This window comes from Lipotes vexillifer, unplaced genomic scaffold (genome assembly GCF_000442215.2).
Source record: "Lipotes vexillifer unplaced genomic scaffold, Lipotes_vexillifer_v1.1 scaffold147, whole genome shotgun sequence".
Classification (NCBI taxonomy): Eukaryota; Metazoa; Chordata; class Mammalia; order Artiodactyla; family Lipotidae; genus Lipotes; species Lipotes vexillifer.
The window spans coordinates 4769491-4839690 of NW_006778796.1; the positions used below are offsets into that span (position 1 = coordinate 4769491).

Here is a 70200-nt window from a genome sequence, read left to right on the forward strand (position 1 = left end):
TAACCTTCCCATTAGACGGAGTAGGTGTCAGCTGGAGGCATGTGAGTTGAGAGGACAGTGGCCCTTTTGCCTAAGAACCTTCCTGTTCCCACGTGTTCACCTTGCTCTTTTCGATTTGGGTGAAAACGCCTTGAGTAGGAATACCATGAGGCTGTTTTCAGTCTCTTAAGACCTCAGTGACAGGGGTGGAAGGGATCTCAGCATCTTATAAATCCAGGCACTGGGATCCAGGGGGAAGTTATTTACTTGGTGGGGGGTTCATATTAATTAAAGACACTGAGGCATCCCAAGAGGGTTTTTGGTTTTATTCAGGTTAGGGAAAGTGTCCTGGGAGCCTGTGAGGGGGTGAGAGAGAGAGTGAGAGCATGCACCCGCAAAGGTGCCAGCATGCCCTGAGGTAAGGATGGGCAAAGAAGGGGATGAGAAGGAGAGCTGGGAGAACCTGGAGCCAAAGTTCAGGATACCACTTCCTCCATCCACATTCTGGCGCCTGCTATCAACTCTCCTGTGACTATCCCAGAACCCTATTTCCTTATGCCCACCTTAGACTTCTCATCTTAGATAGTCTCATTGCTTCCTTGAAGGACTTTTAAACACAAGGAATAGATTCAGCAAATCTCACAATAAGATATATTCTCAAGATTTCTTTTTTTTTTAATTTTAAGAAATTCTATTATTCCCAGCCCCACGGCACCCCTAGAGGGTCTTGATAAGCCCTAGATGACAGCCTTCTTCAAATCTCTGAAGAGCTATTATATAAGGAAGAGGGCTGGAGTTACTGTCAGTGGCCTGGAAGGCAAAACTGGAGTGAGATGAGAAGTTGTAGCCAGGATGCAGGATTCCAGATCAATTTAAGGTTCATCCCTGGGCACGTATTATTCTGGAACGAAAGATGATTTAAAGTGCCTTTCAATTCTGGCACTCTGTACCTTTCCCCTTCAGGTACTTAAGTCCAGCAAATCCTGGGCTTGAAGTATGAAACCGGGATCCTGGTCTCCCCACCACATCTAGATGCCTTCGTAGATGGTGCGGTGTAATAAAGGGTGCTCGGGCTTTGAAACCAGACAAACTCGGGCTCTAACCTTTGCACCCTGTGGAGTTGAGTCTGTGGACAACTAAATCCCTTCGCCTCTCTGAACCTTACCTCCCTCCGCTGAAAATGGGGACAATCTGGTGGAGAGTATGTAAAAGGCCTGCGTTGCTGGAGAGGTCCCATAAACGTCCCTTAAATATTGAAGGAATTTCTTCAACGGTTAAAAATCTTTCGCTATCTGGAATCCCTGGTACACCCAGGCCCACTCCTTGCGAATGCATGTCACTCCACGTCCGTCCGGCAGGAGGCACCAGACCCGAGTTCCGGGATCAGGGCCAGGACCAAAAGACGGGTCGCCGAAGCGAGTGGCCGAGTCCGGAGCGAGTGACCGGGTGTGGCCGCCTCCTGGGATGCTACAGTACAGGCACTGCAGGCGGTACAGCCGACTAATCTTAACGGCGCCCGGCGGGCGTGGGCGGGACAGGGCTGAGCTGCAGTGGAAGGAGTGCCGCGCATGCGCGCGCGAGGGGCGGGGGCGGTGCCTCCCGGAATCAGGGGCCCCACCCAGTGCCGGGAGGTAACGCGCAGAGTAGAAGGCGCAGGCGGCGGGGTCAGCTTCCCTTCTCCAGGTACGAAGTTTTCCCGCACCTAGCTCCCGACTTTTTTCAGCCGCGGAGACAGCTCGGGGCTGCAGGTGAGCTGTACATCTCGCAATCGAGACTTTCCTGCCCGTAATTTTCATGCAGCGGTGCAGAAATAGGCAGATAAAGACGCAGAGAACCTTGGGAGGATTTTGCAGGGGGTGGAGTCTGTTCTCCCGGGGAATCGCTTCTCTCCTCCTCCTGGGAATTCCCGGAATTTCTTCCTTCCGCGGTCCTAAATCTCCCACCTGTTCTCCTTCCTACCTTCCTAGAGCTAAGGAGAGATGGGGAAGAGGGTGGGGCTCTTGGACCATCTAGAGATGCTTGGCAGGGTTTTAAACCTTCCCAGCACCACCCAGACTTCACTCGAAAATGTGTCTTTCGAGCCCCAAGGAGTTCAAAGGTAGGTAATTATTGATACTCAGCATGTGAAAATGCTTTTTTATATAATAGCTTACGGGAAATCTCTTAGTGGTTTCCCCAAATTTTGGAGGGCTAAGGGCAAGGCAGGGCCCCTTCATCTGGTTTTGTGCGTTGTGCAGTAAATCATTTTGCTGCATTGCACCCAAGATGCTTTCTGGCCTTTCCAAGGGCTGGGCATAGCGTTTGCGATGGGAACACGTAATGCGTCAGATGCTTCGAACCCACGCCCATCCCTCCCTTGTTATCGCAGCCTCTGGCTTTCCTGTGTGATTCTGAGCAGGACATACGGTCCTGCCACGGAAAAGGAGCACCAGAGCTGATTGCCTTTTGTTTGAATTTTCGCTGTAAGCATGAAACTTCTTACAAGGATTGAGAATAGATTTATTTTGCCTCCTTAGAACAACACTCAGTTCACTAAGGCGATGAAGGGCTTTTTCCTGGCACTAGAGCTATACCGAGGGTAGGTCAGTTACGGAATGTCGTAAAGCAGAAGTTATTCCTTTGGTTCACTTACTCATTCACTCACCAGGCATTTACTAAGCACCTGCCGAAGTGCTCCGTAGTGAGCTTGGTGCTGTGAGGAAGACAAGATGAATCTGGGCTCAGTCCTCAAGGAGCTTGACTGGCCCAGAGGAGAGAGAAGCTCAAGGGAAGTAAGTCTACACCAGGTAGAAGGGATGGGGCCCCAAGAGAGGGTCAGAGGAAGAACTGGGGAACTCGGAGGAGGGAGAAGAACCAGCCTTCCACCCCAGGTGATTAACTTAAGGAGAGAATTAGGTCCCTCAATTACTACCTGATGAGTGATCTCTCTCATAAGCTTCACATCTCTGTGGAAGGGTGTTTCCTGACTGTGTGTTGGGTATCTCAGACTGATTATGTTTAAGTTGGGCTCCATCATTCCAGGGCACCCCCCTCCTGCCCCCACCACACACCTGCTGCTGTTCCATTGTTCCCTGTCTCAGGGAACAGCATCAAGGCTCCCCTCTCCCCTAGTGGTCCAAGCCAGAGGCTTATCCCCCCTGCTCCCTCCCCACACCTGGGCTTGATGAGTCAACCTCCTGACCCTCTCACATCTGTCCACCTCGCTCCACCCTCATTTCTCCAGGCCAGACCACCATCATCCCTTGCTTGGCTTACTGCCTCCCAGCTTGTTTTCACCAGACTCCCTTTACAGGGCTTCCAGGGGTGGTCTGGCCCTTGCTCACCAGCTCCCCCCCTTTCACACCTCTTGCACTTGTCTCCATTTTGAAACCATGCCATGCTTTCTCATGCCACCAGGCCTTTGCACACGTCTCCCTTCTGCCTAGGACATGTGCTTCCTTGCCACCCTCCTCCCTTGGTTTACTCCTGCCCTCCCCATGACCCCAGCTGGGTCCCTGCTTCCTGGAGGAATTTTCCTTTAGGCTCCAAGCCTCAGTAGGTGCAGCTCCTGGTTGCGCTGCCTGTGCCTCTCCTCCTGAGGGCTCCCTCACGCAGCTGCCGCCTCCATGGTGCTGCACTGGAAGTCCTGGCATACCAGGACCGTGTCCATCAGTGGGGCTTTCCATCCCTTCCTGCTGCCTGCACACAGAAGATGCCCAAGAAAAAGTCGTTGATGGAATTTGGTATAAGTGCAGGTTGTACTCTTATGGTTTGAGTCTATGAATGCCAGCATCATAAATCCACCCTACCTCAGTTGATTTCTCACTGTGCTGAAATAGTATTGCCCTTGTTTACGTCAAGCTTAAAAATGTATATGTGTGAAAGAGAGGAATCATTATTTGAGCAGCTGGTATTTGTTGGGTGTTCATTGTGTGCCAGGCACGGTTCTGAGTGCCTTATAGCATTAACTCATTTCATCACCACAACAGCTCTGTGTGGTAGATATTTTTATTATCCCTATTTTACAGATGGAGAAACTGAGGTACAGAGATTAAGGAACTTGGCCTAACATCACATGCTGGTGAAGCCAAGCATGCATTGTGGAATGTGATGAGCTCTTTGAGAAAGACAGGAAGTAGGACTGGACGTGAGGCTCTCATAGGGATGAAGATGGTAGGTCACCAGGTGGAAGACGGTGCAGTGTGGCCTAAGCTACGAGGCCAAGCAGAATTACTTAATCCAGAATTCAAAACTCTGAGGAACCTCAGGCTCACTTTCACATTCATTCTTTCAGCAGCTAACTCAGTTTTCAGAGGTACTACTGGTTAGGAATGAGACTTCTCTGAGTCTGAAATCTTGGTTCTGTTGTGTGACCTCGGGGCTGCTGTTTGCCTTCTCTGTGCTTCAGTCACCTCATCTGGAAAATGGGGATAATAATGGGGATAGTACTTACCTTGTAGGGTTGTGGTGATAATTAAATGGGTTGTTACATATAAGGCCTTAGAGTGGTGCCTGGCACATGGTGATTGCTCAGAAACATCATCCTCATTATTTGTTTATCCATCATTCAGTCAACAAATGGTTTTTGAACACAGGTCCTTCCTATATGTCCAATCCCACTGGACAACTTCTTGGGCATCGACAACTATCCTGCTTTAATTCTTTGTCCCACAGACATTGAGGATTTTCCATCATTGCCTCCTTTTCAGTGCCATCACCTCCTCCTGTGCCTTGGGCTCCCTCCCCAGACCTTTCCTCACAGTTAAGTGCTAGCTTACTCTCTGAGATCAACTCAAGACCCCTTTTCCATTCTTCTGGGTCAGTTTGTTACCAGTTGCTACAGAGAATTAAAGACCAGGTTAACCTGAATGGCAGCATTGAGAAAATTGTGAAAATACAAAGAATTCTCATATACCATTCCTCGTGGATACAAAGAACTACTTTCTCCAGGGAGGAAACAGAGATGTAAAAAACTTAAGATGTGCAATCACCACCAGGAATCTTAGAATTTAAAAAGCTGCAAGAACCTTAGAGCTTATCTTGTCTATTTCCCTCACTTTGGGGGAGTTGTTCTTAGGGATGGGGGGTGGTCCAGGGCCCAGCAACCGCTAGTGACCAGAACCCATGTCTCCAGCCTGTAGCTAGCACACTTTCTCCTACATCTTAGAGAATCCCAGGTAGGATTTCAGTGGAGCTTCTTAGAACTTCCAGCCCCTGGATGTTTCAGCTGCTGCTGTGATGCCTGCAGAATGTTATGGTCACTCAGTTAACTTCGTGCCAGGGCTGCATTGTACCCTTTAATGGTTTACCATGGACAAAGCGTGGGCATCTCTGCCACCACAGGAGAGCTGTCTCATAACCAAGCTAGTGCAAAGCACATGTTGAAAGGGAATCTTTGGGGACTCCCTGGCGGTCCAGTGGTTTAGACTCCATCCGTGCTCCCAGTGCAGGGGCATGGGTTTGATCCCTGGTCAGGGAGCTAAGGTCCTGCGTGCCATGTGGTTCAGCCAAAAAAAACAAAAAAACAAAAAACAAAAAACAGAAAGGAAATCTTCGTTTCAGTCAACAAGCAAATGTCCACATTACCCCTTTCCTGTTTTTCGACGTGAGGAGGAGGGGGGACAAATATCTGTACAAATATGAAAGAAAGAATTATAAGGTGGAGTTGCTGAGATCAGGGAATTTAGAGGAGGAAGAGCAGATGCTGCAGACCAGGTGGACGGTGCAGGTAGGAGTGGTTAAGGAGCTTGGGGGGCGGCTGACAAGGGGAGCAGGTTCAAGGGGAGATGGGGCATAGAGGGCGGCTGGGGATGGAGGTGGGGGAGTGGGGGAACATTCCAGGCACGGGAGTACAAAGCAGAGATGGCAGCATCAGGGCCCTGTGACGAGACCCGGCTAACCAGAGCAGAAGTCCTCCTGGGGAAGTGGAAGGGAGTACACAGCTGAGGGAACAGCAAGTCTTGAAGATAAGGAAGGAGAACCAGCCTCAGGTGTCGCCCTGAGCGTTCTTGCGAGTGATGAGGGTGGTGGGACAGCAGCTGAGTGCTGGGAGAAGTGAAGATCTAGCTGCCCTTTTCTTAGTAGGTTAGAGAAATTCATTTCTGTAACTCTGTGGAATGCATATCATTTTTACACACATTTGCTCCCCCAGAGTCTTTTATCTTGTAAAATATGTCTCTTCCGCCTTGCTTTAGACTTGAGCCTTGCCAATGGACCTGATTGGTTTTGGTTATGCAGCCCTGGTGACATTCGGAAGCATTTTGGGATATAAGCGGAGAGGTGAGCCTAAACCAGATTTTTCATCAAAGAGGGGTTGGTCATTGTGCTAGGATCATCTGAGGGTCTGTAAGCAGGACAAGAAGCCAATAAGCGACCTGGTGGGAGGTTGGTGGTTGTGCTAGGATCATCTGAGGGTCTGTAAGCAGGACAAGAAGCCAATAAGCGACCTGGTGGGAGGTTGGTCATTGTGCTAGGATCGTCTGAGGGTCTGTAAGCAGGACAAGAAGCCAATAAGCGACCTGGTGGGAGGTTGATGGTTGTGCTAGGATTGTCTGAGGGTCTGTAAATAGGACAAGAAGCTAAGAAGCACATGGTGGATGGGATTCTCAGAAGGATGGGGGTTCCATGGGGCTGGATGGACAAAGCCTGTCATTCCAGAGCCTGGGCATCTGGGTCTCCCTTTACCTGTTAATATCAATTGCATAATTAATTGACTTACCCTCTTCAGGGCTACTCACTCATTATCAAATGAGGTTTTTGGTTTGTTTATACACTCATAGTGTCAAAAAACTGAATTATGTTGATACTGTGTGTTGCAAAGGAAAATTACTTAGATATCATATCTGAAGTGGTTTCTTCATCTCTATCCAAAGATAGACAAAAACACCCAGTTGATAAATTGAAGGATTTTCATGGAGAAAAATGAAAGATCAAGTTTTCTATTTTGCTTTGTTTTAAGGTAAAAGCATTTGCAGTCATGGTGTCTCATATTTGCTTCTTATATTTTTAAGAAATTCATTAAATGAAGTTGTATTTCTAAGAGTGTTACATTGGTGACCTTGGGGGACTTGAGTTTCAGGTCTATATGGTTATCAGGGTTACTTCCTTTGTTAGTGGTTTTTTGAAGGGTAGGAAAAAGGGAGAGAGAGAGAGAGAGAGAGAGAGTGAGTGTGTGTGTGTGCGTGTGTTGGGGCTGCTGGAGGGTGTGGGAGGAGAGGATTACTTCCATTATCAGGCATCTTCCTTCACTTGTTATCAGGCATCTTCCTTCACTTGTTGCCTGTAGAATTAGACTACAACCTAGTGCATGTGGCTTCTTGTTCTGGATGGGTTGTGTGTTTTGGTGTGGGAGGTGCTGCAATCTGAATTTAAGGGTGGTCCTTAACCCTGCTGCAATCTGACTTTCCTGTAGATGTTTAAAAAACAGAGATACCGGGCTTCCCCGGCGGCGCAGTGGTTGAGAGTCCGCCTGCCGATGCAGGGGACGCGGGTTCGCGCCCCGGCCCGGGAAGATCCCACGTGCCGCGGAGCGGCTGGGCCCGTGAGCCACGGCCGCTGGGCCTGCGCGTCCGGAGCCTGTGCTCCGCGACGGGAGAGGCCGCAACAGAAAAAAAAAAAAAAAAACAGAGATACCTTACAACTGAATCACTTTGCTGTACACCAGAAACTAACACAACCCTGTAAATCAAGTATACTTCAATAAAAAAATAAAAATAAAAAATAAATTTAAATCTAAAAAAAAAAAAAACAACGCAGAGATGCCTTGACCCTAGGGATTCCAATCCGATAAGATTCTAAATAGATTGAGTGCCCTGAAGTGGGGACTGTGTGTGTTGGTGACAGTGACACTGGCAGTGCACCCTGCAGTGCTCGTGTCTATTACAATGCCCCAGGCAGCTCAGAGCAGGGCGGGCGCTGGGTGGGGGAGGGGGTGGATTGGCGGCTGGCTGGCTGCGTCAGTGACCAGGTTCTTCCTGTTACTCTGTGGTCATAGTCCATTCCTGAGTCCTGATGTGTTGAGGCTGGAAGGTTTGTTAATTATTTAGGACAGAACCATCGCTTGGTTTGAATAGGCCCCCGTCTCTACCTCCATGAGCTGAAAATATCATTTCATCTTATTTTTATCATCACAACCTCAGTAAAAACATGGAGGCAAGAAGAATAGGGGGAATAAAAGAGGGGCGTAAACAAGTCAGGTAATTGTCCAAGACCATGCAGTCGCTGTCAGAAGCAATACTGCAAGGCAGGCTTTATCACCATACCTACCCCTCCCATTGCTATGTACCTGGGGTTCCTCTGCCTCGCATTTGGGGTTCAGCATGAAACAGTCATGTCTTAGAAACTATCCATGGATAGCCGATACCTAACTTGGCTTTGTCTAGTTACAGTGCCCAAGAAGAAATGCATTTTTCCACATGTGGAGTGATGAAGGTATACCTTTCATTTGGGGATTCTCTCTGAGCCCGTACTTTTTTTCACCAGGTGGTGTTCTGTCTTTGATTGCTGGTCTTTCTGTTGGATTTTTGGCTGGCTGTGGAGCTTACCGTGTCTCCAATGACAAGCGAGATGTAAAACTGTCCCTGTGTGAGTAAGGCGTTTTTCCCAGTTACGGAGAATCAAAGCTTGGGGATAAGTTTTTGATACCTAGCCTCGGTGTACTAGAAGATACTGGTCACATGGCAGGTGGGCATATGCATGTGTGGAGACAGAGCACTGTTCTTGTTCCTTTCTACACAGACCTAATCAAAAATAATGATGTTGCTGCCAGGCCTTCCAACTCAGAAGAATATTTCTATAAAACTTGTTACTAGAAAAATAAAATAAAATTAGAAAAAGCAAGGAATTATGTCTGGATTTTCTGCTAATGCTCCTAAATGCGTATTAGCATAGTTTGTGTTACTGTGAAAATATCTAAAAAGAGACAGCCTTGCATTATTTTATTTAATTCACAAACAGCTTTTAGATCCCACTTTGCCTTAAGATTTAGAAAAGCAAGCCTGACTCTCTTAGTTTCTTCCCTTGTTGGGCTTATAGTAGGAGAATGTCCACAGGGAAAATGGAAAAAACTTGTGTGTGTTTAAAGCCCCAGGATGCTTGGCTTTCTTCTGTCTGGGCTGAAAGACAGATAAAGGGAAGGTTTGGAAAACTGCACCAAGGAAATGGTCTCTGTTTAATTTGTTGATTATTCAAAGTGCCCTGGTGGGTGTGTAAGAAAATCCAAAGGGAGACAAATTGTACCAGTTCTTTGTTTGAGGGAGAGGAAGAGATTAAGTGGGATTTTTTCCCCCTTATTTTAAATAGGAGCAAGGGATATTTTTAATAATGAAGTTATGTCAGAAGATAAAAATATATCAGCAAAAAAAAAAAATACATATATATATATACACACACACACACACACACACACACACATATATATGTATGTATATATATAGGGCTTTTTATGCATATGCACTTAAATAGTTAATGTATGTTTATTGTCAGTCATGTTTTTTATATCAGCAAGTGATTTTTCCTTGGAAGTTCTTAAATTGTGACATCAGTGCCCTAATCTCTTACATAAAACTGCTTCTCTCATCATATTGGTTTAGCTTCTAAAAGGCTGGTATAATGCTTCTGAATTTAATATTATTAGGCTGTTTTTATTTACTCTTCAGGCATCAAATTTCCAAAATGGAATGCTATAAAATAAAAACAGTCAGCCTTTTCTTAGGATTATTTTATTAATCAGGTCTTACTTTAAAGATTTACTTTAGAAACTGATTCTTTTCCTTCCATTCAGCTAACTAAACATTTATTGGCCATCTCTTGTGGGTCCAGGTATACTGCCTAGTGTTCCTAAGGAAACTTGAATAAGACACAGTCCTGACCTTCCCAGGAGTGTTCTATAAATAGAAATTAAGTTAGAAAAAGACTTTTTCTTTTGAAGATATTTCAGGAATGGATTTTAACATGCTTGTTTCCTCAGAAACCATTTTGATAAGCTATTTTGTAAAGTGTTTTAATAGAGCACTTTATCTTTTCAAGAAAATAGCAACTCAGTACCAATACATAATAGTTGTTATATTAGAAAGCTGAAATGAAATCCATTTTTTCCCCAAGCAAGCACTGCTAACATGTTTGAAATGCTGGTTCATACACCATTTTGGTTTTTAGTTACAGCTTTCTTCCTGGCCACCATAATGGGGGTGAGGTTTAAGAGATCCAAGAAAATCATGCCAGCTGGGCTGGTTGCAGGTTTAAGGTAAGAAAAACTTATTTTGATCTGTTCTTTCCTCTGCCGTCATTTTGAAGTGCTGAAATTTTGGCAAAAGTCAGTTTTAACTTAAAAGGTCAAAGTAATTTGTATTACAATCAGCATGATTATAAAACCTTAAAATATCATCCATTCAATCAATTGTTGACATTTATGTGCGAGTGAACATTTTTATCAAATACACTTAGCGTTACTGTGCTATCTGATCACATGTACACAGTTACCTTTTTCAGAATAAAGAATTAAATTCAGCCTCATTTTTTCTCAGGATTTACCTGTCTGAGACAGTAAAGGTATTCACTTAAATCTGATAATCTCAGAGAGTTGGACAAAGTGAAAGTCTGTTGCAGTTACTTTGAAATTTTAAGGGAGAAAAAACTTAATATTTTTTAAAAAGATAAATAGGGAGCTTCAAGTTTCTCTTAATCTCAGTAATTCTATCCATGAGATTAAGCACATTTTACCAAGTAAACATAACATTTTAAATTCTTTGGAAGCTGCCTTTATATGTTGACAGCTATCGACATGTTCATTTTCTTTAATGTACGTTTTCACTTTTTGGAATTTATTCCAAAGAAATAACGAGATGTATACAAAGACTGATGTTTATTGCAAGTTTATTTCTAGTGGAAAACATGATGAACTGAAAAATTAGAAACAGCTTGAAAATTCACCAGTAAGGAAATGGTTCAATAGGTGTTTTGTCCACTTAATGGAATATTGAGCAAGCATTACATGTCATGTTTTCAAAAACTGTTTAGTGGCATTAGAAAATAATTGACATAATAGGAAATGAAAACAGAATAAACAAGCAAATATAGTGTGATCTCAATTTTTTAAAAGTCTGGGTATCGAAAAACAAGATAGGAAGGAATATTTCAAATTGTTAGTAATCTATAGGTGGTAACGCAATGGGTAATTTTCTCCTTTCTGTTTTTCAATAGAATTTTCTAGTGTGGCTGGATATAATGTTTATGATTTGGGAATGAAAGTATGATTATAAAGGACTGCTCTCTAATGATAGCCCTGTTCTAATAATGATACTTGGTGGTGGAAGGGATCAGAAGTATGGTTTATAGGTCAAGAAGACAGGACCCCAAACGTGGAAAGAAGCTGAGATTGTAATTATGACATCCCCAGATCACCCCTTGATTAGTTTTTCAAGTTGCTTGCCTTTACTAGTTTTTGAAAGTTTTGTGTTTCTTTCCAAACCTTTCTCTTACAAAGGTTCATCCCAGATTTTCAGAACAGTGAGTTCTGATTTTTCTCCTTCATTCAGTGAACTTTTTTTGTTTGTTTTGTTTTGTTTTGTTTTTTTGCGGTACGCGGGTCTCTCACTGCTGTGGCCTCTCCTGTTGTGGAGCACAGGCTCCGGACGCGCAGCCTCAGCGGCCATGGCTCACGGGCCCAGCCGCTCCGCGGTATGTGGGGGTCTTCCCGGACCGGGGCACGAACCCGTGTCCCCTGCATCGGCAGGTGGACTGTCAACCACTGCGCCACCAGGGAAGCCCTTCAGTGAACATTTTTAAGTGGCTAATTCAGTCACGTCTGGAAGTTCAAGTACAGGGATCCAGGGATGGTGAGATCACCCCTGCCCCAGGGAGTAGAAGCAGGGCAGAACGCTGGGAGCCAGGGTTTAGTACCACATGGATTAGGTGAACGCACAACCCTTCCGTCTCACACCTCCTGAGTCACCCTCCCCTTGCCTGTCTTTTGTTTTAATCTAGCCTCATGATGATCCTGAGACTTGTCTTACTGCTGCTCTGAGAATCCGCAGGAACTGAAAACTAAATTTGAGTGATTCTGCTGTAATGGGCAGAGCCTACTCTTTGTATTGAAAAGATAAATTCCAGTATGGAATGTTCACCGTGGTCTTATTTTATGGTAGAAACTGCAAAAGAAGCACTGTCACCTCTAATACGGACACTGGTTTGAGGGATTTTTTTTTTTTTAAACAAATGGTTTTACTGTTTTCTAATTGTCAGGTACTGGTTTTATTAAACGTATTTAATAAATCGTGATACACTGTTTGATTTGCTATGTCATGTGGTTTTTGTTTGTTTTTTGGTTTGGGGTTTTTTTTTTTGACAGTTCAAATACTCATGTCTGAAATAAGCTTAAATTAAACTACAACCTACAGATGATGGAATGCCCTAAGTGGGCTTCACAGAATGCTAATGTATCTATTTGTCATTTGTGTTATATTTTAAATGATTTTTTTTCCATTTTAATTGTATTTTGCTACCAGTGTTTTTTCTTTCTTTAAAATACTTCATCCTCAGCACACTCTGTGCCAACAGAATGTATTCAGTATTCAAATAAAAGAACTTCTGTTTTAAACCTGTTTCTCTCATTTTAGTGTCCTCTCTGTATACTCAAATCATCTTTAACATGTAAGTGTTCAATTTTTTTTTTTTTTTTTTTTTCGGTACGCAGGCCTCTCACTGCCACGGCCTCTCCCGCTGCAGAGCACAGGCTCCGGACGCTCAGGCTCAGCGGCCATGGCTCACAGGCCCAGCCGCTCCGCGGCATGTGGGATCTTCCCGGACTGGGGCACGAACCCGTGTCCCCTGCATTGGCAGGTGGACTCTCAACCACTGCACCACCAGGGAAGCCCTAAATAACTGATATATTTTTTAAATAGAGAAAGAGGATGAGAGTGATGAAGCCAGGAAGATAGAAGAATAAGATTCTGACCAGCTTTCCTCCTGTAACAGGTGGCAAGATTTTTAGCTTTTCAGATTTTTCTCTTTTTATCTACTTGCAGATCATCCTCCTTCCAGGACAAGCCTTGACTGGTGAAATGGGGTGAGATTAGGGGATGCTGAGGTTTTTCACTTTCCAAATTACAGTCATCTCTGTATTTTAATGCTGGCATCTGTAGCCCAAAGACGTCAATCAAGAGGATTTTCAGTGACTCATGGGGATTTAAAGCAAAAGTGCAGAGTTAGAAAAAGTGGGTCTTTTCACATTTTCCTTTTCTTCTGAAAATGAAAATGTTTTTTAAAAACAACCCATGCTCATTTTGAAGAAAGTAAAATAGCATAGAAATTAGAAGCCCATCCCCACCTCCCCAAGATAGCCTTGAGAGGTTGATGGGGCATGATGGGGGAGACCTGGTGGAGTGATAGGCTCTGGACAGCTTGAGGTACCTGGGGAGGGGGGTCCCTGAAAGCAAGGAGGGCTGTGGGGAGGGTAGGGGGTGGCTTTGGGAGGACGAGGAGTATCTTCATGGTATGAATGGGAGCTGATTTATTTTGTAGCCTGTTACCACCTGGCTCATTTTCTAAGCCAGTGCTTCCACACATTAAGAGCTCAGCAAAATAAATGAAGAAAAAAGGATAGATTGAGAATATCACCATTTGGAAACCAGAATGAAAAAAAGTAATCTAGGCCAATGGTTTTTCAACCCTACATGATACCTGTTAGAACCATGTGAGGGGTTTAAAGCACATTCAGGTACACGAGTGTGCAAGCATACACACACACACACACACACACACACACACACACACACCCCTCTGCCTGGGCCTCACCCCAGAGATTCTGATATAATTGATCTGAAAGAGGACTCTTGATTCTACTGTGTAGCCAGTGTTGAGAACCATTCATCAGGATGACGATGATGTCAATAGCTGCTAAAACTACCGGTAGGGATCTCTGTAGTGGGAATATCGGGGCTGACTGCCCTAAATATTTAACGTCACTAAATGTGGGACAATCAGACATGATGGTCCTCCTGGTATGAAGCAATAGAAAGCATGCGGCAGTACCTATGAAGAATTCTTGTCAAAATAATTGACCTGGAATTCATTCAAACCTCTAGATATCAACTTACAGGAAACACAGGAAGCAGAGAAGCACCTCAGGAATGTAATCAGCAAAATCAACAATATGTATAATGTGGAACCCAACAGGTTTGCTCTTCATAGAGTGGTCCCCAGACCAGCACCATACAGGTCACCTGGGAGATTGTATCAACTCAGGCACTACCCCAGAATCTGTATTTTAAGACCCCTGCGAATTTGTATGTACATTCAAGTTTAGAAGCACTGTTCTCCAGCTCAAGTGATCAATACATTTCAAATGACTCTCTACTTTTATATTTCTATAAGAAAATGTGTAAATTGCATGAAAATCAAAGAGGCAGGGGGAGCCTAAAGGTTAAAGAGATTTAAAACAATGAATTCATTCTTCAAATGAATGCAATGTGTAGACCTTTTTTAGCTTCTCGTTCTAACATAGCAGTTATTCTTTTTAAATGTGATGATACAATCGGGAGTATTTGAACCATGACTGATCATTTATATAAGGGAATTACTGTTAATTTTTTAAGTATAATAATATTATAGAATGTTTTCCCAAAAGGATCTTTATCTTTTAGAGACTCATGTCAAAGTATTTATGGATGAAATAATATGATACTGGGATTTGCTTCAAATTAACCCAGCTGTGAGGGGGAGTGGGTAGAAATACAGATGCAACATGAGTGCTGTGGCTGGGTGATGGGTACATAGGGTTTTTTATACACTTCTTTCTATTTTTGTAAATGTATGAAATTTCCCATCATAAAAAATATTTTTAATTGCTCAGCAAAAACTGATGTTATTCGTAATGTATTAAAGCTTTAAAGGCCCTGGTGTGACTTCTGAATCATGAGATTTGGAACGGTGTTCACTCCAGCTTTAGGGATGAATGGGTGTGATCAATGCTCCACCCAGATGAGTCTTCTGAATTCAGGTTTAATGATTCCAAGCCCTGTGGGCACTGTCTAAACAGTGATGTCGTCTCAACTGAATCTATAAAACTTCATCGCTTCTGCAGAACTTACACAAGAAATGCAATGAAAAAATTAAGCTTTTTTGTCTGGGTTTGACCTTGCACAAATAACCTCTCTGAGCCTCAGTTTCTTCATCTGTAAAATGGGGATAGTAACACCAATCTCATGGGTTATTGAGAGTTTTAAATGAGGTAAAGCATGAAATGTGTTTAGCCCTCAGTGAACGGTGAGTGATCCATATCTATGGGGAAGGAAGCAGACCCTGGAAGAGCGAGGAGACTGGAAAGAGCAAGAACAATCATCTTAGCAGTGGGGTCGCCAGAGAGATGGTGGTAGGGGCAGGAGGGAGATCGGGAGAGAGTTCATAGCAAAGAAGTGTGAGTTCTCGGGGTTCTCCTGGGATCCAAGGAACAGGCTGGGGAGAGACTGCCAGGTTCAAAGCAACAAGGAAGATATGGCTGAAGATGGCCTTGACAGAGGGTCTAAACACCACCTGGGGTTGGCGTCTGTCTCTGGGCGGGGCCAGGCAGAGCAGCCAAACCATGTGATGGTACACAGAGCTGGGAGCTGCCCTTCCCTTCTGTGGAAGGGGTGCATGGAGCTGTGGGCAACTATGACAGGACCAGAATGTGAACTCTGGGGAGCTTCTCAGAGGGCAGGGCAAATCTGTGGGAAATCTCTGAGATGGGGCTAGAGCCAGAGAAATACTGTGGGTTATTGTTGCCAACCAATCATGCCTCAGTGCTGGATGGCCTGGAAAACACTGATTACATCTTAGAGACCTGTCCCCTCACCAAGACCAGAAATCCCTTGATGACCATGGTCTTTCTGTCTTTTATCCTCAGTTCCTAGAAGCGTCTGGTTCATGGGTTGGATGATGGGGCAGAGGATGGGTGGGTGGGTGGAAGAATGAAAAACATCATTAACAACCAGATTGTTTGAATAATAGAGTTTACTAACCTTCCTGAGTCAAGACCTTTCATAATGTAGTAAAGGAGGGAAGGAAAGAATAGAATGTCATCAGAATATGCCATTCATCATCCAACAGCTGTTCGTTGTGTGCTGCTGTGTGCCAGCCACCCTGCTGGGTTCTGAAGGTGCAATAGTGGGCAAGGCCAGGCAGACCCTGGTTCTCATGAAGGTGACAGTCTAATGGCCCTACTGTGTGTCAGTCTGAGGTCACATCATTGTATCATAAAAGCAGGGACCAGAGGCTAGAGCTCTACCGATCTCTGTTTCTCATCTCTACTCCCTTCACACAGTGGCAAACATGACCACTGGTAGCTCCTACGTTTTATGTATTAGAGCTACAGTAGCTGGAGAGAGACCTGGTGAAAATTCTTGACCCCAAATCCAAAGATACAGGGCAAGGATCTGATCAGCTCAGCTGGGGTCTAGAGCCTACTTCTTAGGGCCCCATCACCTGTGAACAGGGGGAAGAATTGGGCTATAGAGGAACATTGAAATTCCTGCGGGAGCTACTAGGATGGAGAGGGAGGTTCCCCGCTGTTTCCTTTTCAGGGAGGTGTCGGGGGATGGGTGGGGTGGGTTGAAGTGCACACTGGGTCAGCTGGGGACCAAGGGCTGAGAGGCAAGGGCGCATGCTCCCAGGCAAGTGTGTCAAGAATCAACAGACACCAATATTTTGTAATAAGTGTAAAATGGAGTATAACCTTTAAAAATTGTATAAAAAATAAAACAAACCAACAAACAACAACCACCACAAAGAATCAACAGACAGAACTGGTTTGAATCCCAGTCTTGCTCTTTATTTGCTAAGAAGTTATTTAACCTTTGAACTTCACTTCTCCATCTGGGAGACAGGAATGATTACACTAATCCCATAGTATTAAGGTGAACATTAAATGGGGTAATGTTCTCAAAGGGCTTATCAAGCCACAGGCAGAGAGTAAGCATCCTATAACTGGCAGCTATTGTTATAATTTGGGACAAAGGCTTCCCTCTGCAGGGATATTTATGTACCAAACAAAGAGAGTGATTATCTGTCTTTGTTTATGATTATGCTGACTCAGCTGATTGTGGTTTTTGAACATTACAGAAGATGAACCAGCTTTGATGATGTTCTCAGTAAAGACCCCAGGTCAGTGTAAGATCATGTGGTCAATCTGGGGCATGGAGGAAAGAAGTTCTTAAATTTTTGCCCAGTGAATGTCTTTGAGGTGTTCCCTGGCATATAGAGCATTTTCTGGTGATTAATCTAAGCACAATATTATTATCACCATATTCTATAGGTTCCAAGTGAGTCACTGAGGCCAGCTCAGACCCAAGGGGAGGGGAATTATACGTCACCTCTCCTGGGGAGAAACGCCAAAGAACCTGCCTCCTTTTTTGATCTAACATGTGCCACAAACAAATGACTTAGAAGAATTGGGAAGGAGCCCAGTTACCCTCTGGAACTGAGGTTGAGGGATAGAGTTGGAGGGGAAGGAACGGAAGTGAGACACGGAAGTATCCAAGAGAGGAAACCTTGCCCTTTCCTCACTTCGTCCCGGTCAAATGCTGGAGGAAGCAAGCTACGAAACGCCAGAATCCCAGTGTGGCTTAGGGTACCTGAGAACCTGGGGAATGTTTGCTTGCGTCTTGCAAACTCGGAATGACTCAAAAGCATTGAGTAGAAATGTCTAGGTGCTGTGTCCAGGCAGATGGGCTTGCGATCGCCTCAGAGTTCTCCGCATCCCAGCAAGGCACGAGGTGAGTGGGTGTCTCCAATGCACAGTTCCAAAGTCAAAAGACACATGAAATTCAAATGAAGGGCGCAGCAGTTTTCTGCAAGACTGTCCCCCTGAGACTAGGTGGGAATGAGGATGTCTTGGCAGCCTCCTGGGTGGACGGTTGTCTGTTGAGGACAGGATGTTCTCTCCCTGTGCCTGGAGACTTAGATACAACCCTGGGGAAAACATGGGGGTGTATGTTGGGGAGGAGACTGTCTGAGATGTAGTTAGTTTGTTCCCTTGGTGGAATGGGGCTCAAAATAGAAATTAAACTCAGTTATAAAAATAGAAAGAAATTCACTCTTGAACTTCTGAACTGATTCACCCCTAACTCCACATATAACATAAAGTTCCCTTTTCAGAGTGGACACTGCTTAGAATCAATTTTAACAATCAGTAAAATATTATTAAAAGAAAATAAACGATAACACACACACATTTACATTACACCGAATAGAGGGACCATTCAACATGTTTCCTTTGTTGACACCTTTGTTTTGCGTTCAAAGGTCAGTTCTTCATAATAATTTCTGAGGCTCTATTACATCTCGAAGTTTTAGAATCCCGGATAGATGACCTGGGTAGAATTTATTCTGAATAGCAAAACTGGAAATGCTTTAATATTTCCTAAAAGCAAAAGCATATTCTGAATGCCAAGGTCTAAATTAGTTGGCTGGGTTAAATATTTCAAGACAAAATGTCTTGACCTTATATTTTACTGGGGTGTTTATCTCCTAAAAGAGAACGAAATTAGATTAAAGTGGGTTACCTCTGAAAAGATGTACCATTATTCTGTAATAATTTGAAAAACTTACAATGATATGAAAGTATAAGTCAAAACTAAGGTACCATGATTTATATAAAACTTGATTTCAGGGCTTCCCTGGTGGCGCAGTGGTTGGGAGTCCGCCTGCCAATGCAGGGGACACGGGTTCGTGCCCCGGTCCGGGAAGATCCCACATGCCGTGGAGCGGCTGGGCCCGTGAGCCATGGCCGCTGAGCCTGCGTGTCCGGAGCCCGTGCTCCGCAATGGGAGAGGCCACAACAGTGAGAGGCCCGTGTACTGCAAAAAAAAAACAACCTTGATTTCAATTAAACGACTAACCAAGAAAGATATGTGAAGAATTTAAATAAACTCAAAATGAAAATTTCAAACATGGAAAACAGGTTGATGATTTATTTATAAATATATTCTTCATATTGCATGCTCACATGCATATATTTAAAATAAAATATCCATATATGTAACATATAATGGTAGATCTCCAGTCTACTCGTTCAAATTTTACATATTATTAATATGAGGCGAGAGAGTAACAATGGTATTTGGCAAATATGACTGAATTAATATGGCTAATTCATTTTAAACCATTCGAATCATAATTGTGTCTCATTAAACTTATAACTTTATTATAAACAGAAAAAATTAGAAATATTTTTAGTATCTGTGACTTAAGTGTTACGCATGCAGTAAAAATATTCTAGAATAATTGCTGGATTTTAACAACTGAACTTGTTTGCTTAAGAGAAAATACTGATGTCTTCAGACCAATGACACCAAACAGAGCTTTGAGCAACAAGTATTAATAGATATCGTCCTCCACCAGCTTTTTCCAGCTCTCTTTCCTTTTGTAACTACTTACTTATGAATCTGTTTTTTACTGAATTCAAGGGAAATCATAAGAAGAAGCCTCAATAGACTCTAAGAACTCTGATCACAATTTTCTTCACTTATTTGGGATTAAGGAGGGATTAAAAGCAATTATTGTGCATTTATCTCATTCTAGCCAGAAGAATTTATGCAGGTAGGCAAACCTGCTCAGTAGGTAATTTCACAGCTTTCAAATGTGCCTTTGAAGTCAAAAAACTAAAGGGCATAATCCATTGTTTAAAATGTGTAAGAATAAAAGGAATTAAGTAGACCAGTAACTGCATGCCTTTATTTTTTTTATCCTCAGCCTACATTCTAGAACTTTGTCTCCAATTGTCTTGGCATCATGCCTCCATTCTGTGTTGTCCATGGAAATTGGGTTTTAGTAATGTGAATTCTTGGGTAATTTAAGAGAAAGACTAAGGATATTCCTTTCTATGAAAGTCAATCTAGTAACCTCGTACACAGTTCATTTTCCTGTGTCCATCTAAGGGATATTGAATATATATTTTCTGGTTTATGGAAAGTCTTTATGTCCTGCTTATGACATAAAGTGAGGTTTGCTTTGTTCCCATAAAGATGCTGTCCTAGAACATGCTGCTCTGATTTGGAAAGGTCTGTGCTTAAGTCTCCTTGCAGAAGGATCACTGGGATACACCAGGAACTAAATTGTTTCTGACAGTGGAAGATAAGGTTTTGTAAAAAAATAATAAAATCCACCAATCAATCAGATAATAGCTAGATAAGCAAACAAGTTAATTTATTTAAAATATATTGGAAAAAAATTAGGCAAAATCAATTCTCTAAGAATTCCCAGTGACATATTATGTATTAATCTAATGTTTTCTTATTTACTTTTTTAAACTTTTTATTTTATATTGGAGTATAGCCGATTAACAATGTTGTGATAGTTTCAGGTGCACAGCAAAGCGACTCAGCCCTATATATACATGTATCCATTCTCCCCCAAACTCCCCTCCCATCCAGGCTGCCACATAACATTGAGCAGAGTTCCCTGAGCTATACAGTAGGTCTTTGTTGGTTATCCATTTTAAATATAGCAGTGTGTAGATGTCAATCCCAAACTCCCTAACTATCCCTAATCTAATGTTTTTAAATTCTCAAAGAATTTTAAAATATGGAACTTCACAATTAAGTGCAGTGCAGCCCATCAGCATTTAGTACATGCTTTCTTCACAGATGTATGTGTGCGTGGAGCATCTGTGTGAATGCGCAAGTACATTCTTTTTTTAAAAATTATTTATTTATTTTTAGTTGCATTGGGTCTTTGTTGCTGTGCACAGGCTTTCTCTATTTGCGGTGAGTGAGGGCTACTCTTCATTGTGGTGCGCGGGCTTCTCATTGCAGTGGCTTCTGCTGTGGAGCACAGGCTCTAGGTGCACGGGCTTCAGCATTTATGGCACACGGGCTCAGTAGTTGTGGCTCGCGGGCTCCATAGTGCAGGCTCAGTAGTTGTGGCATACGGGCTTAGTTGCTCCACTACATGTGGGATCTTCCCAGACCAGGACTCGAACCCATGTTCCCTACATTGGCAGGCAGGTTCTTAACCAACCACTGCGCCACCAGGGAAGTCCACAAATACATTCTTGTACTGGAAGCTTTGTTTCAAGAAAGCTTAGCATAAAAATATCCATTTGTTATTGTTTGCACTCTTTTCTACCTCAAAATCACAGAAGTTATTAGACCTGTCACAAGATCTTGTTATTTAAAATATTTATTTAAAAATGTAAAAAGCAAACAAACAAAAAATGGGCTTCCCTGGTGGTGCAGTGGTTGAGTCCGCCTGCCTATCCAGGGGACACGGGTTCGTGCCCGGGTCCGGGAAGATCCCACATGCCGCGGAGCGGCTGGGCCCCGTGAGCCATGGCCACTGAGCCTGCGTGTCCAGAGCCCGTGCTCTGCGACGGGAGAGGCCACAGCCGTGAGAGGCCCGCGCACCGAAAAAACAAACGAACAAAAATGTACATATATTACCTACTACAGATGTGTTTTTAAAAATATTTTAATAGCAATATTTTAATATAATTGGTTTCCTTGGTAATCCTATGTATCTTATTCTCTGTTTTTAATATTTTCCTGATTTAGGAGTCTATCTCATACTGCCAAAGGGTCCATAGCACAAAGCAGGTTAATAATTCTTGTTCCACGTGCTAAGATATTACAGGTCAAACAGAAGACTACAGCTCCAAAACACACATTTACAGAAATTTAGTAATGTAGACACAAACGGGCCTAAAAAATTTCCATTTATAAAACACAATATTAGGGGCTTCCCTGGTGGCGCAGTGGTTGGGGGTCCGCCTGCCGATGCAGGGGACATGGCTTCATGCCCCGGTCCGGGAGGATCCCGCATGCCGCGGAGCGGCTGGGCCCGTGAGCCATGGCCGCTGAGCCTGCGTGTCCGGAGCCCGTGCTCCACAACGGGAGAGGCCACAGCAGTGAGAGGCCCGCGTGCCGCAGAAAAAACAAAAACAAAAACAAAAACAATATTAGAGGCAGTTATTCCCACTATTACAGGGCTGCTTTAGGTTTTGAAATGAATTGGTGAGGTTAAGCAGGTAACTCCCTGAGTATATTTAAATGATTCTATTAAAATGTTTTGATCCACACTTACCTTCTCAGGGAGTTATACCAGCAAATAGTAAATAGTAGTCTTAGTTAAGGTTATTAGTTGGCCCCTGTCTTTTTTTTTTTTTTTTTTTTTTAGAATTTTATTTTATGTTTTGGCCACACAGCTTGTGGGATCTTAATTCCCCGACCAGGGACTGAACCCAGGCCCTTGGCAGTGAAAGTGCAGAGTCCTAACCACTGGACCGCCAGGGAATTCTCAACCCCTGTCCTTTTAATGTCATTTACAATTCATTTATTTTACAAGTTTTACAAATTATACCAGCATACTTATCCATGAAACTCCAGAAAGCTAATTTAGTTTAGTTTGGCAAATCCACACTCTGTGACTGGTTTTCAGTTTTCTCTCCATGCTTTTTTGGTGCAGAAGCAGATGAATTTTACTTCTTTAGTTCAAGCAATGCTTTCAAATAGCTATAGTGTGAAACTATACCTCCCAAAATACTGTATCATCTGGGCAAAATCTTATGGAAGAAAGCCAGACATTGGATTCCCATTTCACCTAGAATAAAATCCAAATTCCTTGACAGGACTGAAGGAGCGTGTCATCTGCCATCTGCTGCCCCTTCTCATGCCACATGGCACACCCATTCTCCAGCAATGTCTCCTTCGGCTTGGTGCACCAAAGACACTGCTTTCCATGCTAAGGCTTTGAAAATTCTGGTTCCTCCGTCTGGACCCCTCTTGCCCATCTTCTTGTATGTCTGGTTCTTTCCCACTTTTGTGTCTCACCCTATATATCACCTCCCCAGAGTGACCTTCTCGTACCATCTATCTAAAGTAGAGTTCTCAGGGGATATATATATGTATATGTATGGCTGGTTCACTTTGCTGTACAGCAGAAACTAACACAACATTGTAAAGCAACTATACTCTAATAAAAATTAAAAAAAAATAAAGTACAGCTCTCATTGGGAAAAGGGTACAAACTTTCAGTTATAGGATAAATAAGGTCTGAGGATCTAATGTATAACATGGTGACTCTAGTTGATAACACTATATTGTATTTAAAAAATGTAAATATGTAAGGCGATGATGGATGTGTTAATTAATTTGATGGGGGCAATCCTTTCATGGTGTATATCAAACAGCACATGATACACTTTAAATATTGTACAATTCTATTTGTCAGTTATACTGCATTAAAGCAGGAAAAAGTAGAGCAGAGCTCTCCCCTCGCCTTCCCCCACAGTTAGTCTCTGTTACAGACCCTGTTTAATTTTCTTCATATCCCTACCATGCCGCTCTTGGGACTCATCCAGGTTGCCCTGCCACACGCTGCATTTCTGCCCAACGTCAGGCTCTGGAGCCTTTTCAGAGCCTTCTTCACAAGCCTGAGCTCCAGAGCAGGGAGGGCTGTCACTGATAATACATTATTTATTTCATGAAAATTCTGACCTTTTGAAATGAAGCAGGATTGGCTGGGATTAGTGTGACAGCATGTTGGCAAGAAAGGCGTGTGAATCACGAAACTAAGAAAAAGGGAGAGGGCTTCCCTGGTGGCGCAGTGGTTAAGAATCCGCCTGCCAATGCAGGGGACACGGGTTCTAGACCTGGTCGGGGAAGATCCCACATGCCGCGGAGCAACTAAGCCCGTGTGCCACAACTACTGGGCCTGTGCTCTGGAGCCCGCGAGCCACAACTGCTGAGCCCGTGAGCCACAACTACTGAAGCCTGTGCGCCTGGAGCCCGTGCTCTGCAGCGGGAGAAGCCACCGCAATTAGAGGCCTGTGGACCGCAACGAGGAGTGGCCCCCACTCTCAGCAACTAGAGGAGGTCCACATGCATCAGCAAAGACTCAGTGCAGCCAAAAATTAAATAAATGCATAAATAAATAAATTAAAAAAGAAGAAGCTAGGAAGAGGCAAGGAAGGATCGTCTCTAAAGCCTTCAGAGAGAGTATGACCCTGTCACACCTTGATTTCACACGAAGAGCCTACAGAATTGTGAGGGAATACATTTCCATTGTGTTAACCACTATACTTGTCATTTGTTACAGCATCTGTAGGAGCATGATACACAAGGCCAGCGTGATTCTGGATTAGAATTACCCATTTTGTTGTTTTTCTCACTAGTGTAACCTCCTTGAGGACAGGGACTATAACCGGCTTGTTTATCCTTAGTTACTGAGCTCCTGGAGCACAGAATGTTCCATATTAGATATAAAATAAATATTAGTTCCATAACTGAATAGGAAAAAAGTTTGACTACCTGAAGGAAAAAGGTCCTCTGAAAAAAAAAGAGAAGAAAAGTTTTTAGGCTGTGGGTCAGAAAGGCAGCAAAATTCAAAAAAGACTATCTTTGTGTCCCCAAGAATATCAGATGACAATTTCTACTTAACTCTTTTTGACTATGATAGTTGGTGTATGACAATTTTTTGAACAGATCAGAGTCCATGACACTTTCTCTCCCTTTATTTATGTTTAAGTCCCAGGCACATTCTAGGAGGAGATCATGATTTCGTATGTGATCAAAAGAAAATGGATTGTTCTGCAACTAAATCTGCATTCTAATTAAATTAGCCCTTATACTTTGGAAAATTTATTAGCTTCACAGTAGCCAGGATCTACATATAGGTAAAGCACTTCACTGTTGGAAAACTTCAATCTCCTGAAGTTTTCCCTGTGTTCTGGGCAGCCATTCCCGCATTATTGCATCCTGAAAATTTTCTTTGCTTCTTCCAAATTTTTCTCATCCATGGGAGGCTTCCTCTGGCTGCCAGGCTGCAAAAACCTCTTCACGGCAGGGAGATTGCTGACTCTGGTTTTCAGGGCCTGCAATGCACAAGAGCACAGCTCAGACTGCAGCCAAAGACCAGCCCCGTCATGAGCACAAACCAGGGACTCTGAGACCCTCCCAGAAAAGGGCCAGCCGAGGCCCCTCCATCAGCACCAGGATGAGGCTGGACACAGACACCTAGTGAGGCAGGAAGATAAAAGCATAATAACGTTTTCCCCAGAGATGTCTTAGTTTAAGACTTCACTCAGCTCAAGTCTTCCTCATATTCTTCCTACACGTAAATTCTGCAGATTCACCCTGTCGTGCAATACGAGGAAGAGTAATGTGTCTCACACGACAACACAGATAAAGGCTCCGAGATATCAAGGCAGGAAGGTATAGGGGAATTGGGCTGGAACTGAAGACAGAAAACATGAAAGGTAGACAATGAGGCCAGTCAGAACCAATCTGCCCTCGGAGAGAGGGAGAGATGGGGAGAGAGAAATGAACTTGTAAGAGAAGGAACAGGAGCTGAGGGGAAGAAAAGAGATGGTGGCAGACCTGCGCAGACAGACTCACGTAAAGAAAGAGGAGGACACACCTGGGAGAGAGGGAAGCAAAGAGGAAATGAGGAAAGAGACTGAAATGGAACAGGGGCAGAGAGAGGCGTGAAGTCCTGGGTCTCTCTCCTGGAAAAAGGCAAGTCATTCTCCTTGGGGCAGTGACCATCTCCAGTGTCTTTGGCGTGACCAGATTCTTTCCATGCCCCAGACCAAGGCCTTGGAGTGAACTGTGGAGACCTGGGGGCAGTGAGGCCTGGACAGTGTCGGGGATCCTAGCATCACAGTCCCAGGGTCCAGAGAGCACATGCCGAGGTGGGAGATGTGGGCGGCCCCCAAAGGCTGTGAGAGAGCTCACCTTCAGCAGAGGGAAGTTGGCCAAAAGGCTGGGGTCGAGCTCTTCCACAGAGTAGAGAAGTTCAACCAGGTGGATGTCAGCCCTGCTCAGCTTGTTGCCCACAAGATAGTCTTGTCCATGGCCCTTCAACACCTGGCGAATGGAGGGGTCAGATCAGGAACACAGGCCCGGGCAGGCTGGGCCCAATGCTCTTCCTCTGTCTCCCCTGCCCCACTTCCCCCTCTGCGCCTCACTGGGTGGGTGTGGAGCTTCAGACCTTCTGCTGCCCCCGGATCAGTGAGACGGGCCAGGTGGGTCCCTGCTGTTCCCTCCTCAACCTGAGTGGAAGCCAGGCCACCATTTTCTTTTCCTGTTCCCACCTCGCTGTGGCTGCCTTACTTGCTTCCACTATATACACCGTGTTTCTGTTGACCTCACACCCTAAAGCATGCAGCTCTGAACTTCATAATGTGGCCCTTCATCCATCTCTCTCTCTCCCCTCCCCCACCTTGGGCAGTGATTCCACCTTCATGACAGCTTTCTACCACCCTAAGCAAATTATTGCAGAGTCTGTATTTCTTCTCTCCTCTTGTCTGCTCTCCTCATTTCCTGGTCTCTCCTTCTGGAACCTGAAATAAACCTGGGTCAACCTGAATTCCCATCTCCCTGACAACATTGACTCTGACTCCTATTCCACCTGTGTCTGTCAATAACACTGTGGAATATGTTGTAATTTGCATGCTGAACTGTCTAGGGGTGATTGCACTTAATGTTTGCAACTTACTTTGAAACACTCCCAAAAATAATATGTTTGATCAGAGGAGAAAAGGATGGGGAGTTACATGATGAAGCAAACATAATAACAAAATACTAATTTTTGATTCCAGGTGGTGGGTATGTATGAGTTGATTGTACATCTCTTTCAACTTTTCTATGTGTTGAATTTTTCATAATAAAATATTGGAAAAAATATATGATGCTTACTTAAAATATTGCAACAATATGAAAATCACAGAGGCAAAACACACATATCACCACCAAGTAAAGATAATAACATTTTGGCAAATATCCTACCAGACTATGTATGAACATAGAAGTATAGCTAAAAATTAAAGAACATAGTAAGACATCAAATGTTATTTGGTAATATACATTTTTCATTGATGTTATCATGGGGGTCTTTGATTTCAAAATACAGATGTACTTAAACTGCAATGACTATAGAGGTTTCCACCATGTGAATGTGCCTAAACTTTGAGCACCATAAAGCCAGAAGAATGTAGTTTCTGATTACGATTATTCACTCCTTGACTAGGACCTGACACATAAGCAATGAATTAATACTTGTGAAATGAAAGAATGATTTAAACTTTATAAAGATGAGGGTGTTGGTTAAGCTTTTTATTTTTATGTTAGCCTTCTGCATCTCTTACGATCATTTTTTTTTCACTTCGTCATTCTTGTTTAGCATGATTTCAGGTAGTTTGGGTCTTGAGGTGTTCTCCTCTTACCTTCAAAGAGAAACATTAACTAAGATATATACTACATATAGTGATGGAACATTATTTTCTTGGTTTTGTATGATTTTCTTCAAAAGTCTGAGAGTCATGTCCCCAAAATTTGTAGATTATGTTTTCCTGAACAACTTTTCTTCTGATTCTTCCTCTCCACCACTCTGCCCCCATTTCTATTTAGATACATCTCATCCATCCCCAAAACAGTACCACATTCTCCTGATGGGTAGGGTCTCATGTCTCCCTACACATGGTACCAGAATATTTTCTGATGCATTGCTGTCATTGTGCTCCTCTTGGATCAAAGCCCCTGCTCTGTGTTCTGCAGGATCCATGTACTCCAGGCTCTAGTATGGCTCTCAGAGTTTCCATAGCCCAAGCTCTAAGTATAAGAATTCCAGATTGGGTCTGAGCAAATCAAAATTTTGCTGACGGGCTTCCCTGGTGGCGCAGTGGTTGAGAGTCCGCCTGCCGATGCTGGGGACATGGGTTCGTGCCCCGGCCCGGGAAGATCTCACGGGCTGGGCCCGTGAGCCATGGCCGCTGAGCCTGCGCGTCTGGAGCCTGTGCTCCGCAACGGGAGAGGCCACAACAGTAAGAGGTCCGCGTACCGCAAAAAAAAAAAAATTTTTTTTGCTGAGAAATTATAACTTGGGTAAAACTTGGGTACAATTCTTCCTCATAGTCAATTTTTATAAAATGTCCTAGAGTCAGGGTGCTACATTAGTATTCAGAAAGGCTCACAGAGGTGAAGGTCAATGCCCCTGCAATGCCAAGCACTATTTTTCTTTGTTCTTTGATCTCAGTGCCCAAAACGCTGAACAGTCCACTCACTTTTTCAAACGCAGGAAGATAACGGTTTGTTATCCTCTCTTTGATCTGGGTCGTCTTGGCATCTTTTTGATCAGGTGGGCACAGTGGCAAATGGAGGAGCATTTCACCCAGATCTGCCACACCCTCTGCATACATATCAATCCTGAAAGACAAAATGACCAAATTGTCAAATGTCTCCTGCGTTAGATTTTACAGTTTAGAATGGGTAAGAGTGGGGCATCAAGAGGTGGCAGAGTAAATCACCCCCATTGGGTGCATTTTTCTATGTCAGTCATTTAGTTATGATTTTTCTTAATTTTAACATTTCATTCTAGAGCAAGCCATCGAGGAAGATATATGTCTAATAGTTTTGTTATATACATGACCAAATGTAGGGACAGAGCATATCAGTGACCTGTCCAGAGTCACAGGCGTGAGAGAAACGGGTGGAATCACTGCAGGTAACCACTGAGACCACGCCTAGGGTTTGCCATCTCTGCTGTGGTGTGTTCTGTGCACAGTTAGTGTGATGAATTAGTAACACCTCAGTCATGTCCAGAGAGAGTCCTGGCACCATGGACCTAGCCATGTCCCTCTCCCTGTCCCATCCTGTTACACCACCAGGACCCTTTAGATGCCCAACCAGCACTTCCTCCAGTTATTTCCCATAGAATATGGTTCCACAACCCTCTTCACATATTGTTGCCCAGCTCTGGCCTTGTTTGCATTTCTCAGGACTCCACCCAAAATATCCCCTGAAATAGTGCGTTTCTTCACTTTGTTCCTACAGTACATATTCCAGGTAATTTTGCTGTTTTTCTTCCAAACATGGTTTCCTACAATAGTCTTTTTAAATAAAAGCTTTATTGAAATATAATTCACATACCAGAATGTCACCCTTTTCAAGTGTAAAATTGTGTGATTTTTCTTTGTAAAGTCACAGCATCCTGTACCATCATCATACTCTAATTCCAAAATATTTTCATCACTTGCAAAAGAGACGCTGAGTGTTTTTTCAGGCATTCAATATTCTTCCCTCCCTCCAGCTTCTGGCAAACACTAAACTACTTTTGGTTTTACGGATAGCAATGTTCTGCACATGCCAAACAAATGGAATCATACAATATGCATCATTTGTGCCTGGTTTCTTTCTGTAAGAGAATGTTTTCAAGGTTCATCCATGTTGTAACACAGATCAGGACTTCATTCCTTTTCATGGCCAAATAGCATTCCACTGTATGGATGTGCCTGCCTTTGTTCATCCATTCATGTCCATTCATGGACATTTTGTTGTTTCCACTTTTTGAATATTATGAACAATAGTGCTATGAACTTTTGTGTACAAGTTTTAGTGTGGTTGTATTTTTAATATTTTTAATTCTCTTGAGTATATTCCTAGTAGTGGATTGCTGAGTTGTATGGTAACTCTATGTTTAACTTCTTGAGTGACTGCCACATTCCATGATTCAATCATGTGGTCCCATCACAACACAGAGGAGACCCCCCAAATATGGCTGTATTGAATAAATCTGCCTGCTACAAACTGATATTAAAATGTTCCAGATAACCCCGGCATCGTGGGCTCAGTCTCTGCAAACCCTTGTCAAGTGGCCAGTCCATATAAAGGGCTGATAAATTAGGTTCCTGGTTATCATTCTTACAATTTCTGAAACTGGAGAATCACATCGTCTAGATACTTACCTTCTGAGGTTTTATCCTCTAGACACTCAGACAGTTTGTCCCTTGTCTCGATCCCTGTGAACACATCCTGCTCTCTCAGGGAAGGACCTAGATTGTTCTTATTAATCATTAATGAAAGAACAGAAAAAATACCGTACAGCGCTCTCTCTTTTATGTCTTTCCCATAGAGGTTGTATTTGGTGGCAATGTAGTTGAAAATGGCTCTGGTCTGCACCAGCTTCATCCCATCAATTTCAACCATGGGCACTTGCTGGAACATCAAACTCCCTTCTTTTGAAAGAAGAAAAGAAATAGAGTGAAACGTTGGATGAATCATACTGTTAAGGTAAACTGAAACATTTTATGTATCAAAATTTTTGTTGAAATGACTGAAGACATAAAAGGAAACAAAAATTTTACCTGGTAAAATTTCAATGGAAATACCATTTTGCTTTCAGCTTCCTGTAATCCTTTTGCTTATCAATTTGCCTTTTACTTTTCAATCTGTTATTTCAGTTAATTTTTGATTTCCCATTCAGAGCATGGTATGTCCCTTTATTTTATGTGTTTGATTTGTCTTCACGGATTTTTAGGAAGAATATAGGAGAAGTTCCACCAGCCAGTTGCCAAGTCAAAAGGGAAATTCTCAAAGTAAGTTTCATGGGGTTCATGGCATTAAGGCCAGTTCTAAGAGAGACTCCTACATAGAGTGTTTTGCCTGCTCTTCAAATCCCACCACTGGATGGTGTGCCGGGCAGGCCTGTTTTCCCAACTCCACTGATGCTGGCCCTTGCTCTTTATCTCCCTCCTCACATGCTCACCTGGGCAATATTGCTATGATATTACCATGTCAAACCTGTCAGAGAAAAGAATTCAAGGCAACTGCTGGGACTGTTTCTCCCCTCTTCTTTCTAATGCATTTGTTTTCCTTGGGTGGGAGGGCTGTGTGGCATCCTGAACTGATACAGTCACTCATGGTGCAGAAAGGCAGGGAGTGCACAGAGAGGGCATTCACAGGGCACCGGGGCCGGTTCCTTTAGCAAATACTCAGAGTTCCAGCCCTTCCTAGTCCTGAGGGAGCTGCAAGACCTGCTCAAGAAGCCCCACCCCTTACCTTTAACTATGCTTCTCCCTCTCCACTGACCCCACTCCCACCATGCACACACATGGCATTGCTGGGGTTCAAACCTCAACTTATGACTTGTACTAGATCCTCCCATCAGAGGAATTTAGTTTCTTGGTCTTACCATTTCTTAACTTATCCAAGTCTTCTGGAGTTTTTATAAATATCTCTTCAAACTGGAAAGCAGAAACAGTCAATAAGTTTTTGTTATTTCATTCCATAACATTATTGAACTTGAATGACCAATGTCTGGTGCATACTATGGAGAAGCTAAGATTTCTGAGTTTGGCAGGGTACACAGAGAACAGTGATCATGGCCACCTGGAAATTTAGATTAGAGCCACCAAGATAAAAGCATGGGTTGCAGCACGTAACTGCTTATTTTGCAGCTTCTAGTCTCCACCTCTGTCAATCATTAGGTTGTGATTTGGGAGGGGGAAATCACTGGAGGGAAGGGACTGGGAAGTTCCTCTAGTTATGGAGTTTTAATATCTCTGGAAAGCCTTTCTCTCCTTGTGAAATCAGGACAAGGTATTGAGTGTCCCCCAGCACGCAGTACCCATGGGGCCACTGACCCCCAAGATGCTGCCACCAGGGGCCTCTGCGGTATATTAACTCCCTCCATTCAACTTTATATTTTAAAAAGGGGTCTTGATGGTGAAAAGCTTGGGAATTGGGAGTTTCTAACTTGCTAAACAGTTTATTGTGGCTCTACATGATCCCATAGGGTCAGATTATACAGACAGTGAGGTGTGTAGGCAACAATTTATAAAGCACCCAGTTCTAGACAACATAGGGGGTGGTGGGTGGTCAGTGTGGGAGGGTGGCTGAGGTAGGATGGGACTTGCTGGTGGGCTGTTGCTTGTGAGGATGACAGAGATGGGGTTGTGAGGATCAGCCTTTGGACCCAGAGAACCCAGAAGTCCCGACCAAGAGCCTCTGGTAAGCCTTGTCCCACACCCTCCTCAGTCAGGCTGGGCTGGTCAAGAGGAGGCCTGGGGTGCTCTCAGCATCTCCCCCTACTTTACCTTCTGGTGGTGAACTCATCCTGCCCAGGGGCTCTGAACACAGGGGCTTAGGTAAACATGCTGTTAGGAGGCTAAGAGAGCACACTAGAGGTTCCCTTTGCAGGATGCCACCTCACCTGAAACCCTCCTTTACTGCTTGCTCTCCCCTCAGGGACCAAGTCTCCAGAGTCTGTCCATGACTCCCTCCCCAGGAAACCCGCACAGAGTTGCTGTGTCCCTCTGACCTGGGCTGAGAAGTGCTTTTCTCAGAGACACCTCTAGAGGGAAGCACTCAACAGAGTCCCACACTTGCTCCTGAGAATATGTCATTTTAACACTTTAAAGTGCTTGGGTGTCCTCCTAGATGCTCCCACCCCTCTTTTAATCACATATTTACTTGTCTGCATTCTCACTAGAGTGTAAGCTGCCTGAGGGCAGGGACTGTGTCTGTCTAGTTCACCCCCGTATCTCCAGGACCTGGCAGGGAACCTAGCACTTCAAGGTGCCTAACAAATTCATTGCTGAGTGAATGCATTAAATCTAACAGGCAGTTTGTTACAATCCACCCCTCTCTGTATTTCTGGTTTATGTTTTAACTTTAATTACATTTATTTTCTAATATGTATATTTTTGTCTTTTTGTTATGGACATTTGTAGCATACAGAAAAATGAACAGCAAATTATCATAATCCTCCTTGTACCCATCAACCAGCTTCAATAATTATCAGCTCAACCCAGCTGTGAGTTATCTATATGCCTACTCCCTCTCCCCTTCGTAATAATTTGAAAGAAATCCCAGATATCTTATATTTCAACTTTAAATAGTTCAGTGTATATTTCTAAAACATTAAAACTATTAAAAATAACCACAATACATTATAGCACCTAACACATTAACAAAGTTTACTAAATATCAACTGATATTTAATGTTCATGTTTTTGACAGCTGTATAAATGTCATAAATAATATTTTATAATTTTAAAAATCAAAATCCAAATTAGGCCCACATGATGTGATTAGTTTCTTAAATTTACTCTGTTTATTCTCTCTAATAAGAAGACACTTTAAAATAACATATTAGAACAAATCTGTTTATCTCTTAAATAACTGACAGATTTGTTTTAATGCAGAACTCTTAACAGGTCATTTAGTTAGAAAAGTCCCCTAGCTTATGTGAGAAAAGTACTTTTATACAGTTAATTTAGATTCAACTTCAGATGAACAAACTCAGGACCTACCTCTACTCCAGCTGCAGCCAGGAGCCACCGGATGGCCTCCATTCTGCCCCGTCCATTGAAATAGTGAAGCTTGGGTTTCCCCGCCATGATGGAAGTCTCCTGGTTTCTCTAAACTTTAATGGATGAATGAATGAATGAGTAAATGAATGAACAAAGAATAAAACCACAGAAGCAAGATGTACTTTATGATATATGACTGAACAGCACCAACAATGCTTAAGAAGTATTGGCCTCTTTTGTCGCAGAGTCAGAAGAGTCCCTGGAATGTCTGCCTTGGCCCAAATTCCCACCCCCAATAGCCAACCGTGGGAAATTGCACCAAACCATTGTCCAGTCTCCATTGGGTAAAATCTGATTGTTTTGGCAGGCTAAGAGGTGAGTCTGTGGTGAGGATGCGTGGCTGGGGGTTAGGGAGCAGGACGACTAAAGAACTAGTATTTATTAAAAACCTCCTAATGGTCCTGACCCAACACTAACCCCTTTGGATGCATTATATCTTTAATCCTCACAACAGTCTCATGAAATAGTTATTATCTCCATTTTTCCATTAATGAAACAGACGCTCAGAGCTTAAGTGACATTCATGGAAATTCATGCCCAGGATTAAAAAGAGGGCAGGGCTGGAACCCACACAGATGCAGGCCCGGGGAGCCTGGGAGGGAGGGGCCTTGGAGCCAGAGGACTTCGCTGACAGTGAAAAGGAGGCTGCAGAGTCTGTCTTCAGCTCCTTGGCTGTTATGCTGCATTTGTTCAAAAGCTGAGACGGGGCTCAGATTTGCTTAACTGTCGCTCAAAAGTTCCTAGTTCTTTCTACAAACACAGGATGCTAATTCCTTCCTTTTTTTTTTTTTTTTTTTTTTTTTTTTTTTTTTTTTTTTTTTTTTTTTTTTTTTTTTTTTTTTTTTTTTTTTTTTTTTTTTTTTTTTTTTTTTTTTTGAATTCTACATTACCTCTCTTGGTACATCTTATACCTAGAACAAGGGATGTTGCTGCATTAATTTTACAGCATGGGATGGAACTAAGATTTGTTCAATGTCTGTCATACACTGGGCATTCTCACAAATTTATTTTCATTTACCCCTACAAAAATCAACTGCAGTGAAGTTTGTCACTGCTCTCATTTGACAGTTGGGGGTACTGAGGTTTCTAGGGTAACTTGCTCAAAGTAGGTGGCAGACCTGGGATTCAAATCCACATGTATATGGACCCAAGTCTAGGCTTCATTTTTCCATATTCATGTTTTTCAAAATATACATGACAATCCTTCAGTGGATTGTGAAATCCACCAATTTTTAAAATAAAGTAGAAGAAAATAGAAAATACCAGAGTGACTTACATGTTGAAGAGGTAAGCATTGTTCTATGAGTTTTTAGTTTTGTTGCGTGTATGGGCAAAAGAAAGCACGTGTGCACACTCATTTGTTCACTGTAATGGTAAGAGATACTTGGGTCTTGTCGGGTGAGTGCAGTTTGAAAGCCCTTGGTCTACAGCAGCCTGCATGAGGAGTGGACATAGCAGGGAACCAGAGAATGAAACTCAAAGGCTTCGACAATGGACAGGACTAGTTCCATCATGGGTGTGAATGGGAAACACGCAGGACTCATTAAAAGCAGGAGTCCCAAAGCCAGGACTTAGGGAGAAACAGTTGCATTTTCTATCCAAATCCCAAGCTCTGTTTTTTCTTTCAAATAATTACTATTTAATATTGGGATAGTACATTTCATATTTCAACCAAAAGACAAAAATGCAGTTTAACTCAAAGGCACAGCAATTAAAACACAGAAAATAATGGCATCTCTCAGATGCCTTATTTCTAAATTAAACAAACAAATACACAAGTTTTGTTCCCTTCACTCCCCCAGCGCAAGCCCACAAGCTTTTCCCAAAGTCTTGAGTTTTCGATGCTGTACAGCACCCAGCATCATGGACTTGTGAGGCGCTTGAATGTAGCAATTAAAATGCTTGCGAGGTCTAGCGAATGGCATTCGAAAGGACCTCAAAGTGCAGATATATCTTTTTCAAACATGTTACAGGCTGAACTGGCTCTTTGAACACGATCACTCTGCTTAAATTCAGGAAGCAGGCTTTTAAAATGCAAAAGGAATATAAGTTGTATTTCAGTGCAAATCTTCAGCTAGTAACTGGAAAAGATTCCAACAATAAAAAAGAAAAAGTCCTTTGTGTCACCTGCCCCTCCCCGCACCCAGAGCTGAAAGGAAGAGAAAAAGAGAACAAAACAAAAATAGAAGAATTACAGATGACTTTGGAATCATTTAGGAATCACTACTTCCAATTTAAAAAATTTAGTACATTAAGAAATCAATAAAAAGAAAAAATAAACACAAAAGTAATCTTTGTTTCGACTGCTCTTCACGTCTAGAATGAGCTTCCATGAGGAGCGCACTTGAACTTTTAGTTGTGGGCAAGGAAGAGGCGCTGAGGACATGAGGCTGGGCCCAGGGAGACCACAGGCCAGCCTGGGGCACAGGCGCCACCACTACCGGTTCAGCCAGGGAGCCCTGAAGTTGCAGTGCAGATGTGGATTTAGGAATGTTCTCATCACTTTGTGACACACGCTCTGTTTCAGCGTCACAGGTTTTACAAATCGTTCAAATTCAATGAAAAAGATTCACCAGAGGCTGAAAACATCGAGACCTCAAAAATATGAATGCAAAAATAGTAAGGGGAAATGAACCAAGTCTGTAGATACCTACATACAAAGTTTCTAGAGCATCTATAAAAGCACAGTCATAAGAATTTATTTTCCATTACATTAGTTTATATAAAATGAATAAATAGTATTTATAGATTTAATGTGTCATGTACATATACATGTGCTCTGTTTTAGCTTAAACAAAAATGCTACAAAGTGGGAGACGACTTAAGGGAGAAATCATAACCAAAAAGAAAAATCAGCCTTTTAAACTATTAACCCAAAAGCCTCCTTAAAGAAGTTTCTGGGTGTGTCCAAAAATAATCAATAAGGAGAGGAATTCTAGTAACGCTGTACCATCCCCTCCTGTTCACCTGCAACAGAGAGGAGAAATGTGGACTTTTCCTTTCACTGATGTTGCACACTAGCCCAGCTAGCACCAAAGCTCAGTTATTGCTGAAAGTTAAATAGGAAAATAGATTAGAATTGGACCAAATGTCACTTATTCAGAAAAAAACAAACAAACAAAAAAAGAGGCATAATCAGTTTGTGTTAAGTGGGAAATGGAGATCTCATTTATCTCTGAGGTAGGAAAAAAAAAATGTTCCAGAGACCAGGAGCATAACTGACTTGGAGGGGAAATGTGTCTTGGGAGAGAGGGACACAGCACGATCCCAAGAACTGCGCACAAAAATAGATTGTACCTTTCTGTTCGTGAGAACAAATGACGTTGGAACTTTTATTAGCTGTGCTACCCCAAAGACGTGCTCGCAAGGGGTCCATTTGAGAGTGAGAAATACTGCTCCCATCCACACGCGGGTCAGGGGCGTTGGCGCAGGGTGTGTGTGAAGGGTGTGTTTTCTGGAGGTATTCCCGCCTGCTCACGGGCGGTGAGGGCCATGGTTAAGCGCTCTTAAATCCCACTTTCAAAGCTTACTTTGAAGTTCTGAGATCAGGATCTCAACTTTAAAAGTTTGTTTCCTTCAGTTTCCTAAGCGCAAGACACATTCGGACATTTCTGCTAGGCAAGTCACATAGGAAGCCAGAAAACTTTAAGGAAGGTCTGGTAGACTACACCGGGACTGGAAATAAGAGGGGGGAAATGGCCGAGACGTGAGAAGTGCTTATTCGGTCTAAGAATTCTTGGGTGGTTCAAATTAATTGGAATGTACAGTCTCTCAGAGACGATTTTTTACGGAGAGAAAGAGAGAAGCTAGAGGATGCAATCAGAAACCCACAATCCTGGTCTGCATCCTCCAACTTCTTAGAGGGACGAGTGGCATTCAGCCACCCGACTAAGCAATAACGGGTCTGTGATGCCCTTAGGTGTCCTGGCTGCACTGACTGGCTCAGCTGTGCCTACCCTACACCAGCAGGTGCGGGGGCCCGCTCAACCCCATTCAAGATGGGGATGGGACTTAAATAAAAAAAAGAAAAAGAAAAGAAAAGAAAAGACACCCACAATCCTAAGCACTTCCGTGACAACTTTCACACAGCTGCTTTTGGTGACAGTGGTACACGAAAGCCAATGTGCGAGGGAATTGTGAGCAGGTCCGATAAGCTACCTAATCAGAACCGACGGGGAGGACCGCCTGGGCGGCAGTCGAAGCGACCACGCTCTTCTAGAGACCAAGACGCGTCTTGTGGCCGTCCTGGAACTTTCTTCTCTTGATGCTGGAGCTGGAGTAGCCCTCCTCGCTGCCCAGGCGCTGCATGCTTCCCCGCTCGTCGGAGTCGCTCGCGCTGCTGCGGCTCCAGGCCAGGTCGCCCGTGAGGCAGTCTGTGCTTTCGGCGTCCACGTCGCTCTCTTCCCCGTCGGAGTCGGAGGCTCCGAGGAGACGGTGGAGCCTGTGCTGTCCATCTGTATCCTCTCGATGCCCAGCTTCTCCAGCTGCCTCTTCAGGTGTCGCTGCCCTCGCTGAAGCTGGTCTATTTGGTGAATGGCTTTTCTGTCACAACCTTCAGGTGTCTTTATGTGCAATTTGGCTTTTGTTAATAAACTCAACGTAGTGTGTCCATTTGATTCCGGACCAAGTGGCACCAGCCCCTTCAACTTTTCCAGGCACAAGCCAGGGTGGGCCCGTCTATGCTTCTCCATTTCACTGTGAGCAGATCTGCTACTGCTGTTATTCTTGTGGGATTTTTTTTTTTCATCTTTATTGGAGTGTAATTGCTTTACAATGGTGTGTTAGTTTCTGCTTTATAATAAAGTGAATCAGTTATACATATACATATGTTCCCATATCTCTTCCCTCTTGCGTCTCCCTCCCTCCCACCCTCCCTATCCCACCCCTCTAGATGGTCACAAAGCACATGGCACAGGGAGATCAGCTCGGTCTTGTGGGATTTGCTCCTCCGTTTTAAGGCATCTCTGTCCTTGTTATTGCACGGTAACATGGAGGCATATCGTGTTCAGCTTCTCTCTCCCGCCGCTCCAGGCGGTCGGCCGCCTCCAGCAGCACCTGGATGTTCACGCGAACTGCCGCCGCCGTTCTGCACCGGGCCCCGGGGCCCCGGGAACAAGCCCCATTGCCCACCGGCTCGCCGCCGCCCAGCACCCACGCCCCTCTGTGGACCCCGCAGAGCAGGGCTGAGGGAGCCTCCCTGGCGACCACTCTCGCCGGAAGGGGGAGGGGACCGGAGAGCTGGGCACCACCGGCCACCGTGACAGAACCCGGAGAAGAGCAGCCGCTGCCACGGCCGCAGAGAGATTCTCAAGCTCCGTTTGAAAAACATTAAGATTCTTTTGCAAAATTTCGTGGTTGTGGTGTTTGGGACAAAAATAGACTTCTCTTTACCCAATAAAGATCTCCCTGAAAAGTACGTTATGACTTGATTTTAGATATCAAAATGTTTTCAATATCCACATTTTTTAAAATCAATTTATTTTATTTATTTATTTTTGGCTGCATTGGGTCTTCGTTGTTGCACACGGGCTTTCTCTAGTTGCGGCGAGCAGGAGCTGCTCTTCCTTGCAGTGCACCGCCTTCTTACTGCTTCTCTCGTTGCAAAGCACGGGCTCTAGTCGCCCGGGCTTCAGTAGTTGTGGCTCACGGGCTCTAGAGCACAGGCTCAGCAGTTGTGGCGCACAGGCTTAGTTTGCTCCACGGCATGTGGGATCTTCCCGGACCAGGGCTCGAACCCGTGATCCCTGCATTGGCAGGCAGATTCTTAACCACTGTGCCACCAGGGAAGTCCCAACATCCACATTTTTAAAGTAAGGACTCAATGGTCTAACCTTTAGAAAGTAAAGAATCCTTTGGAAACATACTTAACTCATCTGTCTTGTAATTGGAGATTGTGTACTTTCTTGTCATGGGAAATGGAGGTGCTGTGATTCAGCAGAATTCTGTGAAGGGTGCTGCTGTGAACCAGAGGTCACAGGTCCCCCTCACACTAAGCTCCCTTATCCAGTGACTGAGGATCACCTTACAAAAGGAAATGAAGTTTTCACTTATGTAATATTTTATCTTATGTTCCTTGTAAGCAACTTTCTTCACCTTTCAAATAAGAGGTTTCCAAAGGCCTGTTCAAGGCTGGGGCAAAGGTGACGTAAACTTCCCGGTCCCCAGAAAATGAGGAACTAGAGAGATTCGATGATTTGCCATCAGTCACACACGTGTGTTCCTGATTCACACTCAGTATCTAGCAACTGTGTTCACCCTCAGGACAACCCCGGGAAACAGCTTCTAATATCCTATTGTCAAGAGACGGAAACTGAAATTCAAAGAGGTAAAGCTACTTTCCTAGCTCACATGTTTTGTGAGCATTAGGGTCGATTGAAGGCATCTTCTGACTTCCGGTCCCGGGCTGCCACTGCCCAACCAAGTAATGCTTAGGCAGTCTCTCTGCTGCTCTCTAAGACCCTCGTTTATTAATTTTTCCCCATTCGGAATCCATTAGCCAACTAACAGTTAAGTGGGAAGAAGAGAAGGAAACATCAAATTTACGAGTTCCTTTTTGTTAGCTGATTCTTAAGGGCTTGATATGAGGAAAAATGGACAAAAGTGTGCCTTGTTTTACTCTGACATCCTGAAAATTTACTGTGAGTAAATTGAGCACTAGTATAACTATATTTGACCTTCATAAGGAAGTAGGCTTATATTCCCTAAAAGGAATGTATCCTGGGATAATTCCAGTGTGAAATAAAGGATCTGTGTCTCTGGGGGTGCTCCTAAGGACAGCGTTTCTTAGCAGAGAGAAAGGAGGCTTAGAGACAAAGCCCAACTCCTTTCCTTTATAAGGTACATAAACCCGGGGGGGTTGTCTTATCTCTGTACCTCAATGTTCTCTTTTAAAATAGTTATATCAGGCTTCCCTGGTGGCGCAGTGGTTGAGAGTCCGCCTGCCAATGCAGGGGACGCGGGTTCGTGCCCCGTTCTGGGAAGATCCCACATGCCACGGAGCAGCTGGGCCCGTGAGCCATGGCCGCTGAGCCTGCGTGTCCGGAGCCTGTGCTCCACAACGGGAGAGGCCCGCATAACACACACACACACACACACACACACACACACACAAATATATATATATATATTTATATATATATAGTTATATCTATTAGTGAGGATGGTTGAGAAAACTAGATAAGGTATAAAAAATTCATAATAGGGGCCAGGAAATCCAATTTTCCTCCTGCTCTCAGTTCCTGAGAGACAGGCGAGTCTCTGAGCACACTGGATAGCCCACGTGTCTTCTTTCTTCTGTCTGTATCTGTCTGTCTATCTACATCTATCTATCTATCTACCTACCTACCTCTTGACCCATAGCTCCAGTAGGAATGAGATTTTATACATATCCAGACTTTTTTTCAGCCAAGTTATATAATGGCTCCCTTTTTATTTGGCTTGTGTGAAAGATGAGTGATGTTCACTGATTAGTTAACCTGGAATGCAGGAAGTTTTTGGCAAAGATTCAGTGCAATCTGGCACAGCACTGAACACAGCCTTTCGAAACCCCAGGACCACAGCTAACCCCTGGTTCTGCCCCTGAACCATGCACCCTACCTGCCTTTCCCCTCAGGCCTGGCCCCAGCCCCACTCACTCCCTGATCTGGACAACTCCTGAATCTTCTGGTCCCCCAGCCCCTTTGCATGGGTTCCAGCCATGGCAGTGGGTTCCACCCACTGCTTGTTAGAGCAGGAGCTCAGGGTCTCACTGTCAACACTTGATGGAAAAGATCCCTTGTCTCCTACCTCCTGTTTCTTCCCTGGAAATGCAGACGTTTCTCTGATCCTTCCTGAACACCTTGTTTCTGGTTGACGTGTAAACGTATTTCCTTCTCTTAACAAGTTTCCTTCAGACTTCCTCAACTAAGACTCATTGGGCAGTTTCCTGTGCTAAGAAATGATGGCTGCTGTGGAACACGATAGGAGCCTGATGTGGTGGCTGCCCTAAAGGGGTTTAAATCTAGTCAGAAAAACAGGTTTGTAGACAACTGACAGCGCATAAAGGGCCCATCAGTGACTTCACTTTATCGGTTCTACCCAAGAACCATGATTCTCTTAGCCAAGCAGGGCAGAGCAAGGGGAACGGCTGTAGGCTGAGAAAGCAGAGGTTGCTGCCCACCTGCCCAGGTGGCCTCAGCTCCACTGCATCTCAGCCTCCAAGTTAATGACTCTACCCCACGTGTCATGGGATCCAAATGCTGCTGTCTGTAGCATCTCGCAAAGTGCCTCTCGTCATTGCTGTATCCATATCTTCTCTTTTCAGTCTCAGATACTATAATTCTCCCGTGAATTCATCCTGCCCTGGACAGCTCTAGGACTTTCACGGGATCTCACTGAACCTCTCCTGTCTAAGGCCTTTGTTTTTGCCCCCCAACATTAATACTTATAACAGTGCATTGTTCATGCCTACATTCCAATTTGAATGACTTGTACCTTCTAGCCAGGTGGATTTCTATACTTTTTAAAAGCTAATTCTCTGCTCCCGTATTATCTAGTTTTCCCATCAAGACTTCCTTTGGAGGTTTGCCATGAGTTGCTTAAATCCCAGAGAGAGAAGGGGAATTGCCACAGCCCACTCTGATTTTCCGTTGACATTCAGACTTATTCCCATTTTAATGAATCTTAATTTTGATTTTTTCACAGCCCACGCAATATTACAGCAACATAATTTGCACTTGTTGTGAACTGACTACATAGAAAGTTACCCCAGCATAAACACCTACACTCTCTCACACACTGGTCATATTCTCTGATTGTCTAAAATGCTATCACTCCTTTTTCTCCTCATATCATTAATTTTTCTCAGATCTAAATTCTCATGCCTAGTTTCTAAATTCTTCATTTTATCATTTCTGTAACGATGTATCCAACAGCAATGGACTAAAATTGTCCCCTAAGAATAGCAAGAAGGCACAATGTGAGTATAAAACAGTTTTTCTTGTGCTATGAGCACACTATACAGATGTATAAAATCAGTACATACCTTATGAAAGTCTGTCTCCCACTTGGCTCAGCACCTCAAAGCCAAGTCCACATGTGTTTATAAGCTGTTGTTACAGTTGACTGAACTCCTCTCTGAAGCAGGGAGAGTCGGGTTAGGGAAAAGCCCCTCCCACAGCATTCAGGGCCACTGGTTCCGTGCCAGATTTAAAAAAAGAAAAATGATGAGTCATTCCCTTATCATGATACAACTGGTTAATATCTTTTCAAGGTCGGCAATTAAAAGTTAAATACAAAATTTCAGATTTATTGGACCCTTTCTGCCAGTGAGTGAAGGGTTGAAGTATGGCTATTTTTTTTCCTTCAGTTTTTTTTTTAAACTTTTTTTTTCTTTTTTAACTGAAGTTATTTTACAAGGTTGTATTGGTTTCAGGTGTACAGCAAAGTGATTCAGTTATACATATTTACATATATATACATATATATATTCTTTCTCAGATTCTTTTCCCTTATAAGTCACTACAAAATACTGAGAAGAGTTCCCTGTGTTAGACAGTACATTCTTGTTGATTATCTATTTTATATATAGTAGTGTGTATATGTTACTCCCAAACTCCTAATTTCTCCCTCCCCAACATTCCCCCTTTGGTAACCATAAGTTTTTTTTTTTCTAGGTCTGTGGGTCTATTTCTGTTTTGTAAATAAGTTCATTTGTATCCTTTTTTAAAATTTTTTTTAGATTCCACATATAAGCAATATATTATCATATGACATTTGTCTTTCTCTGTCTGACTTGCTTCACTTAATATGATAATCTCTGGGTCCATCCATGTTGCTGCAAATGGCATTATTTCATTTTTTTTTACATAATAAATTTTATTTTATTTTATTTTATTTTTTTATTGGGGTATAGATGTTTTACAATGTTGTGTTACTTTCTACTGTGCAGCGAAGTGGAGTTCCCTGTGCTCTGTAGCAGGTTCTCATTAGTTACCTATTTTATACATATTAGTGTATATGTGTCAATCCCAATCTCCCAATTCATCCCACCCTCCCTTTCCCCCCTTTGGTGTCCATAAGTTTGTTCTCTACATCTGTGTCTCTCTATTTCTGCCTTGCAAACAGGTTCATCTGTACCATTTTTCTAGATTCCACATATATGCGTTAATATATGATATTTGTTTTTCTCTTTCTGACCTACTTTACTCTGTATGACAGTCTATAGGTCCATCCATGTCTCTACAAATGGCCCCATCTTGTTCATTTTTATGGCTGAGTAATATTCTGTTGTGTATATGTACCACATCTTCTTTATCCATTCATCTGTTGATGGACATTTAGGTTGCTACCATGTCTTTGCTATTTTAAATAGTGTTGCCATAAACGTGACACGTTTTGTTTTGTTTTTTTGCTGTGTTGGGTCTTCGTCGCTGCAGGCGGGCTTTCTCTAGTTGTGGCGAGCGGGGGCTACTTGGGCTTTTCATTGAGGAGGCTTCTCAGTAAAGAAGCCTTCTGCTCCCCCTGAATCAGTAAGATAGGCCAAGTGGGTTCCTGCTGTTCCCTCCTCATCCTCCATGGAAGTCCGGCCACCATTTCCTTGTCCTGGGCCCACCTCACTCTGGCTGCCTTACTTGCTTCTTCCCCTGGGCCAAGGGCTTAGCGGGTCTGCACAGTGTTTCTGTTGCCCCACACCCTAAAGTGTGCAGCCCTGGGCTTCATGACATGACCCTTCATATCTCTTTCATCTTTCTCCCTTGGGCGATGACTACAACTTCTTGACAGTCTTCTTCAACCCTGAGAAAACCATTTCAGAGTCTACATTTCTCCTCTTTTCTGCTTCCTGGTTTCCTGGTCTCTCTCTCTGGGACCTGAAATAAACCTGGATCAACTTGAACTCCCATCTCCCTGACTCCTAACTTGCACTCCATGCTTGCACTCCTAACTTGCAGCATGGTACGATACACATGCTGTAATGTCTGGGAATGAACTTCCCTGATGACTTAAAGTCACTTTGAAATCTATCCAAAATAATACATTTGATTGACAGAACAAGAATGGAGAGACAATGACATATGATAATGGAAAACAAAGCTTTTTGGTATCCCCATGGAGGGTTCATATGAGTTCATTTTATACATCTTTAAATTTTTCTGCATGTATGAAACTTTTTATAATAATATGTTAGGGAAATATGTGATATTTATGAAAATATCCCACCAATCTGGAAATCATAAAGTACAAAGAGAAAAAACACACACAGCACCACCAACTAAAGATAGTAACATTTTAGCAAATACACTTTCAGCTTATGTATACATATAGAAGTATGGACAAATGGATAATTATTTGGAAAAGACTATAATAACATCAAAACATATTCTGTAATAGGGAATTCCCTGGTAGTTCAGTGGTTAGGACTCCATGCTTCCACTGCAGGGGGCACGGGTTCGATCCCTGGTTGGAGAACTAAGATCCTGCAAGCTGCGCAGTACAGCCAAAAGAACAAACAATAAACGTATTTTGTAATATATAATTTTTACTTATGTTGTCATGGGGCCCTTTGTTTTCGAAGTATAGTTGTACTCTAACTGCAATCACTGAAGAGCTTATCATCATGTGAAAGTTCCATAAACACTCAGCACCACAAGAGCCAGGAGGGTGTGCTTTGTGATTACTGTTAAATTCTTCACTCCTTGAATATCATGGCTGGACATGCAAGCAATGGATTAGCATTTGCTGAATAAATGAAAGAATGACCCTATGCTTTATAAAGATGTGGGTGTTGGTGTTAATCTTTTTATTTATATGTAAGCCTCCTGAATCTCTTTAAGTCATTTTTGTTGCTGTTGTTGTTCATGATTTTTGTTTCATATGATTTCAGGTAGTTTTGATCTTGAAATGTTCTCCTCTTACCTTAAAAGAGAAACATTAACTAAGATATATACTAGGTATAATGATGGAACATCATTTCCTTGGTTTTGTATGATTTTCTTCAAAATTCTGAGAGCCATGTCCTCAAAATTTGTAGATTATTTTTTCCTGAACAGCTTTTCCTCTGCCTCTTCCTCCCCAGCCCACTGCCCCCATCTCTATTTAAGAAACATCTCATTCATCCCTGAAACAGTACCACATTCTTCTGAAGGGCAGCTGGTCTCATGTCCCCCTACACATGCTACCAGAATATTTTCTGATGCATTGCTCTCATTGTGCTCCTCTTGGATCAAAGCCCCTGCACTGTGTTCTGCAGGATCCATCTACTCCAGGCTCCAGTGTGGCTCTCAGCCCAAGCGCGAAATTCAATCAAGTAGAGAATTCCAGACTGGGTCTAAGTAAATCAAAATTTTGCTGAAAAATTACAACTTGGGTAAAACTGGTACAATTCTTCCTCATAGTCGATTTTTATAAAATACCTTGAGAATCAGGATGTTACATTAGTATTCAGAAATACTCACAGAGGTGAAGGTCAATGCCCCTGCAATGCCAGGCACTATTTTTCTTGGTCCTCTGATCTCGGTGCCAAAAATACTAAACAGTCCACTTACTTTTTCAAATGCGGGGAGGTAATGGTTTGTTGCTCTTTCTCAGATCAGCGTCATCTTGACATCCTTTTGATCAGGTGGGTTCACTGGCAAAAGCATGATCAGCTCACCCAAATCTGTCACACCTTCTGCATACGTATCAATCCTGAAAAACAAAATGACCAAATTGTCAAATGTCTCCTGCCTTAGATTTTACAGTTTAACAATGGGTAAGGGTGGGGCACCAGGAGGTGATAAGAGTCATTCTCCACTGGGTGCATTTTCCTACGCCAGTCAGTCAGTTATGAGTTTTACTAATTTTAACATTTCATTCTGGAACAAAGCCATTAAGGTAGACATATGTCTAATATTTTGGTTATACACAAATCAAATATAGGGACCAAGCACACCGGTGACCCATCCAGAGTCAGAGGCAAGAGAGAAATGGGTGAATCACTACAGGTAAGCACTGAGACCACACATAGGGTTTGCCATGTCCGTTGTGGTGTGTTCTGTGCACAGTGTGATGCATTAGTACCACCTCAGTCATGTCCAGAGAGAGTCCTGGCACCACGGTCCCAGTCACATCCCTCTCCCTGTCCCATCCTGTTACACCACCAGGACCATTTAGATGCCCAATATCAGTAGTTCCTCCAACTATTTCCCACAGAACATGGCTCCACAACCCTCTCCACATACGGTCGCCTGGCTCTGGCCTTGTTCGCATTTCTCAAGACTCCACCCAAAATATATCGTGAGGGGACTTCCCTGGTGGTTCAGTGGTAAAGAATCCGCCTTACAATGCAGAGGGTGCGGTTTGATCAGTGGTCAGGGAACTAAGATCCCACATGTGGAGGGGCAACTAAGCCCTAGCGCCACAACTAGAGAGCCTGCATACCACAAACTACAGAGCGCACCACTCCGGAACCTGTGCGCCACAACTAGAGAGAGAAAACCTGCACGTCACAACGAAAGATCCTGTGTGGCACAACTAAGACCTGATGCAGCCAAAAAATAAAATAAAATAAATAAATAATAAGTAAATCTTAAAAAAAAAAACAAAATATATCGTGAAATAGTGCAATTCTTCTCACAGCTTCAACAATGTATATTACGGGTGATTTTTTGTTTTTGTTCCAAACAGGGCTTCCTATAGGAGTTTTTTAAAGTAAAACTTTATTGAAATATATTCACATGGTATCATTTTCATCCTTCAAACTGTACTATTATTCTGAAACCATCACCACATTCTAATTCCAGAACATTATTTTTATCATTTTATCCAAAAGGAAATCCAGTACCCTTGACAGTCACGCTCCAATTCCTCCACATTCCAGCCCCAGGTAACCACTCAACTACTTTCTATTTCTATGGATTTGAGCATCTGGACATTTCATACATTTGGAATCATACAGTATGTGGCCTTTTGTGTCCGGTGTTTTTCATTTAGTACTTTTCAAAGTTCATTCATGTTGTCACACGTATTGGTACTTTACTCTTGTTCATGGCTAAAAATATTCCATTGTATGGATGTACCATCCTTTGTTCATCAATTCATCAGTTGTTGGACATTTTGTTTGCTTCTGCTTTTTGAATATTATGAACAACATTGCTGTGCACTTTTGTGTACAAGTTTTAGTGTGGATGTATTTTTGACTCTCCTGGGTATATACTTAGAAGTGGAATTGCTGAGTCATACGGTAACTATATGTTTAACTTTCTGAGTAACTGTTCACAGTTCATTACATGATTTTAATATCAGTCATGTGGCCCCACCACAACAGAGAACAAATTTCCCTCAAATATGCTTGTATTGAATAAATCTGGCTGCTTCAGACTTACAGTAAAATGTTCCAGATAATCCTGGCATCTAGAGGACCAGCCTTTGTTTACTCTGTCAAGTGGCCAGTCCATATAAAGGACTGATAAATTAGGTTCCTGGTCACCATTCTAAAATTTCTGAAACTTAAGAATCAATTCCTTTAGATCCTTCCCTTTCCAGTCTTTATCCTCTAGACACTCAGACACTTTGTCCCTTGTCTCTAGCTGTTGGTGGGTGTCCAGCCTGAGCTCCTGGAGTCATGGTTCCAGCATCCTCCTGGCTTTATAGTTCACCTGTGTTTGGAAACCTCTGTCACTGTTCTATATCCATGGACCACATCTGCCTTCATAAGCTCTTGATTCCACTCCAAGTTCCACTCTTCCTTCATCCTCAAGTTATACCCACTAAGGTCTATACTGCTGTCGGTCATGATCCGTGTGAGCACATCCTGATCACTCAGGGAAGGACCTAGATCGTTCCTATTAATCATTGATGAAAGAACAGAAAGAGTACCATAACAGGGCTCTCTCTTTCATGTCTTTCCCATAGAGGTCGTATTTGGTGGCAATGTAGCTGAGAATGGCTCTGGTCTGCACCAGCTTCATCCCATCATTTCAACCATGGGCACTTGCTGGAACATCAAACTCCCTTCTTTTGAAAGAAGAAAAGAAACAGAGTGAAGTATTTGATGAATTACACCCTTCTAGGATGAAAAAATGTTGAAATAACTGCAGATATAAAATGAAACACTAAAATGATCTGGTACGCTTAAGCAGGGTGGCATTTTGGTTTTAGCTTGCTATAGTCCTTCTTTTTCTTATCAATCTGCCTTTTACTTTTGAACTTATTATTTCATTTCTCTTTTTATTTCCCATTCAGATACATGGGAGGCCCTTTTAATTCTGTGTCAATTTGTCTTCACGGATATTTTAGAAAGAAGTTGGAAGAAGCTGCAGTAGGTTTGCCATTTCAAATGGGAAGTTCTCAAGTAAGTCTCGCATCATATAAGGCAGGTTTTGAGAGATTTCTATGTGGAGGACCCATTCCCTGCTCACCAAGTCCACAATACTGCTAGGATGTTACCTTGTCAAACTTGCCAGAGAAGAGAATTCAAGGCAACTGCTGGGACTGTTTCTCCCCTCTTCTTTCTAATGCAATTGTTTTCCTTGGGTGGGAGGGCTGTGTGGCATCCTGAACTGATACAGTCACTCATGGTGCAGAAAGGCAGGGAGTGCACAGAGAGGGCATTCACAGGGCACCGGGGCCGGTTCCTTTAGCAAATACTCAGAGTTCCAGCCCTTCCTAGTCCTGAGGGAGCTGCAAGACCTGCTCAAGAAGCCCCACCCCTTACCTTTAACCATGCTTCTCCCTCTCCACTGACCCCACTCCCACCATGCACACACATGGCATTGCTGGGGTTCAAACCTCAACTTATGACTTGTGCTAGATCCTCCCATCAGAGGAATTTAGTTTCTTGGTCTTACCATTTCTTAACTTATCCAAGTCTTCTGAAGTTTGCATAAATATCTCTTCAAACTGGAAAGCAGAAATAGTCAGTGAATTTTTATTATTTCATTCCACAGCATTACTGAGCATGCATTCCACAGCATTTTTGTTATTTCATTCCACAGCATGGCCTCTGTCTGGTGCAGACTATGGAGACTGTAGGATTTCTGAGTTTGGCAGGGCACACAGAAGACAGTAATCATGGCCACCTGGAAATTTAGATTAGAGCCACCAAGATAAAAGCATGGGTTGCAGCACGTAACTGCTTATTTTGCAAGTTCAATTCACCTCCACCCTGTCTCCACCTCTGTCAGTGATTAAGTAGTGATTTGGGAGAGGGATATCACTGGTGGGAAGGGACTGGGAAGTTCTTCTAGTTATGGAGTTTTAATATCTCTGGAAAGACTTTCTCTCCCTGTGAGATCAGGACAGGGTATTGGGTATCCCCCAGCATGGAGTATCCATGGGGCCACTGACCCCCAAGATACTGCCACCAGGGGCCTCTGCTGTATATTAGCTCCCTCCATTCAATTTTATATTGTGAAAAGGGGTCTTGATGGTGAAAAGTTTGAGAATTGGGGGTTTCTAACTTGCTCAGTGGAAGTTTATTGTGGCTGTACATGATCCCATAGGGTCAGACTATACAGACAGTGAGGTGTGTGGGAAACAATTTATAAAGCACCCAGTTCAAGACAACATAAGGGATGGTGCGTGGTCAGTGTGGGAGGGTGGCCGAGGTAGGATGGGACTTGCTGGTGGGCTGTTGTTTGTGAGACCGATGGAGATGGGGTTGTGAGGATCAGCCTCTGGGCCCAGAGAACCCAGAAGTCCTGACCAAGAGCCTCTGGTAAGCCTTGTCCCACACCCTCCTTAGTCAGGCTGGGCTGGACAAGAGGAGGCCTGGGATCCTCTCAAAATACCCCCCTACTTCAGCCTCCTGTGCTGAACTCATCCTGCCTGGGGGCTCTGAACACATCCTTGAACCCCAAAGCTGGACCACAGCGAAAACTCTGGGTTGCTGATTTATAGAAATTAAACAACCTAAACTGGCACTGTTTGAATTTTTATGTACTTGTTTCTTCATGAACTTGATAACGGACAAGGCTAACGTCCTGTGCATTCATGAAGCAATCGAGAAAGTGTAATCCTGAGGCTTAGGTAAACATGCTGTTAGGAGGCTAAGAGAGCACACTAGAGATTCCCTTTGCAGGACAACACCTCATCTGAAACCCTCCATTACTGCTTGCTCTCCCCTGAGGGACCAGATCTCTGGAGTCTGTCCATGACTCCCTCCCCCAGGAAACCAGCACCGAGTTGCTTGTCCTTCTGATCTGAGTTAAGATGTGATTTTCTCAGAGACACCTCTAGGGGGAAGCACTCAACAGAGTCCCACATGTGCTCCAAGGGATATGGCATTTTAACACTGTAAAATGCTTGGGTGTCCTCCTAGATGCTCCCACCCCTCTTTTAATCCCCCACTTACTTGTCTGCATCCTCACTAGAGTGTAAGCTGCCTGAGGGCAGGGACTGTGTCTGTCTCATTCATTTCTGTATCCCCAGAACTTAGTACAGAGCCTAGTAGTAAAGGTGCCCCCCTCAAATCATTGCTGAGTGAATATATTAAATCTTTAACAGATGGTTTGTTACAGCTGGCTCATTCCCATATTTGTGATTATATCAACTTTAACTACATTTCTTTTCTAATATTATATGCATTTATCCTTTCATTGTGGAAATTTCTAGCATGTACAAAAATAAAAGTACAGTGTTCCTCATACCCTTCATGCATCTTTAATAATTATCAACTCAAGCCAATCTTGTGTCATCTATATGCCCATCCACCCTCCCCTTCTTGTAAAAATGGAAGATCCTAGATAGCATATCATTTCATCCTTATATACTTGATGCATATTTCTAAAACATAAGAACTATTTTGAACATAAACACAATAATAAACCTAAAATCACACCTAAAATATTAACAATAGTTCTTTAATAACTTATGCTCTATCAACCATCACGTTTCCACTTGTTGTATGTGTCACAAATAATACTTACAGTTTGTTGAAATGAAATCCAAATAAGGTTCATGCAATTGGATTAGTTGATGTTTCTTTTGTTTCCTTTAAAATTGAAAAAAAAATTGTTTTCCTGCTCTTCCACAGGCAGGATTATTTACATATTCATTTGGTCAAATCAGTCCATTTCTTTTTTAATGTGCAGCTATTTTTATGTAATGAAAAATCATCCCCAGCTCCTCAAGTGTGGAAGTCTCCTAGCTTATATGAGAAAAGCACTTTGATAGTCAATTTAGATCCAAGTTAAGAGGACCTATCTCCACTCCAGCTGCAGCCAGGAGCCACCGGATGGCCACCATCCTGCCTCATGCGTTGACATAGTGAAGCTTGGGCTTTGCTGCCATGATAGCAGTCCCTCAGTTACCGTGAAGCTGGATGAATCAGACCACAGAAGCAAATTGTACTTTATAACGTATGTTCGAACAGAAGGGGTAGTGTCTGCCTTCTTTATGGCGGCATTGGAGGGGTCCCATGTGGTTCTTCCTTGGACCAAATTCTCACCTATCAGTGGGCATCATTGTGAAATTGCACCAAACCAAGTCTCAGATTGCATCTGTCCTCACTCTGAGGACATAAACAGAGCAGCTTTGTTCTTACACAGCTGTCACCTTGGGCCTGTGAGGGGCTTTGAAACCAGAAAACTTCACTTACAGAGAGGAGCAGGGAGCAGTGCCAGTCTTTGGCTGCCATTATGCACTTGTTCAAAAACATTAACTGGGGCTGAATCCTGCCTTGACTGTCCCCAAACCTTTCTAACTTCTCTCCACAGAAGAGGAAGCTCATTCCTTTTTTTCTGTTGGAATTCTATATTTTTTCACTGCTGGGTGAATTTTATTTTACCATCTAGAGAAAGAGATGTTAGTGCATTACCTTTATAGTATATGGAAAGGAACCAACATATGTTTAGTGTCTACCACATAGTGGGCATTTCTCATTTTTATCCTCATTTCATCTTCATAAAAATTAGTTGAGGTAAATTCTGTTATTATTCTAAGCTTACAGTTGAGGATTTTGATGTCTCTAGAGGTTAAGGGACTAGCCTAAAACAAGTGGGGAACATATTCAAATGCACTTTTATTTGACACCAATGCCTTGGAAATTCCTCATACCAGTGTTTGCCAACTATCAGTTGTGGCCCATTGTGGACTGTGAAATCAACACAACGGGTTCTAATTACCATTTTTCAATTGCAATATAATAATAAATACCAGGGTGTATCATACATAGTAAGGCTAAGTACTTTTTGCTAAAACTTTCATTTTAGCTACAGTTATGTTGTGTGTGAGTGTCTGTAACAGAGAAGACCAAGCCTGGCCCAGGCTAGAAATGCAAACTCATGGGTCAAAATATCTGTGTTAGCAAAAATTGGGCAAGCTGGAAACTGTTAGGTGAGCCAACATAGGTTGTGAAAGAATTCACAGAAATATTAGCAAGGAGAGAAAAGAGAGTTTTTATTTACTTTCCAAGGGGGGAAAGGGGCCGGACACATAGAGTGGCATCTGCACCGAAGGGTGGGAGTTTGAGTCTTTTATTGGGCTTCAAAGGGCAAGGTGCAGGAAAAGGGGGCGGGTTTATGTCTATTCTGGTCCACAGCAGTGCCCAGGCTGGCTGTGTCTCTACAGGATGTGGTTTTTCGGAGAATAGACTTGCAGTCTTCAGTAATTTTCCAGTTCTCGGGTGTCTGAAAGAGATTTATAATGGCCCTTGACAGGCACTACTCTATTGTGAACAATGGTGGATGGGTTTACAGAAAACAAAAACCAAAACCAGGGACTTCCCTGGCTGTCCAGTGGTTAAGACTTCACCTTCCAATGCAGGGGGTGCAGGTTCGATCCCCGTTCGGGCAGCTAAGATCCCACATGCCTGCCGGCCAAAAAAACCAAAACATAAAACAGAAGCAATATTGTAACAAATTCAATAAAGGCTTTTTTTTTTTTTTGCGGTACGCGGGCCTCTCACTGTCGTGGCCTCTCCCGTAGCGGAGCACAGGCTCCGGACGCGCAGGCTCAGCGGCCACGGCTCACGGGCCCAGCCGCTCCGCGGCATGTGGGATCTTCCCGGACCGGGGCACGAGCCCACGTCCCCTGTATCGGCAGGCGGACTCTCAACCACTGCACCACCAGGGAAGCCCCAGACGTAATTTTTTAATCCAAGCTCCTCTTATTATTTTGAAATATTGTTTCCTTAACTATAACCCAGAGCCTTAAGCTTCGTCTGCAACATTAAGGGCTGGTGCTGGGACTCTCTACTAATTTTAACCTTAAAATCAAATTAAACTGTAGAAACAACACACTTCATAAAACTTTTTGATTATTCAGATATGATCAAATATATATATATATGGCTTGTACAAATAATAAAAATAAGGATTAAATATATACATCAATTTCAGCTTTTTTTTTTCCCATTTGGGAAAAAATACCGCTGAAAAATTCAATTTCCTCTCTCATTGAGGTGCCAACAGGGATAGAATGGGCCTTCTTGCCTCTGCTAACCTCTAGTGGTGTCAGCAACTGTGGTTAAAAAGAACAGAAAAAGCAGGTGGAAATGGAAGGGGAAAAAAAGGACACACTCCTTGTGGAATGCATGGAAATCCCAAACACGTTTCAGTTAGAAATGCAATTTAGACCACTGACACGAAAACTCATTGATTGGTGGTGGTTAAATACCTTTTCCTCTCAAACAAAAGGTTGCCATAGTTGCAAAAATAACAACCATGTCATTACCACATTTTACCTGGGAAGCAACTAGAGTAAAGAATCTCAACCTAAATTTGCAACCCAGGAACTGCCGAAATCAGAGCTGAATTCAGGGCGGACCAGTAACAGATGTTATGTGGAGGCAGCCCTGGTTTATATCGTAACCGCGGTTCACATCCCGTTCTCTGGAGTTGTTACTGGAGAAGGGTATGGATCCAAGGACAACAGTTATGAAGAGGTAATCAAGGCCACCAGGGAGGTGGAGCGGTGATGCATTTTGTTCCAGGCACTATCTATATGGCGTTGCGAGGACCAATACCCTCATTCTACAGGGAAGGAGACAGAGGCTCAGAAAGATAAAACTTGCTTCGTCGCCGAGCTGGCAGAGCCAGACGCCAGGTCTTTCTGATGCCAGTTTCACCATATGCCTCTCACCCTCAATGAAAGGAAGCAAGCCATGAACTGGGGTTTGAAACATGTACCAAAGCCACCACCACTGGGAGCATGTGAGGGTCTCAAATATAAAGCAGGCAGAGATAGAGCCGGGAGGTGGACTGGGCAGCCCAGGACTTTGACTCCTGAGTAGATAAAATACAGGACACAGGCAACATTTCAGACATACTTGTACCAAAAAACGATTTGTTGCTTATCTGAAATGCAAATTTAACTGGCATCTTGGACTTTTTTATTGGCTAAATCTACAACCCTACTCCTGGGTACCTTTTGTGTCTGGTTAGTTTGAGTCGGAGGCAGGGTCTTGGAATTGTCCTTAATAAGCAAATACTTGATGATTCCTATGGTATAGACAGCAAACAGGGGATGAAAGAAGATAGAACATTCTCACACCTGGTGGGGGTCACATTCTACATGGGGAGCCAAGACTGTGTTTGTTTGGAAAGATGAGTAAGGATACAAGGCCGTGTCTAAAACGTCAGTGGGCACATAGATACATGAGATCTTGTTAGGATGCAGATTCTGATTCAGCAGGTCTGGGGCCAGGCCTGAGACTCTGCCTTTCAGCTCCTAGGGGCTCCCCACGCCGCTGGTCTGGGGCCGCACTTGAGGGATAAGCGTGTGCCATGTGAGTAGTTCAGACCCGAGTGCTCTCCAGATGGAGCCGTCCACGCCACGATGGGTGGGAGACACTGGAGCCCACGGCTGAAGTCTCAAGAATCGGGGTTTCAGACACAGCGTTCTGCCTTGATTACAGTCAGGCTGTTGGTCTTAATCTTTCGCTTTGAGCAAAAGACACACAAGGCACTGTTCAGCCAGAATTGTTGTCCTGGGGGTGTTATCTCTTTTCTATCAGCGATTTCTGCAGTGTTCTGACACGTGGGGCAGAACATTTATTTTCCGGCAGATACCTGTGTTAAAGGATGCAGACATCTCATTTCATCTTTCTGTCACTAGAGTAAAGCAACCCCTTCCCCACAATCCCACTTTTCAATGCTTAATTCTTTTTGAATTACAGGGAGCAGGCCTGAACTGTGGGCCCAGACCTAGAGAGACTCCTACGGGGCAAACCCCAACTGCAGGAGGGCCAGGCAGGCATTTGGGAGCAGACAGGCCTCCCTGCCCTGGACCAGCCACCATGCTGCCACCAGATGTATCTCTGTTGTGGATTTCTAGGCCTCCTAGCTCATATTTGGCCGACTTGGAGGCAGATGTCATCTTCAGGGTCATCAGCACAAATCTCTACTCCCCGTTGCAGGTTTGGAAGGAGAGAAAAACTGAGATTTACGGAGGAGGGTCTGCTATGCGCCAAGCATTGAGCCTAAATCCACCATTGGATTCACAAACTCGCCTGATTTTTAATTTTTGTTAAATTCATTTCATGTGTGTGATAAACATCTGTCTTTAGAGTTTATAGACAAACCGGACACTGCAAGGGTATATTTTTGCTCTTCTTGATGTGGATTCCCTGATTAAACAGAAGATGATTTTGGAAATTGTTCAGGTAGGGGATAATCCTTCACGTGAAAAAGGCTTTGTAATTCCATTCCCCAGGAGAGACTAGGGCTGCCCCTCCCTTTTGGCGGATCATAGAGAGAGGTCTGAGGATGGGCAACACAGCAGGAAAGAGGCAGTACTGTCTTGTAATAAGGAAGAACAGACCTGACTCCATATTACATCTGGTCCTTTTCCTGTGCTTAGTCATGCTGGCTCTGCACCTTTTGTAAAAGACTGTTGCCTGTAGGCTGAAATACACAGAATAGCCCGTTCTCAAGACTCTGACCTTTGAAAGTATGGCACTTTTCCATTCACACAGAGATAAAAAGTTACAGAACAGAGAACAATATTTGTCTTGTTGGAGATGTACAAGAACACTGTGACCAGACCTACATGGACAGCTGCAAGAACAAAGGCTTCATATCCCTGCTGGGGACTGGCCAGCAACAAGAAGTCTGCAGCCACCAGCCACACCCCTTCCTCTTTTGGTATAAAAGAAGCCTGAATTCTAACTCAGGTAAGATGGTTCTTTGGGACACGAGTCCACCATCTTCTGGTCTGCTGGCTTTCTGAATAAAGTCTCTATTCCTTGTCCCAACACCTCATCTCTCGATTTATTGGCCTGTTGTGTAGCGAGCAGTATGAGCTTGGACTCAGTAACAGTAACACCACCACCACTACCAGGGAAGTGAAAGTGAATCACCCACCCCCCTCTTCCCACCCTGGGCCACCAGTCTAGAGGACCTGCTTATTAGAATGCCCTCACCAGAGGCTAGGCCAAGCAAGGAGGTCCCTGCAGGGCTGGACTCAATGCCATCAGAAGTCATGCTGGGAAACGAGATGCAATGCTCTCTCCCCGACAATTTCTGGATCTTTTCAAAGACTTGTGTTTTATAATCATTTTTTATTAACTTTGGGAGAAGAAGGCGCCTTGGCCCTGGCAGGAGCAGCCTGGCTTCTTCCCCTCGTCCGGCCCTGGCTCTGGGAATCTCAGTCCTCAGGCTTCTCAGGGCCTCAGTTTCCTCACCTGTGCAAACTCAAATGTTCATATGCCTCTTGGAGTGTTGCTGAAAGGGTTAAATCATATAATAGATATAGAGCACCTGGAAGAGAGCCTGGTCCATAGAATATGCCTGGTAAATGTTACTTGTTTCTCATGACCTTTGTCTAAAGCAATCTCTAATCTCAATGTGGTGTAGTTACAGCATGAGGGACCCTTGATCCCTGATATATCCATACCTATTTCCTGATACCTGAAATTCCTTTTTGAAGGGACAAAGCTTTTACTACAGTTAAATATGAGGCATAAAGGACAAACTGTAGGGAGAGGTTACATAAATCTGAGAATTAATTGTGAAGGGGAAGAGGGTTGTGGTTAGAGAATCCAGAAAGAACAGGATCCCAGATAATGGTGATGGTTGCACTACGGCGTAAATGTGTTTTGTGCCACTGAAAGGTACACTTAAAAATGATTAAAACAGTAAATTTTAAGTCATGCATATTTAACCACAATAAAACACACATAAGAGACATATATACAAACCAGAGATATCTGTTATTTTACAAGAAGATAATAATTTCCAGGAGGACCAGAATGCTCCTGACACACCAACACACCCTTAACGCTGGAGAAAAATCTACAAGGGAAGCTGTGATGGACTTAGAGAATGAACTTATGGTTACCAGTGGGGGGAAGGGTGGAGGGAAGGGATGCTTAGGGAGTTTGGGATTGACATGTACACACTGCTATTAAAAACAGATAACCAGCAAGGACCTACTGTAGGAACTCTACTCAATGCTATGTGGCAGCCCGGATGGGAGGGGAGTTATGGGGAGAATGGATACATGTATATGTATGGCTGAGTCGCTTTGCAAGTGCACAGCATTGTTAATTGGCTATACTCCAATATAAAATTTTAAAATTTAAAAAAAAAGAGAAGCTGTGATGAACACAGAACCGATGCTAGGAAAGTGGGGTGATGTTGAAAGCTGACTTGACTCATGAAACTATTAACTCAGGATCCACTATCAGTGCCCCTAGGGCAACTTCCCAACCTTTCACAAACTGGCAGAGAGAAGAAATGGCAATACTTGTAAGCCCTAGGGGCAATCTAGCAAGACTACTCCAGCCGCAGCCCATCCAGGACACACGGGTGGGAAAGATCTGCCTTAGGGGCCTCAGAATATTCGTGTTCAAGTACTAGAACAGTCTGCAAATTCCTGCCCTTTGGGAAAACTGCCAGTTGAACTACAGCTTTACTTTTGCATTAAATCCTATTTTCTTGAGATCATACCTCAAAGTCCTTAACCGATTTAGGGTCTTCTGAGATTTCCCCAGCAGGAACAGCAATCAACCTGAACAGGGAAAATTTGGGGGTGAAGGTAGTGTTCTAAAGCTTGAGTGAGATGCTGCTTGCGCAACTATCTAAATTTACTAAACATTATTGAACACTTAATATATCAATTATCCCTCAGTGATGCTGCTTCACACATAGCAACGTGGCATTTGTATAAACAAAACCAAAAAAACATTGAGTTGTAAAGGTAAGGTTTGTCCCCTTTATTATTGTTTGTTTTACTTCAGTAAAAAGTTTTATCCAAAAAAACAATGCATCAAGTTCCAATAGTGTAATAATCTGAAAGAAAAAAGTCCACCCTTGCAAGATTTGGGAAGGATCCAATAGATATTGGATGGGAATGGGCTTGGGGCAAAAAACGAAATACACTAATCATAGAATTATAATGGCTGCTGAAGGCTATGAATAGAAACAGCAGGTTCAAGTTTGCTGGGAAAGATCTATTGTTAGCAGCTTTTGGCAGGAAAGAGCTCTTGGCAGGAAAGAGCTCTCTGCAGGAGGCCCCTTTTGTCTTGACACTAACCTTACACTAGGCACCCTCATGTTCTACTCATCTCCTGCCCTTGCACACCTGTCAAATTTTTGATTACACAATACCTTGCCTAACCTGTTGGTTCTTTCCGTAGATTAAGGAAGTAGAAATGAAGAAAGAGTAATTAACAGATGACCAGATCTCTTCCCTAGCTTCCCCTTCAGTAGTCTTGTGAACAAACTGTGTGAACAAGAAAACATCTAAAGAAACATCTTGAGAAGTCGACAAGGCTGCACACAAGCCTGCACACAGTGGGGGATGGCGACAACTCCGACCCCCCATCTCAACGATTAACTGAGATTACTTCCCTTTTTCCCTTTAAAAGCTTTCATGGCCAAGCAGAATATTTGGAGGTGGTTTTGGGGGGACATTGAGTCTACCATCTCCCCAGGTAGCTGGCATTCTGATTTTTTTTTTTTAACATATATTTATTTATCTAGGCTGCGCCGGGTCTCAGTTGTGGCATGCGGGGTCTTTCAGTTGCAGCGCGCGGGCTTCTTAGTTGCAGCACGTGAACTCCTAGTTGTGGCATGCATGCGGGATCCAGATCCCTGACCAAGGGTGGAACCCAGGCCCCTGCATTGGGAGCGCAGAGTCTTATCCACTGGACCAGCAGGGAAATCCCTGGCATTCTGATTAAAGCAACTTTCCTTTCTACCAACATCTGCCTTTCTCAGGTAATGATTTTTGAGTGGCGAGCAGCGGACTTGATTCAGTAACACTATTTCTTACCTATCTTCAGCCTCCCAAACTGAACACCAGGCCACTGACAAATATATTGAGAAGACCATGGGTCCCAACTTCGGGATCCAAGTTCTGGTTGAGCCACTCATTAGCTTGTGATCTTAGACAAATGTGGCTCCTCTCTCTAGTTTGTCCCATCCCTAAAACCAGGATGTAATCCATGCTGGCTGCACACCACAGTGGGAGCTTAGCCTGTAGGGTAAGGGGCCTTCTGAGCCTCACTTTCCCTCTCTGTAAACTGGGGAGGTGTGGACCTGTGGACCTGTGGGTTTCTGTCTGCCCAGCACCTCTCCTTTTTCTCCAGGTAACACCAGCTCCACTCCTCTGAGGAAGCTCTCTTGCCCCCTCCACCTGGTTCCACTGCGGCTGTAGCAGCGCCCCAGGACCACCCTGGTCAAGGGTAAGCCAACCACAGAACAAGGAAGAGACTGAGGCCAACATGCAATGAGATGTGGGCCGTCCTGGTGGTCTGAAGTCCCTGAATTCACACTTGCTCTTTCAAACATATGTGCAAGGGCTTCCCTGGTGGCGCAGTGGTTGAGAATCTGCCTGCTAATGCAGGGGACACGGGTTCGAGCCCTGGTCTGGGAGGATCCCACATGCCGGGGGGCAACTAGGCCCGTGAGCCACAACTACTGAGCCTGCGCGTCTGGAGCCTGTGCTCCACAACAAGAGAGGCCGCGATAGTGAGAGCCCCGCGCACCGCGATGAAGAGTGGCCCCCGCTCACCGCAACTAGAGAAAGCCCTCACACAGAAACGAAGACCCAACACAGCAAAAATAAATAAATTAATTAATAAACTCCTACCCCCAACATCTCCTTTAAAAAAAAAAAGTGCAAATAAACCCCTTCCTTCTTTAAAAGCAATAACCACAACTCGCAAACCACCCTCCACTCCCCCACCCACAAAATAAAAAACGGAAACGAAAAGCCAACCCCTGTCTCCCAATTTTGCTTCGGGCTCGTGACCAAGTGGGAGCGACCATCTCGGACTTGTTCTTAACTTTCCTCTCCCTGGCCCTGTGCCGAGAAGCTCATGCAGCAAACACATGATTTGATGTCCAGGGTAGAGTTCAAAGGGATGATTAAATATCAACATCAAGTTAGGAGGGGCCGTTATGGGGCCCCTGCCTAGGTTTTAATTCTTTGTATGCTGAGACCCAAACAAACAAAAATAGGCTTTAACTGAAATAGAGGAGATTCATAGTCACCTAGAAGAAAAATTCTCATTTGTCAGAGTTCCAAACTCCCGAAATGGGAGAGCAAGGCTGGTGCCAGGAGCTCCGTCCCAGCATCTCCTGGAAGAGAGGACCAGGACCCACAAGGCCCCGCCCTCCATCTCAGTGGGCAGTTTGAGCTGACAGCCTTCACTTGCCCTTCTCTTTCCGTCCGAAGCTGACCCCCCGATGTTGGAAGAGGAAAAGTGGGACCTTGAATGTTGCTGGGGGCCATTGGGATCTCTGAGGCTCACCTCCTTGAGCACCCAGAGTTACTAGCTTGTGTAGCAGGTCCTGGGCCCAAAGAGAACCCTATAGGGAAGGACGAAGCGATTAGGACTCATAGTAAAGACAGCAAGTTGCACTTAATGGGATTATCGGGCAACGAAGACTGCTGGGGCTTTAGGGAGCTGTGCCTTTGTCAGTGCCTTTGGGGTGCGTGCCGGGCTGGGGTCAGACCTAGGGCTTGTGTTCAAAACCCATGAAGCAGAACAAGGCAAATCTGGCTTAGAGCTTTGGGAACTCAACCACGAGGTGCTCGGCTTCTCAAGGGGGGCGCTGGGGCAAGGAGTGAGGGAGCATCCAGGAAGTGGTTGTTTTTGAAAATAATCCAAGGAGGAAAGGATTTTATCTTTCACTGTAAAAGGCTTCCAAAATGTTTGAATTGTTTATCAAAACCATGCGATGATACTGAAAAGAAACTGGTTTATAGTGTTGAATCATCTCCAAATAATTTTTTTCTTTTTCCACTTAATTTCTATCAGGTCAGACTCTTGGCTTTGGTGAAAGTCAGAGGAAAAAGTCATCCCACACAGAGTGGGCTGGGTTTCCTCTGAGACACCATCCCTCTCTCTCTTCTCCACCATCTTTTGGCCATGGCTGTGCAGGTGGGGGATGAGATGGGGCTGTTTGCTAAATGCAGTCCCCGGGCTGGGCTTTGACTGACTGGAGCTCAGGGCTTACTGGGCAAGGGGTGCTGACTGGCCTGGGTTGTCATAACTGATGATCAGTCCATCCGTCCTCCGAATGGGGAGGAGGAATTGATGGGACAGGGTATAGCATAAGGAAGGTCACGTCCCACGGTGGTCCTGAAGAAGCAGCATGAAGTCTGGTGGGTCATTAAGTCATTTCACAAGTAAGGCCATGAACCTGGATATATGCTCAGAAACTGATCCAGTGCGTAGCCTGGGCGGGATGTACCAGCAGCAGCTTAGAGTGGTAAAGTTGTGTACCCCAAGCCATTGGCAGGGGCTCTGCTCCAGACCAGAGACCCCCCAGGAGGAGCCACAGCTGGGCCTGGAACATCACCCTGAATAGCTCTCCATCCCTCACCAAACAGATCCCTGACGGGGGCCGAGTTCCAAGTTTCACGGCTTTAGAACATAATAGTTACCCTTAAAGAATGAATATCAAGGCTAGGGAATCTTTGGGTCAATTTGTGTAAATATTCTTCAGTTATATTTAATCTCAGTGTTACTTGGAATTGTTCGACCAAAGCAAAACCTAGCCTCGGGTGTCTCTGTTAAGTGGAATAGGGTCGTCTTAACTGTCCAAGTTTTTTTCAGGGTTGCAAAATGATGTTTCCTGGACGCTCTCTGTCTCCTATGCTTCCTCTTCGGATTTACTGGTGTCAGCCATTATCTTACTCCTGATTTGTCATTTGCCACTTTTTTCCTACCCCAAATACTCAGTATCAATGTGGGTGTTGGAGAGATCCTGCCGCCTGAAATCTCTCCTCACTCTTCCTTCTATGGTCCTGGTCTTGATGCAGACAGCAAGAACAGTGCACTCTGTAGGCCACTGCCGGAAATATATCAGCCTCCTCTTTATTTACACAGAACAGTGATTTCGTAATCACTGTAACCATCAACCACAGTTGACGAGCTTAAAAAAATTTTCACACATCAGAATATTTTTCTTTAATAAATTTATTTATTTTTATTTGGCTGCATTGGGTCTTTGTTGCTGCACGCGGGCTTTCTCTAGTTGTGCTGAGCAGGGTCTACTCTTGGTTGCGGTGCGCGGGCTTCTCACTGCAGTGGCTTCTCTTGTTGCACAGCCCGGGCTCTAGGCTCACGGGCTCTAGAGCGCAGGCTCAGGTGTTGTGGCGCATGGGCTTAGCTGCTCTGCGGCATGTGGGATCTTCCCGGGCCAGGGATCGAACTCATGCCCCCTGTGTTGGCAGGTGGATTCTTAACCACTGTGCCACCAGGGAAGCCCCAAAATGGTTTTATATTGCATTTAATTGGCATTTGCTGCAGATGGCAATATGGTTTTGTCCTTTTCAGACACTTTACTCCTAGAATCTACAGTTGCTTGGCGACATAAGCCGATGCTGCAATTGGTTTATTAATTTGCCATTATAAGCCTGCTGCCTTTAGAACTGCAAAATGTTCCTGACAACTTCCACATCGTGGCTATCCGGGGGGCAGCTTCTTCTGACTCCCAGGCTGCAGGAGCTTCTTAATTGTAGGGATGCTGCTGATTCTTGTTTTAAATGCCTGAAATGTGAAACAGTAAAATCAGGGTCTCAAGAGCAGTCACAACCTTTAAGAAAAACCAAAACTTTGTCATGAGAGGGAGAAGCTGAGATTGTCAGCTTGTGAGGCCCAGAGTGTTGACTCCAAGTTAATCCTCAATACACATTTCCTGGGTACTCCTGAGAAGGGTAATACAGTTGCTGGCCTGCTTAGCATTAGTGGAATTTTCTTACTGAAGAATCATTGAGGGACTTCCCTGGTGGTGCAGAGGTTAAGAATCTGCCTGCCAAGGCACGGGAGACACTAGTTTGATCCCTGGTCCGGGAAGATCCCACATGCTGCGGAGCAACTAAGCCCGTGGGCCACATCTACTGAGCCTGTGCTCTAGAGCCCACGAGCTGCAACTACTGAAGCCCGTGCACCTAGAGCTTGTGCTCTGCAACAGGAGAAGCCACCGCCAGGAGAAGCCCATGTACTGCAACAAAGAGTAGCCCCTGTTCACCACAACTGGAGAAATCCCGTGCTCAGCAACAAAGCTCCAATGCAGCCAAAATAAATAAATAAATTTTAAAAAGAAAAATTGACACCAGTAGCTAAGGCATATTAATAACTCTAGAAATTCATATTTCTTGAAGTATCAATTCCTGTTCTAGGAATTTATTATAAGGGAATAAGTATGGGTATGAAATAACTATAAGAATGTTAGCACAATGAAAAACTAGAAATAACCTATGATTCTAGGAAAATATAACTGATTATATAAATTATGTTACCTCCCTGCAAGAAATATAAGTCAGCAATTTAAAATGATATTATATATATTATATATATATATATATATATATATATATATATATATATATATATATATAAAAGGAAGGAGGAAGATCCCTGTATTGACAGAGAATGCAATGCATTGCATCGTTTAGTTAAAAAAAAAAAAAAGCCCAGGGCAGAACATAATATACACTATTTTCTGTCTTGTATGAGAAAGTGGAAGGAGGGGAGATAGGTATATATTTATATTTTCTTATATCTGCATAAATAGGAACCCTGGAAGGGTACACAGGAAACCAATAAAAAAGATTATGGGGGTGGGAAGGTGGGAGGGCAGTGGTGAGAATGAGATTCCATAATTAATGCCCTTTTTATATTAGTTCTGATTTTTCAAAAAGATGTGACTCCATTGCTTAATGAAAATAAAAGAAAATAAAATGATATTGCAGAAGAAATTGACATGTAAATAAACACATACATGTGTTGACATGTAAAAAAATGTTAAAAGCAGGCCACAGAACAATATTTAGTATGATGCCATTTGGGAGGAAAATGTAAAATAAGACGTCAGGAAGTCTAAGGCAGAAATGTTTGGCTGGTAGGATTATTGTTCTTTTTTTCTTTCTTTTCTTCTTTTGGTTTATATGAATGCCTTATGTATTTCTTTTTTAATAATTAAAAAATGCTATTCTTAAACTACAAAACCTATGGTCACCTATTAGAGAAAATGTTTGTAAGGAATTGGAATAGAAGCCAGGTAAAGTCTGGCAGTGGCAGGAACCATAGAGAGAGGTCTGAGGAACACATCAAGAAGAGGCAGTGCTGTCTTGTAATAAGGAAGAACAAATCTGACTCCATATTAGATCTGGTCCTTTTCCTGTGCTTAGTCATGCTGGCTTTGCACCTTTTGTAAAAGAATGTTGCCTGTGGCCTGAAATATACAGGATAGCCTATTTTCAGGGCTCTAACCTTTAAGAGTCCATTCATATAGAGATGAAGAGTTGCAGAACAGAGAATAACATTTGTCTTGTTGAAGGTTTACAGGAACATTGTGACCTGACCTACTGGACAGCTGCAAGAACAAAGGATTCCTACACCAAGAAGTTTGCAACAACTGACCATGCCCCTCCCTCACCTTCCCCTTAAAAGTGCTTTGCTGAAACCCTTTGAGGAGTTCAGGGTTTGGGGGCACAAGCCACCCATCTCCTTGAATGGCCCTGCAATAAACCTTTTTTTGCTCCAAACTCCCACATTTTGCTTTGTTTGGCCTCACTGTGCATTGGGCACATGAACTTGTGTTTGGTAATACTCTGAGCAGAGGCTCTGAGCAACTGAGGGGCTTCATGGGGACCCCTGGCATCAGGGGGACTTAATGGGGCAGAATGGTCTGGTAGGAGCTGGGGAGGAAAACAACACAAGCAGACCTGTCAGCCTTGCATCTTGAGTAAAAACACACTCAAAGCACTACAAGAAATGGAAAGCACTAAATGTTTATGCTAGAAATCAAAATAATCTATTCTTTCTCCCTCCATAAGGTTTTACTTCCTAAAAATCCTATCTGAACAAAAATCTCATATCCTTTCATCACCCTTGGTTTATTCCAATTCTGTTTGGTTAGAGGTTCCATAATTACACTTTGTTTGGGGATCCTGATTAAAATTTTGGTCCAAATGCAGTACAGCTCTAACAGAGCTTCCGTTTTTTCAGATTTCGCTCTTTATTCTCATCAGCAGTAGGAAATGTCACAGTCCTGGATCCTGGAGGTGGAGGAGGGGACTTGCTGTGCTGTGCACCCCCCTCCCCCAGTTCTCGTCCGCCCCTCCCCCACTGCCTCCTGGGCTGAGGGGATTGGAGGGCCCTGGGAGACGGGGACTTGGGGGGGCCATCTTAGATGTCAGCCCCACCCCGCCCTTCTCCCCGCCGTAGGATCTGAACGCGCAGCTGTCACCGACCCGGACCCTGTGCCACACCCGCCTCGGCCAAATAGATTCCTGCAGCCTACCTTTTCAAAGACAGGGAAATGCCGGGTTTTAGCTTTCTTCACGATTAAAGCTGGGTTTTCCTCTTTTTCCTCTGGGGGTTAGAACGCAGCCAGCGCCACCATCATCATAAGGTTCAGGATGCCATCGGCATACATGTAGATCCTGACAAGACAGGTGGACTCTCAGTCCGAGTGGAACCTTTGAGTATGGGGTTTCCTGATCCGCCACTTTTTTTGGTGCAATTAGATATTGGGGAAATGACTTTTTTTTTTTTTTTTTTTTTTTTTTTTTCTTGCGTTATGCGGGCCTCTCACTGCTGTGGCCTCTCCCATTTGCGGAGCACAGGCTCCGGACACGCAGGCTCAGCGGCCATGGCCCACGGGCCCAGCCGCTCCGCGGCACGCGGGATCCTCCCGAAACGGGGCACGAACCCGCGTCCCCTGCATCGGCAGGCGGACTCTCAAGCACTGCGCCACCAGGGAAGCCCGACTTTTTTTTTTTAATTGAGGTAGTTGATTTACAATGTTGTGCTAGTTTCCGGTGATTCCGTTATATATACATATAACTATTTTTTCTTCAGATTCTTTTCCCTTATAGGTTATTACAAAATATTGAGTATAGCTCCCTGTGCTATACAGTAGGTATAGTACTGAACAGGTCCCCTGACTGCAAATCCAGATAAAATTTATAGTTTCAAGTCTTTGTTTTGTCTTAAGTTTACTCATCTCTGGTGAAACTGAACTATTCCTGGGAGGAAGAACCCAATCATCCTCAGCCAGGCCTAGCACAGTGCTCAGCACAGAGTGGATGCCTGTGGTGTATAAATGCAAAAACAAAAACAAAAACAAAAACCGTGGCCACTAATCTTCACCCTTCAGTATTTGTGATAAAATGTGGCCGCTCTTCCAGTGAGTCAGAAAGAGAAAAACAAATACCGTATGCTAACACATATATATGAATCTTAAAAAAAAAAAAGGTTTTGATGAACGTAGGGGCAGGACAGGAATAAAGACACAGATGTAAAGAATGGACTTGAGGACACCGGCAGGAGGAAGGGTAAGCTGGGACGAAGTGAGAGAGTAGCATTGACATATATACACTACCAAATGTAATACCAAATGTAAAATAGATAGCTAGTGGGAGGCAGGTGCACAGCACAGAGAGATCAGCTCAGTGCTTTGTGACCACCTAGAGGGGTAGGATAGGGAGGGTGAGAGGGAGATGCAAGAGGGAGGGGATATGGGGATATACGTATGCATATAGCTGATTCACTTTGTTATACAGCAGAAACTAACACAACAATGTAAAGCAATTATACTGAAATATATTAAAAAGAATACATACCATGATATCCCACCCATATCAAGTAGAGTCTTCCATATTTCTTTAATCAAATTACAAGTGGATTTAGTGTTTTCTTAGAGTTTTTTATGCTGAGTGGCCTGTTTTATATGTGCTTTTTAAGTGTTTGTCACAAATGCAATTGATATTTGTAAAAGGGAGCTAAAACTTTTGGAAATTTGATTCAATATTGCAATAGAAGATACTTAGAAAGTAAAATCTGGTGTGGCTTTTGCCTTCATTTGTGATTGTGAGCGTAAGTGGAGTATGTGCGTGGTTTGCTGCTGTATGGAAGCATATTTGGGAATTTTATGTGACTCTGTGCTCACCGTTTTCCCCCACTTACTTCTGCTCACCCCTCGCACATTCTCAAGGCACGTAGGAGGTTGAAGGATGTAACTCGGGAATCCAGAATGGGATTCCAAGGGACAGAATCACTCCCCTCCCCGCCACCACCTCCAAGCCTTCCCTGGTGCCCAAGGTAGCCCCCAAAGCCCAGGGTTACAATGAAGGAGACCCCACTTTAGATAAACAGGACTGTAATCTGCAATCCTACCTTCCTGCCCAAAAGAAGGAAACTTTTTTCTGGTTGTTAATAACCAGCCACTACTTAGTGTAAAAGTCTCAGCAAATGTCTGTGTGCCCCATTGTTGGCTGTCTCTAGCCAGCCAGCTGCCCTTCCTCACCTCTTAGCCTGGGCTCCACAGTATTCTGAATTGGGCTCCCCGGTGAACGATGGAGTCTCAGAAGGACTGCAGTCCCCACCCCAAACCCGCCCAGGAGGAACTAGAATAGCAGAGACAGAGGAGGGGCCCAATATCTTTTACACCCTAGCCAAGAGCCAACTGCTCCCCGGGATTCAGCACTGCAAGACCCTAAGGAGATGGCCAGCTACTGGGAGGCAGGGATCTTGGCATGGTTCCTCCACCTCCTACAGAAGCAACCCCATGTTATCCCTGACACACAGTGGCTTTTACCTCAGTGTACCACTTTGAGAGACAAATTTCTTCATTTGTTAAGATTTCTGTGTTGGATCTGTCATTCTTTCTTTCAACATCAAACATTCATGGAGCTCCTTCTCTGGCTACAGTTGTAGGTTTGGACACTCCAAGCATACAAAGGATAAATAAGATGCAGTTCCTGTCATCGAAAACCTTACAAACCTTGTATCTAGTGATGGGAATATCCAGACTACCAATAGGTAAGTCAGAATGAAATAAGTGTTTAATAAAAGCATAATATAGTATTACAGGAATAGGTATATATTACAGAATAGATATATATAAATATGTTTGGTTATTTCAGCCCCTCCCTTCCCTGCCCCATGGCATAATAGGTTAAGGGCCTAAACCAAGTCCTTTAGTCCTTTTTCCTTGACCTCTAATGAATTTAAACAAAGATTAGGATAAACCACAGCTTGGTAATACAGAGGACCAAGTTTATGCTTCAAAAAGTAAACCCAATTCTCATTGTTAAAAAAAGTACATTGTCAAAGCTTAAAAGAACAGGTGCAATGGAAATATTCATTCTGCCCGTGGGAAACGAAGAAGCTGGGAACAAAGGAGTTCTTTCTGGATTTCACCCAAAATGCAAACACTCTGAGAACACAGCTGCTAGAAGAACCAGAACCCAGCGGGTCAAGCTGAGTCTAAACTCACGCCCACCTCTTCAACTCTGCTCTTTGTACTGACCTTGACCGACAGGTTTGTCCTGAATTAAACACACCTGGTTCTTCAAGTAGGCTCTGCCCATGAAACTTTAGACCTTGGGAAATGAGACCCCACCTCTGAAGGCTGTCGAACTTCACCTGGGTGCAGCTTTACCTGAGATGAGCAGGGGTATGCACGGCTCCACCCAGAGCCCCAGGTGCCCAAGGCAAGGTGGACAGAAAGCAGCCATAATGGCATGAAAACCTTTGGATTGTGGGAGTGTAGTCCTTGGGTAACAAACATGCCCTAAATCTTTTTTTTTTCTTTTCCTTTTTTTTTTGTGACCATAAAGTAAGCAATGATCTATTTGATAAAAAATAGAAAGCATAAGCCACAACTTTAAAAAATCGCACTTATCAGTATTTAAAACTTTGCTCTTCAAAAGGCATTTTTAAGAAAAAGAGAAGGCAAGACAAATATTGGGAGAAATTATTTGTAAAGCATATCTGATAAAGGAACTCATCCAGAATATATGAAGAACTCTTATGTATCAATAATAAAAACAAAAATCAACAATTAAAACAGTGGGCCAAAAAAACCCCCAAAAGCCAGTGGGCAAAAAATTTGAGCAGATAAAATAAAAAATTTTAAATATCTTTTAGAAAATGTGGAAGAACACGTATCTGAGTTAGGCTCTGGGTACCAGGAAAATCAAAGACCTACATCCAAATTTCAGCTCTCCCTCTCATCTGAGCAAGTTTTTTTAACCTCTCTCAGCCTCAGTTTCCTCATAGTTCCTAATTCATTTGTTTAGTGATGGAAATGTAATGTGTGCAAATTGCTGAACATAGTAAGGAATCAAAAAATAGCATGCGCGCGCACACACACACACACACACTCACTCACATATCTGTATCTCCAGATTGCAGCAATATTCACATGTGAGAAAAAAGTCAATTTTGCTTCGAAAAGGAGCGGAAGGCATTCTCTAGAAGTGTGATTTTGGACCAGCAGCACCAGCTTTACCTGGGAGCTTGTTAGAAATGTAGAATCTCAGTCCCTGGGCCAGATCTACTGAATCAGAGTCTGCATTTTTCACAAGCTCCCCAGGTGATTCACTTGTACACAGGCAGATCTCAGAGAAATTGTGGGTTCAGTTCCAGTCCACAGCAATAAAGCGAATATGCAATAAAGTGAGTCACTTGACATTTTTTTGGTTTCCCAGTGCCTGTAAAAGTTATGTTCATACTATACTGTAGTCTATTAAGTGTGAAATAGCATTATGTCTAAAAAAACAATGTACATATATTAATTAGAAAACACTATTGCTAAAAAAAAATTCTGGCCATCACCTGAACCTTCAGCAAGTCATAATCTTCTTGCAGTAGTAACATCAAAGATCACTGATCACCGTAACAAATAGAATAATAATGAAAAGTTTCGAAATACCCCAAGAATTACCAAAATGCAGCACAGAGACACAAAGTGAGCAAA

At 43.5% G+C, this 70200-nt stretch overlaps 2 protein-coding genes and 2 pseudogenes across 2 annotated transcripts; 1 reads left to right on the plus strand and 3 right to left on the minus strand.

The window, feature by feature from the left end:
- The first annotated feature begins 6158 nt into the window (after positions 1-6158).
- TMEM14A (transmembrane protein 14A) lies at positions 6159-11980 on the plus strand. The gene is made up of 4 exons (XM_007451929.1): positions 6159-6237; positions 8440-8541; positions 10114-10201; positions 11941-11980. Exons 1-4 carry the CDS (start codon positions 6168-6170, stop codon positions 11978-11980), a joined length of 300 nt encoding a protein of 99 aa, XP_007451991.1. The 5' UTR covers positions 6159-6167.
- A 12451-nt stretch (positions 11981-24431) lies between these two features.
- On the minus strand, positions 24432-42180 carry LOC103085403 (glutathione S-transferase A2). Its single transcript, XM_007451930.1, has 7 exons — positions 42099-42180; positions 33017-33124; positions 30895-30946; positions 29806-29938; positions 27989-28130; positions 25662-25793; positions 24432-24799 (listed from the first exon to the last, which is right to left on the minus strand). The coding sequence occupies exons 2-7, from the start codon at positions 33101-33103 to the stop codon at positions 24674-24676; spliced, it is 672 nt and encodes a 223-aa protein (XP_007451992.1). The 5' UTR covers positions 33104-33124; positions 42099-42180; the 3' UTR covers positions 24432-24673.
- Positions 37292-40663, minus strand: LOC103090901 (max dimerization protein 1 pseudogene; annotated as a pseudogene).
- On the minus strand, positions 40685-51322 carry LOC103091187 (glutathione S-transferase A2-like; annotated as a pseudogene).
- Positions 51323-70200: the final 18878 nt, after the last annotated feature.

Excerpts from the sequence above, each read along its gene's own strand:
- TMEM14A (XM_007451929.1), top strand. The coding sequence starts at position 6,168 with ATGGACCTGATTGGTTTTGGTTATGCAGCCCTGGTGACATTCGGAAGC. Across the intron at positions 6,238-8,439 it reads TTTGGGATATAAGCGGAGAG|GTGGTGTTCTGTCTTTGATT; the intron begins GTGAGCCTAAAC and ends TTTTTTCACCAG. Across the intron at positions 10,202-11,940 it reads GGGCTGGTTGCAGGTTTAAG|CCTCATGATGATCCTGAGAC; the intron begins GTAAGAAAAACT and ends GTTTTAATCTAG.
- LOC103085403 (XM_007451930.1), bottom strand. The coding sequence starts at position 33,103 with ATGGCGGGGAAACCCAAGCTTCACTATTTCAATGGACGGGGCAGAATG. Across the intron at positions 29,939-30,894 it reads CTTGGATAAGTTAAGAAATG|AAGGGAGTTTGATGTTCCAG; the intron begins GTAAGACCAAGA and ends TTCTTTCAAAAG. Across the intron at positions 25,794-27,988 it reads ATCTTCCTGCGTTTGAAAAA|GTGTTGAAGGGCCATGGACA; the intron begins GTGAGTGGACTG and ends TCCATTCGCCAG.